At 48.3% G+C, this 72,089-nt stretch overlaps 1 protein-coding gene across 2 annotated transcripts; it reads right to left on the reverse strand.

Annotated features, from left to right (window-relative positions):
- Positions 1-35,141: 35,141 nt before the first annotated feature.
- Positions 35,142-57,700, reverse strand: LOC147084112 (uncharacterized). Of its 2 annotated transcripts, none has more exons than XM_085979878.1 (3): positions 57,630-57,700; positions 56,526-56,680; positions 35,142-36,508 (listed from the first exon to the last, which is right to left on the reverse strand). In XM_085979878.1, the coding sequence occupies exon 3, from the start codon at positions 35,835-35,837 to the stop codon at positions 35,286-35,288; it is 552 nt and encodes a 183-aa protein (XP_085836004.1). In that variant the 5' UTR covers positions 35,838-36,508; positions 56,526-56,680; positions 57,630-57,700; the 3' UTR covers positions 35,142-35,285. The 2 variants fall into 2 exon arrangements, with proteins under 2 accessions (XP_085836004.1, XP_085836003.1); XM_085979877.1 differs by having other exon boundaries at positions 57,619-57,686.
- Between the last annotated feature and the right edge of the window lie 14,389 nt (positions 57,701-72,089).

The following is a 72,089-nucleotide window of genomic DNA, read 5'->3' on the forward strand; positions in this document are numbered from 1 at the left end:
CAGATTGGGCGACCGCTTTGCAGATCACCTCCGTTCAGTCGGTAAGGGTAACCCCGAGCTTCGGGTCGCCTGTCACTAATTCTCCGCTCCACTCCCACTCTGACCTCTCTGTCCTCGGCCTCTTACACTGTTCCAATGAAGCTCAATGTAAGCTCGAGGAACAGCACCTCATCTTTCGATTAGGCACTTTACAGCCTTCTGGACTCAACATCGAGTTCAACAATTTCAGACCATAACCTCGGCCCCGATCTCTTTCTTTCATTTTTTGTCTCTCTCACACATGGCAGCTGCCATTTCCGTTTACACTTCATCTCGTGTCATCTTTTGTTTCTGAACTTGTCCCATTAAGGAACTGATAGCAGGGCATTTAGAAAATCATAATATAGTCAAGCAGAGTCAGCCTGGTTTTATGAAAGGGAAATCATGTTTGACAAATTTGCTGGAGCTCTTTGAGGATGTAACGAGCAGGGTGGATAAAGGGGAACCAGTAGATGTGGTGTATTTGGATTTCCAGAAGGCATTCGATAAGGTGTCACATAAAAGGTTACTGCACAAGATAAGAGCTCACGGGGTTGGGGGTAATATATTAGCATGGATAGAGGATTGGCTAACTAACAGAAAACAGAGAATCAGGATAAATGGGTCATTTTCAGGTTGGCAAACTGTAACTAGTGTGGTGCTGCAGGGATCAGTGCCGGGTCCTCAACTATTTACAATCTATATTAATGACTTGGATGAAGGGACCGAGTGTACTGTAGCCAAATTTGCTAACGATACAAAGATAGGTGGGAAAGCAAGTTGTGAGGAGGATACAGAGGCCTAGAAATTCACTAGCCTTAGCGCCGCTTTTGAGGCGCTAGAGGGACTAGCGCCAGAGTTATGGCCAGTTGAAAAATTCCCTGGGGCCCTAAAGCGGCGTTGCACCGGTAGCGCTGCGCCGGCACCGATGACGTCATCGGTGTGCGCAGCGTCCCGGTTGCCATGCCGACGGGCCCCAGCGCCGAAATTCAGTTGCGGCCGCCTCGCCCGTGGCAGCTGCAACTAAGACTCTGGCAACAGAGTCCAACATGTGTTTGCACCGGCGCATTAAAGGCCCCGCGGCGGCCGGCCGCTTTCCCGCTGGCCACCTGCCCGCAGCTCCCTCCCCGGACTTCTCCCCCCCACCCCCGGAACAGATGCAAGCCCGGCACTTGTCCGAGGTGCCGGGCTCATTTTTAAACAGATTTGCGCGGGCCGCGGCCGGGTGCAGGCAGCTCCTCCTTAACGGAAGGAGGAGGCCTGCACTTCCCCAGCCTGCCGCACCGCATCGGGTGCCGCAGCGCCGGAATTGCGGCGCTAAACGGCAGTTAGCGCCCTTTTCCAGGCGCTAAGACCCTTCAGTAGCGCCGGCAGCCGTTTGGGCGCGGCACTACTGAATTTTTGGCGCGCGCAGGGGGACTTAGCGCCGGCACTAACCTCTGGCGCTAAAGCCCTGGCTAAGCCAAAACCCAATTTCTAGGCCAGAGTCTGCAAAGGGATATAGATCGGCTAAGTGAGTGGGCAAAACATTGGCAGATGGAGTATAATGTGGGAAAATGTGAGGTTATCCACTTTGGTCGGAAGAATAGGAAAGCAAATTGTTATTAAATGGAGAGAGACTACAGAACGCTGCGATACAGAGGGATCTGGGGGTCCTCGTACATGAAACACAAACAGTTAACATGCAGGTACAGCAAGTAATTAGGAAGGGAAATGGAATGTTGGCCTTTATTACAGGGGGATTAAAAGTAGGGAAGTCCGGCTACAACTGTACAGGGCGCTGGTGAGACCACACCTGGAGTACTGCGTACAGTTTTGGTCTCCTTATTTAAGGAGGGATATACTTGCATTGGAGGCAGTTCAGAGAAGGTTCACGAGGTTGATTCCTGGGGTGAAGGGGTTGTCTTATGAGGAAAGGTTGGGCAGGTTGGGCCGATACTCATTGGAGTTTAGAAGAATGAGAGGTGATCTTATTGAAACATAAGATTCTGAGGGGGCTCGACAGGGTGGATGCTGAGAGGATGTTTCCCCTCGTGGGGGAATCTAGAACTCGGTATAGATTCAGAATAAGGGGTCGCCCATTTAAGACGGAGATGAGGAGGAATTTCTTCTCTGAGGGTCGTGAATCTTTGGAATTCTCTACCCCAGACAGCTGTGGAGGCGGAGTCACTGAATATATTCAAGGCCGAGATAGACAGATGTTTGAACTACAGGGGGGTCAAGGGTCATGGGGAACAGGCAGGAAAGTGGAGGTGAGGCCAAGATCAGATCAGCCATGATCTTATTGAATGGTGGAGCACGGGTTAGATACAGAGTAAAGCTCCCTCTGCACTGTCCCATCAAACACTCCCAGGGCAGGTACAGCACGGGTTAGATACAGAGTAAAGCTCCCTCTACACTGTCCCATCAAACATTCCCAGGGCAGGTACAGCATGGGTTAGATACAGAGTAAAGCTCCCTCTACACTGTCCCATCAAACACTCCCAGGGCAGGTACAGCACGGGTTAGACACAGAGTAAAGCTCCCTCTCTACTGTCCCATCAAACACTCCCAGGACAGGTACAGCACGGGTTAGATACAGAGTAAAGCTCCCTCTACACTGTCCCATCCAACACTCCCAGGACAGGTAGAGCACGGGTTAGATACAGAGTAAAGCTCCCTCTACACTGTCCCATCAAACACTCCCAGGGCAGGTACAGCACGGGTTAGATACAGAGTAAAGCTCCCTCTACACTGTCCCATCCAACACTCCCAGGACAGGTAGAGCACGGGTTAGATACAGAGTAAAGCTCCCTCTACACTGTCCCATCAAACACTCCCAGGGCAGGTACAGCACGGGTTATATACAGAGTAAAGCTCCCTCTACACTGTCCCATCAAACACTCACAGGGCAGGTACAGCACGGGTTAGATACAGAGTAAAGCTCCCTCTACACTGTCCCATCAAACACACCCAGGCCAGGTACAGCACGGGTTATATACAGAGTAAAGCTCCCTCTACACTGTCCCATCAAACACTCCCAGGGCAGGTACAGCACGGGTTAGATACAGAGTAAAGCTCCCTCTACACTGTCCCATCAAACACTCCCAGGCCAGGTACAGCACGAGTTAGATACAGAGTAAAGCTCCCTCTACACTGTCCCATCAAACACTCCCAGGGCAGGTACAGCACGAGTTAGATACAGGGTAAAGCTCCCTCTACACTGTCCCATCAAACACTCCCAGGCCAGGTACAGCACGGGTTAGATACAGAGTAAAGCTCCCTCTACACTGTCCCATCAAACATTCCCAGGGCAGGTACAGCACGGGTTAGATACAGAGTAAAGCTCCCTCTACACTGTCCAATCAAACACACCCAGGGCAGGTACAGCACGGGTTAGATACAGAGTAAAGCTCCCTCTACACTGTCCCATCAAAAACTCCCAGGCAGGTACAGCACGGGTTAGATACAGAGTAAAGCTCCCTCTACACTGTCCCATCAAAGACTCCCAGGGCAGGTACAGCACGGGTTAGATACAGAGTAAAGCTCCCTCTACACTGTCCCATCAAACACTCCCAGGGTAGGTACAGCACGGGTTAGATACCCAGTAAAGCTCCTTCTACACTGACCCATCAAACACTCCGAGGACAGGTACAGCACGGGTTAGATACACAGTAAAGCTCCCTCTACAATGTCCCATCAAACACTCACAGGGCAGGTACAGCACGGGTTAGATACAGAGTAAAGCTCCCTCTACACTATCCCATCAAAAACTCCCAGGGCAGGTACAGCACGGGTTAGATACAGAGTAAAGCTCCATCTACACTGTCCCATCAAAGACTCCCAGGGCAGGTACAGCACGGGTTAGATACAGAGTAAAGCTCCCTCTACACTGTCCCATCAAACACCCCCAGGGCAGGTACAGCACGGGTTAGACACAGCGTAAAGCTCCCTCTACACGGTCCCATCAAACACTCCCAGGGCAGGTACAGCACGGGTTAAACACAGCGTAAAGCTCCCTCTACACTGTCCCATCAAACACACCCAGGGCAGGTAGAGCACGGGTTAGATACAGAGTAAAGCTCCCTCTACACTGTCCCATCAAACACCCCCGGGGCAGGTAGAGCACGGGTTAGATACAGAGTAAAGCTCCCTCTACTCTGTCCCCATCAAACACTCCCAGGGCAGGTACAGCACGGATTAGATACAGAGTAAAGGTCCCTCTACACTGTCCCATCAAACACCCCCGGGGCAGGTAGAGCACGGGTTAGATACAGAGTAAAGCTCCCTCTACACTGTCCCATCAAACACTCCCAGGGCAGGTACAGCACGGGTTAGATACAGAGTAAAGCTCCCTCGACACTGTCCCATCAAACACTCCCAGGGCAGGTACAGCAGGGTTTAGATAAAGAGTAAAGCTCCCTCTACACTGTCCCATCAAACACTCCCAGGGCAGGTACAGCAGGGGTTAAATACAGAGTAAAGCTCCCTCTACACTGTCCCGTCAAATACAGCCAACTCAGATCCAGCATGTGTTAAATGCAGTGTACAGCTCCTCTGACACTATCCAATCATGCACACCAGCTCAGGTAATGCATAGTAAGAATGCAGAATAAAAATCCCTCTACATGTAAGTGTCAAGCACTCCCAGGTAGCTTCACACACGAGTTAAGCTCGGGTCAACTTCACAGAATCACAGAAACCCCACAGTGCAGATAGAGGCCATTTCGGCCCATCGAGCCTGCACCGACACATATTCCACCCGATCCCCGTAACCCCTGCACCAACACATATCCCACCCTATCCCCGTAACCCCACGTATTTAATCCCACGAACACTAAGGGTCAATTTATCATAGCCAATCAACCTAACCCGCACATCTTTGGACTGTGGGAGGAAACCGGAGCACCCGGAGGAAACCCACGCAAACACGGGGAGAATGTGCAAACTCCACACAGACAGTCACCCGAGGCCAGATTCAAACCCGGGTCCCTGGCGCTGTGAGGCAACAGTGCTAACCACTATGCCACCATGCTGCCAACTTGTTGCATCAAAGGCCGAGTCTTATGGCAGCTGTCAGACAGCTCCCTGTGGCTGGTTAGACGCTCACCTATGGAGGGGTCTTAGTCCCACCTGATCGGCTCTGTGAATCCAGCCACCTCCATCCAGTCCCAGTTAGTGTGACGATGATTCGACTCCTCTCTCCACTTTTCACAGATACTGTTCAGTCCAAGAATCCTTTAACATAAAACTGATTATTATTAATTCTAGAATCTGTAATTGGAATACAATTTTTGTGACTATGATTAGATTTAATTTGAATATATTTGTAATAAATGACATTAGGTTGAATTACTTACCTTAATATTAAATTGTTCTTTCCTTTCCCCTATTTATATGGACTAGACTCACCGGCAGTGTCAGCTGCCATGTCCAGCTCCACCCACACTGACTCCCACTGATGCTGTGTAACCAGGGGCGTAAACCGTCTCCAGGTGACATCAGAAAGGAGCCAGGGACCATGTCACAAAGCAGCCCAAACCCCTCCCACTCTAGGTATTACAGAGTCACATGACCAGGCTCTGCTCCTGGTGTGCAGTCTCACTGGGCATGAACGCAGGTTGTACAATCAGTCCCGTCTCCTACCCTGCTCCCGCGTACTGAGACTCCAGGCAGGGAGCACTGACTCCCAAAATTACCACTGATAAAATCTCCCTCCCAACCTCTGAATGTGAGGTCCCACTATTCAAAGGCTCCCATTTCTACCTCTTGCTTTATACTCCAGAAAGTCTCCCCTCTCTTTATATTGGTGTGTCTCCCTCCTGCTTTGGCAGAGAGAGACGGTTTGTGGGAATGGTGTTTGGGATATTAGCTCTCCCTCCTTTGTGCTCTGAAACAGGTCTATTCTGTGTAACAGGAAGGGCATCAGAGGCAATAAGTGGAGGGATCTTCAGGGGGATCAAGTGCTGGGAACATCAGAGCATTAATTGGAGGGTGCATCATGGGCAATAGGCTCCCTCTGTATTATCCCATCAAACACTCCCAGGGCAGGCACAGCACAGGTTAGATACAGAGTAAAGCTCCCTCTACACTGTACCATCAAACACTCCCAGGGCAGGTACAGCACAGGTTAGATACAGAGTAAAGCTCCCTCTACACTGTACCATCAAACACTCCCGGGGCAGGTACAGCACGGGTTAGATACAGAGTAAAGCTCCCTCTACACTGTCCCGTCAAACACTCCCAGGGCAGGTACAGCACGGGTTAGATCCAGAGTAAAGCTCCCTCTACACTGTCCCATCAAACACTCCCAGGGCAGGGACAGCACAGGTTAGATACAGAGTAAAGCTCCCTCTACACTGTCCCATCAAACACTCCCAGGGCAGGGACAGCACGGGTTAGATACACAGTAAAGCTCCCTCTACACTGTCCTATCAAACACTCCCAGGGCAGGGACAGCACGGGTTAGATACAGAGTAAAGCTCCCTCTACACTGTCCCATCAAACACTCCCAGGCCAGGTACAGCACGGGTTAGGTACAGTGTAAAGCTCCCTCTACACTGTCCCATCAAACACTCCCAGGCCAAGTACAGCACGGGTTAGATACAGAGTAAAGCTCCCTCTACACTGCTACATCAAACACTCCCAGGCCAGGTACAGCACGGGTTAGATACAGAATAAAGCTCCCTGTACACTGTCCCATCAAACACTCCCAGGGCAGGTACAGCACAGGTTAGATACAGAGTAAAGCTCCCTCTACACTGACCAATCAAACACTCTCAGGGCAGGTACAGCATGGGTTAGAAACAGCGTAAAGCTCTACTCTACACTGCCCCATCAAACACTGCCAGGGCAGGGACAGCACGGGTTAGATACAGGTTAAGGCTCCCTCTACACTGTCCCATGAAACACTCCCAGGGCAGGTACAGCATGGGTTTGATACAGAGTAAAGCTCCCTCTACACTGTCCCATCAAACACTCCCAGGGCAGATCCAGCACAGGTTAAATAAAGAGTAAAACTCCCTCTACGCTGTCCCATCAAACACGCCCAGGTCAGGTACAGCACGGATTAGATACAGAGTAACTCTCCCTCTACACTGTCCCATCAAACACTACCAGGGCAGGTACAGCATGGGTTAGATACAGAGTAAATCTCCCTCTACACTGTCCCATCAAACACTCCCGTGCTGTCCCTGCCCTGGCAGTGTTTGATGGGACAGTGTAACGCCTGCCGGGACAGCAGGCGTTAGATACAGAGTAAAGCTCCCTCTAAACTGCCCCATCAAACACTCCCAGGGCAGGTACAGCACGGGTTAGATACAGAGTAAAGCTCCCTCTACACTGTCCTGTCAAACACTCCCAGGGCAGGAACAGCACAGGTTAGACACAGAGGAAAGCTCTCTCTAAATTGGTTCACCAACCACAGCCAACTCAGATCCGGCATGTGTTAAATGCAGCGTACAGCTCCTCTTGCACTATCCAATGATGCACACCAGCTCAGGTAATGCATAGTAAGAATGCAGAATAAAAATCCCTCTACATGTAAGTGTCAAGCACTCCCAGGTAGCTTCACACACGAGTTAAGCTCGTGTCAACTGGTCGCATCAAAGGCCGAGTCTTCTGGCAGCTGTCAGACAGCTCCCTGTGGCTGGTTAGACTCTCACCTATGGAGGGGTCTTAGTCCCACCTGATCGGCTCTGTGAATCCAGCCACCTCCATCCAGTCCCAGTTAGTGTGACGATGATTCGACTCCTCTCTCCACTTTTCACAGATACTGTTCAGTCCAAGAATCCTTTAACATAAAACTGATCATTATTAATTCAGGTACAACACAGGTTAGATATAGAGTAAATCTCCCTCTACACTGTCCCATCAAACACTCCCAAGGCAGGTACAGCACGGGTTAGATACAGAGTAAAGCTCCCTCTACAGTGTTCCATCAAACACTCCCAGGCCAGCTACAGCATGGGTTAGGGACAGAGTAAATCTCCCTCTACATTGATCGATCAAACACTCCTAGGACAGGTACAGCATGGGTTAGATACAGAGTAAAGCTCCCTCTACACTGTCCCATCAAACACTCCCAGGACAGGTACAGCATGGGTTAGATACAGAGTAAAGCTCCCTCTATACTGTTCCATCAAACACCCCCAGGGCAGGTAAAGCGTGGGTTAGATACAGAGTAAATCTCCCTCTACATTGATCGATCAAACACTCCTAGGACAGGTACAGCATGGGTTAGATACAGAGTAAAGCTCCCTCTATACTGTCCCATCAAACACTCCCAGGGCAGGTAAAGCACGGGTTAGATACAGAGTAAAGCTCCCTCTGCAGTGTCCCATTAAACACACCCAGGGCAGGTACAGTGCGGGTTAGATACAGAGTAAAGCTCCCTCTACACTGTCCCATCAAACACTCCCAGGGCAGGTACAGCGCAGGTTAGGTACAGAGTAAAGCTCCCTCTAAACTGTACCATCAAACACTCCCAGGGCAGGTACAGCACATGTTAGAAACAGAGTAAAGCTCCCTCTACACTGTCCCATCAAACACCCCAGTGCAGGTACAGCATGAGTTAGATACAGAGTAAAGCTCCCTCTAAACTGTCCCATCAAACACCCCCAGGGCAGGTACAGCATGGGTTAGATACAGAGTAAAGCTCCCTCTACACTGTCCCATCAAACACTCCCAGGGCAGGTACAGCACGGGTTAGATACAGAGTAAAGCTCCCTCTGCGGTGTCCCATTAAACACACTCAGGGCAGGTATAGCATGAGTTAGATACAGAGTAAATCTCCCTCTACACTGTCCCATCAAACACCCCAGTGCAGGTACAGCATGAGTTAGATACAGAGTAAAGCTCCCTCTACACTGTCCCATCAAACACTCCCAGGGCAGGTACAGCATGATTTAGATACAGAGTAAAGCTCCCTCAACAGTGTCCCATTAAACCTCCCCAGCGCAGGTAATTCACGTCTTAGATACAGAGTAATGCTCCCTCTACACTGTCCCATCAAACACTACCAGGGCAGGTACAGCGCGGGTTAGATAGAGAGTAAAGCTCCCTCTACATTGTCCCATCAAACACTCCCAGGGCAGGTACAGCATGGGTTAGATACAGAGTAAAGCTCCCTCTACACTGTCCCATCAAACACCACCAGGGCAGGTACAGCGCGGGTTAGATACAGAGTAAAGCTCCCGCTACACTGTCCCATCAAACACTCCCAGGGCAGGTACAGCGCGGGTTAGATACAGAGTAAATCTCCCTCTACACTGTCCCATCAAACACTCCCAGGGCATGTACAGCATGAGTTAGATACAGCGTGAAGCTCCCTCTACACTGTCCCATCAAACACTCCCAGGGCAGGTACAGCGCGGGTTAGATAGAGAGTAAAGCTCCCTCTACTTTGTCCCATCAAACACTCCCAGGGCAGGTACAGCATGAGTTGGATACAGAGCAAAGCTCCCTCTACACTGTCCCATCAAACACTGCCAGGGCTGGTAACGCGCGGGTTAGATACAGAGTAAAGCTCCCAATGCTGGGATCTCAACATCCAGGGGTATTCAATATTCAGGATTGATCGGCAAAAAGGAAAGGGAGGTGCGGAAGCTTTGCTGGTTAAAGAAGGGATTAACACAATTGTAAGGAAGGATATTGGCTCTGATGATGTGGAATCTGTTTGGGTAGAACTGAGATATACCAAGGGGCAGAAAACATTAGTGGGAGTGGTAAATATTAAAAGGGAAATTAGAGAAGCGTGCAATAAGGGCACAGCAGTCATCATGGGTGACTTTATTCTTCATATAGATTGGGCTAACCAAATTAGTAACAATACTGTGGAGGAGGAATTCCTGGGTTGCTTACAGGATGGTTTCCTGAACCAATATGTCAAGGAACCAACCAGAGATCAGGTCATCTTAGACTGGGCATTATGTAATGAGAAAGGATTAATTAGCAATCTTGTTGTACGGGGCCCCTTGGGTCGGAGCGATCATAATATGATAGAATTCTTCATTAAGATGGAGAATGAAGTAGTTGACTCAGAGATTAGGGTCCTGAATTTAAATAAAGGAAACTACGATGGTCTGAGGCGCGAGTTGGGTAGGATTGATTGGGGAATGTCACTCAAAGGGTTGACGGTGGATAGGCAATGGAAAACATTCAAAGACCGCATGGATGAACTGCAGAATTTGTTCATCCCAGTTTGGCATAAAAATAAAACAAAAAAGGTGATTCAACCATGGCTAACAAGGGAATTTAGGGATAGCATAAGATCCAAGGAGAGGACATATAAATTGGCCAGAAAAAGCAGTAAACCTGAGGATTGGGAGCAGTTTAGGATTCAACCAAGGAGGACAAAGGGATTAATTAAGAAAGGGAAAATAGAATATGAGAGTAAGCTAGCAGGGAACATAAAAACTGACTGTAAAAGCTTTTATAGATATGTGAAGAGAAAAAGATTGGTGAAGTCAAGCGTAGGTCCCTTGCAGTCAGAATCAGGGGAATTTATAATGGGGAACAAAGAAATGGCAGACCAATTAAATACATATTTTGGTTCTGTCTTCACAAAGTAGGACACAAATAACCTCCCAGAGATGTCGGGGAACATAGGGGCTGATGAAAGGGAGGAACTGAAAGAAATCAGTATTTGTCGGGAAATGGTGTTAGGGAAATTGATGGGATTGAAGGCGGATAAATCCCCAGGGCCTGATACTCTACATCCTAGGGTACTTAAGGAAGTGGCCCTAGAAATAGTAGATGCATTGCTGATCATCTTCCAACATTCGATGGAATCTGGAACAGAACCCATGGATTGGGGGGTAGTTAATATTACCCCACTATTCAAAAAAGGTGGTAGAGAGAAAACAGGGAATTACAGACCGGTAAGCCTGACATCGGTAGTGGGGAAAAAGCTAGAGTTCATTATAAAAGATGTAATAGCAGAGCACTTGGAAAGCAGTGACAGGATCGGACAAAGTCAACATGGATTTACAAAAGGTAAATCGTGCTTGACTAATCTACTGGAATTTTTTGAGGATGTAACTGATAAAATAGATAAGGGAGAACCAGTGGATGTGGTGTATTTGATTTCAGAAGACTTTCGATAAGGTCCCGCATAAGAGATTAGCATGTAAAGTTAAGGCACATGGGATTGGGGGCAAGGTATTGACTTGGATAGAGAACTGGTTGGCAGACAGAAAGCAAAGAGTTTGAATAAACAGGTCTTTTTCTGAATGGCAGGCAGTGACTAGTGGGGTACCGCAGGGATCGGTCCTTGGACCCCAGCTATTCACAATATATATTAATGATCTAGACAAGGGAACTAGATGTAATATCTCCAAATTTGCAGACGACACAAAGCTGGGTGGGCGTGTGTGCTGTGAGGAGGATGCCGAGAAACTACAGGATGATTTGGCCAGGTTGGGTGATTGGGCAGAAGCATGGCAGATGCAATATAACGTGGATAAATGTGACGTTATCCACTTTGGTGGCAAAAACAGGAAGGCAGATTATTATCTGAATGGCAATAGTTGGGAGAAGGGGAAGTGCAATGAGACCTGGGTGTCCTTGTGCACCAGTCGCTGAAGGTAAGCATGCAGGTGCAGCAGGCGGTTAAGAAGGCAAATGGCATGTTGACCTTTGTAGCAAAAGGGTTTGAGTACAGGAACAAGGATGTCTTGCTGCAGTTGTACAGGTCCTTGGTGAGACCACTCCTTGAGTATTGCGTGCAGTTTTGGTCGCCTTATCTGAGGAAGGATGTTCTTGCCATGGAAGGATTTCAGCATTCACCAGGCTGATACCTGGGATGGCAGGAATGACGTATGAGGAGAGATTGGGACGATTGGGCTTATACTCACTGGAGTTTAGAAGAATGAGAGGGGATCTCATTGAAACTTATAAAATTCTGACAGGACTGGACAACTAGATGCAGGAACGATGTTTCCGATGGTCGGGGAGTCCAAAACCAGGGGTCACAGTCTAAAGATAAGGGGTAAGCCATTTAGACAGAGTTAAGGAGGAATTTCTTCACCCAGAGAGTGTTGAACCTGTGGAATTCTCTACCACAGAAGGCAGTAGAGGCCAATTCATTAAATATATTCAAGGAGTTGGATATATTTCTTAAGGCTAAAGGGATCAAGGGATATGGGGAGAAGGCAGGGACAGGGTACTGAATTTGGATGATCAGCCATGATCGCATTGAATGGCCGAACAGGCTCGAGGCGCCGAATCGCCTACTCCTGCTCCTATCTTCTATGTTTCTATGGTTGTTAAGATCTGGAACGCACCATCTGAAAGGATGCTGGAATCAAGTTCCACAGCAACTTTCAAACGGTAATTGGACATGTACTTAAATAGGACTAATTAGCAGAATTCTGGGGATAAAGCTGGGTGTGGGACTAAATTGGACAGCTCTTTCAAAGAGCCGGCACAGACACGATGGGCCGAATCACCTCCTTCTATGCTGTTAGATTCTATGATCAGTGTGATGACGCTGGTGTCTCTTAAGGCTCTTCAAGCTTTTAAAGCTCTTCCCAGTCAGAACATTTCACAGATCTCTCGTCAGTGTGAACAAGCTGGTGTGCCAGCAGGTTGGAGGACCGAGTGAATCCCTTCCCACACACAGTGCAGGTGAACAGTCTCTCCCCAGTGTGAAATCGTTGGTGTCCATTCAGCTCCCGGGAGCTTTTAAAGCTTTTCCCACAGTCAGAACATTTAAAGGGTCTCTCGTCAGTGTGAACTCGCTGATGCACCAGCAGGTTGGAGGACCGAGCGAATCCCTTCCCACAGACAGAGCAGGTGAATGGTCTCTCCCCAGTGTGAGCTCGCTGGTGTCCCTTCAGCTCCCCAGGACTTTTAAAGCTCATCCCACAGTGGGAACATTTAAATGGTCTCTTCTCAGTGTGAGCAAGCTGGTGTCTCAGCAGGGTGGATGAACCAGTGAATCCCTTCCCACACATGGAGCAGGTGAATGGCCTCTCCCCAATGTGAACTCTCTGGTGTATCTGGAGCTTGGATGACTCTGCAAATCCCTTCCCACACACGGAGCAGGAGAATGGTTTCTCCCCAGTGTGAACTCGCTGGTGTGTATGGAGGCTGGATGACTGAGTGAATCCCTTCCCACATTCAATACACGTGAACAGCCTCTCCCCGGTGTGAACTCGCTGGTGTATCTGGAGCTTGGATAACTCTGCGAATCCCTTCCCACACACGGAGCAGGTGAACGGCCTCTCCCCAGTGTGAGTGTGCCGATGAGTTTCCAGCTTGGATGGATAATTGAATCTCTTCCCACAGTCCCCACATTTCCACCGTTTCTCCGTGGTGCGGGTGTCCTTCATTCTCTCCAGGTTGGACGATCAGTTGAAGCCTCGTCCACACACAGAACACGTGTATGGTTTCTCCCCGCTGTGAATGGTGCGATGTTTTTTCAGGCTGTGTAAATGGTTAAACCTCTTTCCACAGTCAGTGCACTGGAACACTCTTACTCGGGTGTGTGTTTTCCAGTCACACGGATGTTTGAAATCTTTTCCCACAGACAGAACAGACAAACATTTGTCCTTCCATATTCAAAGGTCAGTGATATTCAGGTCCTGATGAATGGAGTGACTCTGTCAGATCTTGATGTGATGTTTGGTTTGAGTTTCCCGTCTGTAAATCCTGCCCTTCTCACACCCTGTAAAAGGAGTTTACAAAAGTCATCACTGTAAATACAGGATAGAAATTCTGAACAAACAATTCTAGTTTCTGTGGAACATTCTTTCCTCTTGTTTCCCCAAAGCTGTAAATCCCCGTCCCACACACTCTCCCTCCTCCCTGTGCTGAAATCCAAACCCATCGCACCATCTCCAACATTTCTTTCCTCCACTCCCAGTTTTCTCCCTCACTCTACTCTGGTTGGGTTCAGTTCTACACCCGCTGTGTGCAGAGTGAGAATAAAATCAATGAGTGAATGATTGTCTCTCCTGGTCACGGGGACCCTGAAGCCACGCCCACTCTTTGTTCCTGTACCAAGATGGCCGCGCATGCGCCGTGCTGCCGGTGGAAGTGGTCTGTCTTTCCTGCACCAAGATGGTGGCGCGTAACCCGAGCCTGTCACCGAGAAAAAGCCTCACAAGTGCCATCCGGTAGAACAGAGACCAGGCCGCTGGATCTCATTCGGGCCTGAGGCCGTTCACCAGCTTTATAAACCCTGCGGCGCGGACCACCCAGAGTTTATTAATCTCCCGACCCCACTCCCGCCGACCAGCAACTCCACCCGGTGACCGCGCGGGGCTTTCTTTGTGAGGGACTCGTGACCCGGGCCCAGGGCCTGATTGACGGGAGCTTACGACCAATAGGGAACGAGCGGGGTGGGGCTGGAGGAGCGAGGTGGCGGCGGGTCCTCCAACCAATCAGGGAGCCCGAGGGGCGGGACTTGCGCCGGCTGATTGTCTGATCCGCAGGGCAGCGAGTTTCTCCAGTCCCTTGTTCAGGGGCCAGGGGAGGCTGTGGGCCTTTATTCCCCTCATTGGACACAAGGCTCTTTGGCTCACAACACACGGGCTCAGATTGCAATACAGACTTTTTAAATTCATGAATCAAAGGGACAGGGTCTCTCATTCTGCTGTGGGACAGTTCCTGGGACAGACTGTATCTCCCCCTCTCCTCCACACAGGGATTTGTGCTGGTTAAAGGGACAGCGATTCTCCTTGTTCTGCGAGTTTGTAATTAACTTTATCCCATATTAGAGACTCCAGGAGTTTACCAATAACTCCTCGAGTCTTGGTTATGATCTTCCAGAATTCCTTAGATTCTAGAACGTTCCCCGGGGATCGGAAGGTATCAAATGTAACCCCGCCGTTCAAGAAAGGAGGGCGAGAGAAAACAAGGACCCCTGGGCCAGTTAGCCTGACATCAGTAGTATGTGCAAAAAAGATTCACAAGGATGACACCAGAACTGAGAGGATATACCGATCAGGAAAGGCTGAACAGGCTGGGGGCTCATTTCTCTGGAAAAGAGAAGGCTGAGGGGTGACCAGATAGAGGTCATCAAGATTATGAAAGGGTTTGATAGGGTAGACGTGGAGAAAATGTTTCTACTTGTCGGGGGGGACCAGAACTCGCAGTCATAGATATCAGATATAAGAGAGAGAAATAGCACCAGAGTAAAGAAAAGTTCAGAAATAGAAGGAATCAGATGGGGCAAAAGCGAGGCAGACTAAGATGGGTTTGGAGGGCATGTGTGTAAATGCACATAGCCTGGTAAATAAGGTTGGTGAGCTGCAGGCACAAGGTGCCACAGGGGACTCTGATATAGGGGCAATAACAGGGACCAGACTCAAAGAAGGGAGGATTGGGATCTTAATATTCCTGGCTACAAGGTAATCAGGAAAGATAGGGAAGAAAAAGAGAAGGGGTGGCAGTATTGATCAACTAAACTATTACAGCACTGGAGAGGGTGATGTAGTCGAGGGAGCAAAGGTAGGTTTGAATTCAGGAACAATAGAGGAGCGATTACACTGCTGGGTGTTTACTACAGGCCACCAAATAGTGGGGAGGAGATAGAGGAGCGATTACACTGCTGGGTGTTTACTGCAGGCCACCAAATAGTGGGAAGGAGACAGAGGAGCGATTACACTGCTGGGTGTTTACTACAGGCCACCAAATAGTGGGAAGGAGATAGAGGAGCTATTACACTGCTGGGTGTTTACTACAGGCCACCAAATAGTGGGGCGGAGATAGAGGAGCGATTACACTGCTGGGTGTTTACTACAAGTCACCAAATAGTGGGAAGCAGATAGAGGAGCGATTACACTGCTGGGTGTTTACTACAGGCCACCAAATAGTGGGGAGGAGATAGAGGAGCGATTACACTGCTGGGTGTTTACTACAGGCCACCAAATAGTGGGGAGGAGATAGAGGAGCGATTACACTGCTGGGTGTTTACTACAGGCCACCAAATAGTGGGGAGGAGTTAGAGGAGCGATTACAGTGCTGGGTGTTTACTACAGGCCTCCAAATAGTGGGGAGGAGATAGAGGAGCTATTACACTGCTGGGTGTTTACTACAGGCCACCAAATAGTGGGAAGGAGATAGAGGAGCGATTACAGTGCTGGGTGTTTACTACAGGCCACCAAATAGTGGGGAGGAGATAGAGGAGCGATTACACTGCTGGGTGTTTACTACAGGCCACCAAATAGTGGGGAGGAGATAGAGGAGCGATTACACTGCTGGGTGTTTACTACAGGCCACCAAATAGTGGGGAGGAGATAGAGGAGCGATTACACTGCTGGGTGTTTACTACAGGCCACCAAATAGTGGGGAGGAGACAGAGGAGCGATTACACTGCTGGGTGTTTACTACAGGCCACCAAATAGTGGGGAGCAGATAGAGGAGCTATTACACTGCTGGGTGTTTACTACAGGCCACCAAATAGTGGGGAGGAGATAGAGGAGCGATTACACTGCTGGGTGTTTACTACAGGCCACCAAATAGTGGGGAGGAGATAGAGGAGCTATTACACTGCTGGGTGTTTACTACAGGCCACCAAATAGTGGGGAGGAGATAGAGGAGCGATTACACTGCTGGGTGTTTACTACAGGCCACCAAATAGTGGGGAGGAGATAGAGGAGCTATTACACTGCTGGGTGTTTACTACAGGCCACCAAATAGTGGGGAGGAGATAGAGGAGCGATTACACTGCTGGGTGTTTACTGCAGACCACCAAATATTGGGGAGGAGATAGAGGAGCTATTACACTGCTGGGTGTTTACTACAGGCCACCAAATAGTGGGGAGGAGATAGAGGAGCTATTACACTGCTGGGTGTTTACTACAGGCCACCAAATAGTGGGGAGGAGATAGAGGAGCAGATTACACTGCTGGGTGTTTACTACAGGCCACCAAATAGTGGGAAGGAGTGTAGAATTCGCAAAATTAATATTGTACTATAAGGGTCCTCTGGCAGAAGAGGCCTTGATTTTAAAAGACTGTTTTAAAAGAAGCCCAGAAAAGGGACACATAAAATGGCCGCCAGACCCAGTGACCGACTTATTGGGACACTTTAAAATGGTTCCTGCAGTCCCCAGACAGCTTTTGTAGATTCAACCCACAGTAAGTTCTGGAAGCCGTTTCTGAGAAAACGAAACCAGACTTTAACACATACATAAAGATTGGATGCAGATCCAGTCAGATCGGCCTGTAGATAAAGGCCATCTAAATGTTTACCCAGACAAAGGGGGACAGTTCCATATTCATAAAGAACGCATCAAGGAACCGTTAAAGACATCAAGAAAACATTAAAACATTACCAGGTCATTCTAGACCAGAGATGGCCATCACAGGCCATCCCAAAAGCAGTTTAAATATAATAACTACCCCGCTGTGCTATAAGCCCGCCAAAAGTTAAACAAAGACTAACCTTGATCTAGGCGGGAGATAAGGCCTCGATTGAGAAGTATAATTGGGGATCCCGGGGAAAGACAGGACTGCTGGTTGAAGAATTGAGCGCTCAGATAGCCGATGACATTGGGGATCCATCGAAAATCTAGGAGGAAGCTTGTAGATGCTCCTGGAAGACGAGCACGCTAAAACCTTGTAGCCAGAGACAGAAGTCGGTAGCGGGAACGCCTCGGCCATTCCCGAGTCGAGAAGGCGGTTCAAGTTTGCATTCGGCCTCCGTGGTATTCGTCGGGAGATCATCGACCAAAAACCCCGGGGCCGCAGCAAAACGAGGAGAAAGTCGAGGAGAAGAAGAGAGGACGAAATGCCCCACCACATCGTGGGCTGGAGCACAGAGAAAAACGAGCTGTGAACAAGATGAGGGTCCGCTCATCTTGCTGAAGTAGAGGAGCCATCAGCCTGAGCAGCCCGCTGCTCCCACAGCCCAACGACCACGTGGAGACAGGACGCCTGAAAGGATCAAAATGCAGACCTGTTTTCAAAACCTTGCAATTCCTAGTTGGATTGGTGAGCATGTTTCTGGCCCTTCATAATCGGATCTAGATAGGTTAAAGGGGGTGGTCATTTTGGGTATAATTAACATGAGTTGTTGTCCCTCGATGTTCCGTGTGTTTCCCCATTTCATGATGACTGTTGTAAGGTATAATATGCCTGTACCTATTTTAGCTGGTATTGTATTGTTATGATTTGTTTTTCCCTCCCATGTACCCTCTTATTTGCTTGCATTTGATTTGTTTTTCCTTATGCAATAAAATTTCACTTCGTTTCATTAAACTTGGTCTATAAGAGTATTCTCTGCATTGTAGTTCCTGCACCTAAGTCCAGTGTCTAGAACCTAAGGGGCGAGTGGGTCGAACCACTCAAGGTTTTACTGTGCAAGAGAGAGAGAGAGAGAGAGACCTCTGCGATCTCGGAGAGAAAACCCCTTACAGGAGATAGAGGAGCAGATTTGCAGGCAAATTACAGAAAGATGCAAGAATTACAGAGTAGTGATAATGGGGGACTTCAATTATCCGAATATAGATAGTAACAGTGTAAAGGGCAAATTGGGGAGGAATCCCTGAAATGTGTACAAGAGAACTTTCTGGATCAGTGTGTTTCCAGCCCAATGAGGAAGGAAGCAGAGCTGGATCTAGTTCTGGGGAATGAAGTGGGGCGCATGGAGCGTGTTTCAGTGGGAGAGTATTTGGGGGAACAGTGATCATAATATCATCAGGTTTAGAATAGTTATAGAAAAGGACAAAGAACAATCAAGCGTAAAAATACTTAACTGGAGGAGGGCTAACTGCAGTGAGAGGAAAAGGGATCTGGCCCAGGTGGATTGGAGTCAAAAATTGGGAGGCAAAACAGAAAATGACCAATGGGAGGCCTTCAAAGAGGAGCTGGTTCGGGTACAGAGCAGACACATTCCTATGGGGGGAAAGGAAGGGCATCCAAAGCTAGAGCTCCCTGGATGACTAAAGATAGAGGTTAAAGTGAGAGAGAAAGAGGAGGTTTATGACAAATGTAAGGTTGATAATACAGTGGGGAATCATGCTGAATATAGAAAGTACAGAGGAGATCTAAACAATGGAATAAGAGGGACAAAGAGAGAGTATGAGAACAGATTAGCAGCTAACATAAAAGGGAACCCAAAAGTCTTTTATAAACACTTAACTAGTAAAAGGGCAGTCAAAGGAAGGGAGGGGCTGATTGGGGACCTAAAGGGAGATTGTCTTGTGGAGGCAGAGGGCTGGGCTGAGGGACTAAATGAGAACTTTGCATCTGTCTTCACTGGAGAAGAGGATACTGCCAATGTAGCAGTAAAGGAGGAGGCCGGAGCGATACTGGATAGGATACAAATAGATAAAGAGGAGGGACTTCAAAGGTTGGCAGTCCTCAAAGTAGAAAAGTCACCGGTCCAGATGGGATTTGTCCTCGGTTACGGAGGGAAGTAGGGGTGAAAATTGCGGAGGCTCCGGCCACAATCTTCCAATCCTCCTTGGACATGGGGGTGGTGCCAGAGGACTGGAGGATTGCAAATGTTACAGCCCTGTTTAAAATAGGGGAGAGGGATAAACCCGGCAACTACAGGCCAGTCAGCCTAACGTCGGTGGTGGGGAAACTTTTAGAGACAATAATCCGGGACAAAATTCATTGGCCCTTAGAAAAGTCTGGGCTAGTAACTGAAAGTCAGTTTGTTAAAGGCAAATCATGTCTGACTAACTTGATGGAGTTCTTTGATGAAGTAACGGAGAGGGTTGAGGGTAGAGCGGTTGATGTTGTGTATATGGACTCTCAAAAGGCGTTTGACAAAGTCCCACATAATAGACTTGTTGGCCTTAGTCCATGGGATTAAAGGGACAGTGACAGCATGGATCTAGAATGGGCTCAGGGACAGAAGGCAGAGAGTAGTGGGGAACGGCTGTGTTTCAGACTGGAGGGAGGGATTCAGTGGGGATCCCCAGGGCTCGCAATTAGGACCACTGCTCTTTTTGATCCATATTAATGACCGGGACTTGGGTGTACAGGGCTCAATTTCAAAGTTTGCAGAGGACATGAAACTTGGAAATGTCGTAAACAGTGAGGATAGTAACAGACTTCAGGAGGACACAGACAGACTGGTGAAATGGGCAGAAACGTGAGATGAAATTTAACACAGGAGTGTGAAGTGATACATTTTGGTAGGAAGAATGAGGAGAGGCAATAAAACTAAATGGTCCAGTTTTAAAGAGGGTGCAGGAACAGAGAGGCCTCGGGGTGTATGTACACAAATCTTAGAAGGTGGCAGGACAAGTTGAGAAGGCTGTTAAAAAGCATACAGGATCCTTGACTTTATTAATAGAGGAATAGAGTACAAAAGCAAGCAGGTTATGCTAAGCCTTTATAAAACACTGGTTAGGCCTCAGCTGGAGTATTGTGTTCAATTCAGGGCACCACACTTTAGGAAGGATGTCAAGGCCTTGGAGAGGGTGCAGAGGAGATTTACTGGAATGGTACCAGGGATGAGGGACTTCAGTTATGTGGAGAGACAGGAGAAGCTGGGATTGTTCTCCTTGGAGCAGAGAAGGTTAAGGGGAGATTGACCAGAATGGTACCGGGGATGAGGGACTTCAGTTATGTGGAGAGACAGGAGAAGCTGGGATTGTTCTCCTTGGAGCAGAGAAGGTTAAGGGGAGATTTACTAGAATGGTACCAGGGATGAGGGACTTCAGTTATGTGGAGAGACTGGAGAAGCTGGGGTTGTTCTCCTTGGAGCAGAGAAGGTTAAGGGGAGATTTACTGGAATGGTACCAGGGATGAGGGACTTCAGTTATGTGGAGAGACTGGAGAAGCTGGGGTTGTTCTCCTTGGAGCAGAGAAGGTTAAGGGGAGATTTACTAGAATGGTACCAGTGATGAGGGACTTCAGTTATGTGGAGAGACGGGAGAAGCTGGGGTTGTTCTCCTTGGAGCAGAGAAGGTTAAGGGGAGATTTACTAGAATGGTACCGGGGATGAGGGACTTCAGTTATGTGGAGAGACTGGAGAAGCTGGGGTTGTTCTCCTTGGAGCAGAGAAGGTTAAGGGGAGATTTACTAGAATGGTACCGGGGCTGAGGGACTTCAGTTATGTGGAGAGACGGGAGAAGCTGGGGTTGTTCTCCTTGGAGCAGAGAAGGTTATGGGGCGATTTACTAGAATGGTACCGGGGATGAGGGACTTCAGTTATGTGGAGAGACTGGAGAAGCTGGGGTTGTTCTCCTTGGAGCAGAGAAGGTTAAGGGGAGATTTGATAGAGGTGTTAAAAATCATGAATAATTTGGATAGAGTAAATAAGGAGAAACTGTTTCCAGTGGAGGAAGGGTCGGTAACCAGAGGGCACAGATTTAAGGTGATTGGCAAAAGAACCAGAGGTGACCTGAGGAAACTTTTTTTCCCACAGCGAGTTGTTGTGATGGGGAACGCGCTGCCTGATAGGGCGGTGGAAGCAGATTCAACAGGAGCCTTCAAAAGGGGACGGGATAAATACTTGAACTGAAATAAATTGCAGGGATATAGGGAAAGAGCGGAGGAGTGGGACTAACTGGATTGCTCTTCGAAAGAGCCGGCACAGACTCGATGGGCCGAATGGCCTCCTTCTGTGCTATTCTGTGATTCTATGAATACAGAGACAATGTCCCTTTAAATATCGAGGTGTTACGCTGAGGGAAGGAGACACATTGTCCCTTTAGTTACAAAGGAGAAGACAAAAAGATCGCAGACTCTTTAACTGACACCAATACTCCGAGGGAAGAGGATGTGACGGTCGATGTCCCTTTAACTGGGCCGCACATGCCTGTGATTAAAGGCATCGGAAACAGTGGAATCGACCCACCGCAGTCACACTGTGGACACTCTGGTGTGTCAGCGGGTGGGATACACCAGGGAATCCCTTTCCACACACTGAGGTTGTCTCTAATGATCGGGAGTCCCAGGGTTTCGGATACCAGATAATCAAGCTCACAAGAACACAAATTGTGTCTCCAGACTTTATTAAGAGCGCTGCATAACACAGATCGGGTGATAATTCCCTCAATCTGGAGAATAGAAGTACAGTGGATTCACGCGCGATCTTCTCGAGTCTGTTCCAACTGACAACGGCTTAAGTGGCCTGTTCTTATACACAAGCTTGGTTACTGCTCAGGAAATGGGATTGTTTGGACCCGTCTGTTGACCGCCTCCTGAACTCCTGCTAATTCAGGGAATTTAGTCCATCTGTGACCAGACTATAACCACAAGCCCGTCCAGTTATCACACCTATACGGTCCATGAGGTTATTATTCGATTCACACCCAGACGTTGTGCCTTCACTTGTCTGGCACTTCATCCCATAACACGGGTACAGGGGCTCAGTAATGTTTCATTCATCAGAAAAAGACAAAGTACAACATACTGGTCAGCTTAACAGAATCTCATCATATTTATGTGGCTATAAATATAAAAGGCACTAAGAAATCCAGTAGTGAATTCAGGAGAAAAATCTTTACACAGAGAGTGGTAGAATGGGGAACTTGTTACCACAAGGAGTAGTTGCGGTGAACAGCACAGATGCATTTAACGGGAAGCCACACAAGGGAGAAAGGAATGGGAGGATGTGTTGATCGGGTTAATTGAAGTAGGGTGGGTGTGGGGCATAAACACTGACATGGACCAGTTGGGTCGAATGGCCTGTTTCTGTGCTGTACATTCCATGGAACACCATGAACAGTCAATCGAAGGGAATCATCAGCACAACAGTCTTAAATATTAAACAGCAGTACAAGATTTATAAAACATTCATCCATTCCATGTTCATGTCGCCCCAGCTTACTACAGGGCCCTGCACTACAGATCAGTGTGAACTCGCTGGTGTCCCTTCAGATTCCCGGAGCTTTTAAAGCTCATCCCACAGACAGAACATGTAAATGGTCTCTGATCGGAGTGAACTTGCTGGTGTTGCTTCAGATCCCCAGAGGTTTTAAAGCTCTTCCCACAGTCAGAACAGTTAAATGGTCTCTCATCAGTGTGAACTTGCTGGTGTCTCAACAGGTTGGCTGACAGAGTGAATCCCTTCCCACACACGGAGCAGGTGAATGGCCTCTTCCCAGTGTGAACTCGCTGGTGTCCGTTCAGATTCCTGGAGCTTGTAAAGCTCATCCCACAGACAGAACATGTAAATGGTCTCTGATCGGAGTGAACTTGCTGGTGTTGCTTCAGATCCCCAGAGATTTTAAAGCTCTTACCACAGACAGAACATTTAAATGGTCTCGCATCACTGTGAACAAGCTGGTGTTGCTTCAGATTCCCGGAGCTTTTAAAGCTCTTCCCACAGTCAGAACAGTTAAATGGTCTCTCATCAGTGTGAACTTGCTGGTGTCTGAACAGGTTGGCTGACAGAGTGAATCCCTTCCCACACACGGAGCAGGTGAATGGGCTCTCATCAGTGTGAACCCGCTGGTGTGTCAACAGGTGCGATGACAGAGTGAATCCCTTCCCACACACGGAGCAGGTGAATGGCCTCTTCCCAGTGTGAACTCGCTGGTGTCCGTTCAGATTCCTGGAGCTTGTAAAGCTCATCCCACAGACAGAACATGTAAATGGGCTCTGATCGGAGTGAACTTGCTGGTGTTGCTTCAGATCCCCAGAGGTTTTAAAGCTCTTCCCACAGGCAGAACATTTAAATGGTCTCGCATCACTGTGAACAAGCTGGTGTTGCTTCAGATCCCGAGAGGTTTTAAAGCTCTTCCCACAGGCAGAACATGTAAATGGTCTCTCATCAGTGTGAACTCGCTGGTGTCCGTTCAGATCCCCAGAGCTTTTAAAACTCTTCCCACAGGCAGGACATGTAAATGGTCTCTCATCAGTGTGAACTCGCTGGTGTAACGTCAGTTCCGTGGAGCTTTTAAAGCTCTTCCCACAGGCAGAACATGTAAATGGTCTCTCCCCGGTGTGAACTCGCTGGTGTGTCAGTAGGTTGGATGACTGAGTGAATCCCTTCCCACACACGGAGCAGGTGAACGGCCTCTTTCCTGCTCTCTCCAGCTGGTGTCCCTTCAGCTCCTGGGACCTTTTAAAGCTTTTCCCACAGTCAGAGTGCTTCACCGGTCTCTCCCCAGTGTGAACTCGCTGGTGTGCCAGCAGATTCGAGGACCGAGTAAATCTCTTCGCACACACGAAGCAGGTGAACAGAATCTCTCCTGCTCTCTCCAGCTGGTGTCTCTTCAGATCCTGGGACCTTTTAAATCTCTTCCCACAGTCAGAACATTTAATTGGTCTCTCATCACTGTAAACAAGCTGGTGTCTCAGGAGGGTGGCAGAATGAGAGAATCGCTTCAAAAGCACGGAGCAGGTCAACGGTCTCACATCGGTGTCGACAAGCTGGTGTCTCAGCAGCACGGAGGGTGCAATTAATCCCATCCCACACACGGAGCGGGTTAAAGGTCTCTCATTGGTGTGGACAAGCTGCTGTCTCAGCAGCACGGAGGGTGCAATTAATCCCTGCCCACACACGGAGCGGGTTAAAGGTCTCTCCCTCGTGTGATCTTGCTGGTGTATCATCGGAGCGGATGGCTGAGTGAATCCCTTCTGGAACACGGGGCCGGTGAACGGGCTCTCCCCAATCTGTAGCCACTGGTGTCGCTTCAGGTGCTTGTAGATCTTGAAGCTCTTCCCACACTCAGAACATTTAAAAGGTCTCTCATCAGTGTGAACTCTGGTTCACTGGTGTGCCAGCAGATTGGAGGACCGATTGCATCAGGTCCTGAGGAATCCTGTAACTCTGTCAGATCTTGACGTGATGTTAGGTCTCAGCCTCCTGTCTGTAAAGGCTCCACTTCTAAAACCCTGTGAAAGGAGTGTAGAAAGGGGTAAGAGGGAGAATGTGGTCTCCATTTTTTTAATATAATCATTCATAGAAACATAGAAGATAGGAGCAGGAGTCGGCCATTCGGCCGCTCGAGCCTGCTCCGCCATTCTATTGATCCCTTTAGCCTTCACGGGATGTGGGCGTCGCTGGCAACACCAGCATTTATTGCCCATCTCTAGTTGCCCTTGAGAAGGTGGTGGCGAGCCGCCGCCTTGAACCGCTGCAGTCCGTGTGGTGAAGGTGCTCCCACAGTGCGGTTACACTTCTTTGCAGTGGTTTGGTACAACTGAGGGGCTTGCTAGGCCACTTCAGAGGGCAGTGAAGAGACAACCACATTGCTGTGAGTCTGAAGTCACATCTAAGCCAGTCAGATTAGTGAACCAGATGGGTTTTTAACGACGGTTTCATGGTCACCATTACGAGCCTTTTAATTCCAGATTTATTTAATTAACTGAATTTAAGTTCTGCAGCTGCCGTGCTGGGATTACATGGAAACTTAGAATATAGGAGCTGGAGTAGGCCATTCAGCCCCTCGAGCCTGCTCCGCCATTCAATGAGATCATGGCTGATCATCCAAATTCAGTACCCTGTCCCTGCCTTCCCCCATATCCCTTGATCCCTTTAGCCTTAAGAAATATATCTAAGTCCTTCTTGAATATATTTAATGAATTGTTAAATATATTCAAGAAGGAGTTAGATATAGTTTTCACTTGAACTCAATTCTCCAGATCACGAGTCCAGGCCTCTGGAGAACTAGTCCAGTAACATAACCACTATGGTACGATACCTGTACTCATGTCCCCCTTTTCCCAGCCCAGGGGCAGTGAAGCTGATTTTCAGGCCCCAGCTGCTGCACAGGTTGGTTGAAAGGATCAGCAGTAATGGCGGCTACAATACCCACAAACCCCCGCGCTCCAGAAAGCGCTCCGGCTGCCGTGCTGAGTTGTGGCTGACCCCACGCATGCGCCCCATGGCCCCGCCCTCTCCTGCTCCACAGGCGCCCGGCCTGCACCGCGCATGCTCAGCACACACCCTGGGCCCCTGTCAATCATCCTCCCCCCGTGCCTGCGCGCTGGGCCCCTGAGCTCCAGGCTGCCGCGCGGGGCTTTCTTTGTAAAGTCGGTGTTGGTGAAGAGCCACAATCAGTGAGGGAAAGTGAGTTTTCCCCCAGATCCGATTGAGATCAGAGGAGGGGAGAGAATAAAGGGGAATCCAAACCTGAGAGTACGCGGATCCGGGCCCCGAGCGGAGCTTCTCCAATTTGGCGGAGTGCACCCGTAAGACAAAGGTCCTCTACCAACCTGCCCCCGCCGCGCAGTGCTGCCCCCCCGATTATCAAAATCCACGACAAGGCCTTGGACAACGTGGACCACTTTCCATACCTCGGGAGCCTACTGTCAACAAGGGCAGACATCGACAACAAAGTCCAACACCGCCTTCAGTGTGCCAGTGCAGCCTTCGGTCGCCTGAGGAAGAGAGTGTTTGAAGACCAGGACCTCAAACCCGGCACCAAGCTCATGGTCTACAGAGCAGTAGTGATACCCGCCCTCCTGTATGCCTCAGAGACATGGACCATGTACAGCAGGCACCTCAAAGCAAAAAATAAACCCTTTTCAATTTAATTTAAAATAAGACAATACTTTAGAAAATATGATTAAATATAAAATAAATATTCACAACCTCCGCCTTTTTACTTCAGACACACCCCTCCTCCAGCATTCATCTGTGTGAAAGGCTCAGAGGGTGCGGAATTCTTAAAGTGCATCCAGGAGAGCTTTTTGAGCCAGCATGTAGAAAGTCCTACAAGAGAGGGGGTGGTACTGGACCTAATTCTAGGGAATGTAACTGGGCAAGTGGTAGAAGTGTCAGTAGGAGAGCATTTTGGTGACAGTGACCATCATTCAGTGAGATTTAAGGTAGTCATGGAAAAGGACAAAGATGGACCAGAAATAAAGGTTCTAAATTGGGGGAAGGCCGATTTTAATATGATGCGGCAGGATCTGGCCAAAGTGGACTGGGATCAGCTACTTGTAGGAAAATCCACATCGGAGCAATGGGAGTCTTTCAGAAAGGAAATTGAGAGAGTACAATGGCAACATGTTCCCGTAAAGGTCAAGGGTGGGACCAACAAGCCCAGGGAACCCTGGATGTCAAGGGATATACGAGAATGGATTAGGAAAAAAAGGGAGGCTTTTGGCAGATACAAAGGGCTAAAAACAGTGGAAGCCCTAGAGGAGCATAGAAAGTGCAGGGGGGGTACTTAAAAAAGCAATTAGGAGAGCGAAGAGGGGGCATGAAAAATCACTGGCGAGCAAAATAAAGTTTAAGTATATTAAGGGCAAGAGGATAACCAGGGAAAGAGTAGGGCTCATTAGGGACCAAAGTGGCAATCTGTGTGTAGAGCCAGAAGATGTGGGTGAGGTTTTAAATGAATATTTTGCATCTGTGTTCACTATGGAGAAGGACGATGTAGGCATAGAAATCAGGCAGGGGGATTGTGATATACTTAAACAAATTAGTATTGCGAGAGAGGAGGTACTAGTGGTTTTAGTGGGCTTAAAGTGGATAAATCCCCAGGCCCAGACAGGATGTATCCCAGGCTGCTGGGTGAGGCAAGGGAGGAGATTGCAGGGGCTCTGACACAAATTTTCAGAACCTCTCTGGCCACAGTGGAGGTGCCGGAGGACTGGAGGACAGCTAATGTAGTATCATTATTCAACAAGGGTAGTAGGGATAAACCAGGAAATTACAAGCCAGTGAGCCTAACATCAGTGGTAGGGAAATTATTGGAAAAAATTCTGAGAGACAGAATTAGTCTCCACTTGGAGAGGCAAGGGTTAATCAAGGATAGTCAGCATGGCTTTGTCAGGGAGAGATCATGTCTAACCAATTTGATTGAATTTTTCGAGGGGGTGATTAGGTGTGTGGATGAGGGTCGTGCAGTTGATGTAGTCTACATGGACTTCAGTAAGGCTATTGACAAAGTCCCACATGGGAGATTGGTCAAGAAGGTAAGAGCCCATGGGATCCAGGGCAATTTGGCACATTGGATCCAAAATTGGCTTAGTGGCAGGAGGTAGAGGGTGATGGTCGAAGGTTGTTTTTGTGACTGGAAGCCTGTGTCCAGTGGTGTACCGCAGGGATTGGTGCTGTGTCCTTTGCTGTTTGTAGTGTACATTAATGATTTAGATATTAATGTAGGAGGTATGATCAGTAAGTTCGCAGATGACAGGAAAATTGGTGGAGTGGTAAATAGCGAGGAGGGAAGCCTCAGGCTACAGGACGATATAGATGGGTTGGTCAGATGGGCAGAACAGTGGCAACTGGAATTTAACCCTGAAATGTGTGAGGTGATGCATTTTCGGAGGACTAACAAGGCAAGGGAATACACCCTAGGAAGGACAGAGGATCAGAGGGACCTTGGTGTGCATGTACATAGATCCCTGAAGGCAGCAGGACAGGTAGATAAGGTGGTTAAAAAGGCATATGGGATACTTGGTTTCAGTAGCCGAGGCATAGAATATAAGAGCAGGGAGGGTATGATGGAGGAGTACAAAATGCTAGTTAGGCCACAGCTGGAGTACTGTGTGCAGTTCTGGTCGCCACAATATAGGAAGGATGTGATTACATTGGAGAGGGTGCAGAGGAGATTCACCAGGATGTTACCTGGGCTGGAGCGCTTCAGCTATGAAGAGAGACTGGACAGGCTGGGGCTGTTTTCCTTGGAGCAGAGAAGGCTGAGGGGGGACCTGATTGAGGTGTACAAAATTATGAGGGGCATAGATAGGGTAGATAGAAAGGAACTTTTCCCCTTAGTAGAGGGGTCAATAACCAGGGGGCATAGTTTCAAAGTAAGGGGCAGGAGGTTTAGAGGGGATTTGAGGGAAAACTTTTTCACCCAGAGGGTGGTTGGAATCTTGAACTCACTGCCTGAAAGGGTGGTAGAGGCAGGAACCCTCACAACATTCAAGAAGCATTTAGATGAGCATTTGAAACGCCATAGCATACAAGGCTATGGACCAAGTGCTGGAAAATGGGATTAGAATAGACAGGGCTTGATGGCCGGCGCGGACACGATGGGCCGAAGGGCCTCTTTCTGTGCTGTATAACTCTATGACTCTAACTCTGAGCCGAAGTTCCTCGAGTTGCAGACACTTCTGGTCACCACACTTTAGGAAGGATGTGAAGGCCCTTGAGAGGGTGCAGAGGAGATTTACCAGAATGGTTCCGGGGATGGGGGATCTTAGCTCCAAGGACAGGTTGGAGAAGCTGGATTTGTTTTCATTAGAGCAAAGGAGGTTGAGGGGTGATTTGACAGAGGTGTACAAGATTATGACGGGTTTGGATAGGCTAGACGGTGAAAGGCTGTTCCCACTAGTTGATGGTACAAGGACTAGGGGACACAGATTTAAGGTTTTGGGCAAGAGATACAGGGGGGATGTGAGGAAAAACTTCTTTACGCAGCGAGTGATGAGGATCTGGAACTCGCTGCCGACGGAAGTGGTGGAAGCGGAGACACTCAATGTTTTCAAGGGGAGACTGGATAGACACTTGGGGGGAATAAACTTGCAGGACTACGGGGATAGAGCGGGGGAATGGGACTGACTCGATTGCTCTACAGAGAGCCGGCTCGGACTCGATGGGCCGAATGGCCTCCTTCTGTGCCTCTATGACTCGATGTGGTTGCTGTGGATCACACTGGGGTCCACCAGCTCCCACATGCTACAGCTGCAACACATCACCTGCCCGGCCATCTCTATTGTATTTTATTTAACTAATTAGGTTTTCAAGTTTTGAAATAACAAATTGTCTATTAATAGTGTTTAATCTAGGTAATAACCTTGTTTAATTTATTACATTTAGCTATATGCTTTAGGTCTTTACTGTAACTTCGCCCACAGTCCTAATTAAACCCTAGTTGTTTATATTTTTTCACGTATCAAGCAGCCCCTCTTACCCCCACCTCATCGAATTCGCTCACTCACCCAATTCCCGAGTTAAGTACTCTGTAGAAGCCGTACTCCGTAGAACTGGACTCCATGCTACTTACCTCCCAAACATTTCTCCTTCTGCACTCAAAAGGCCGATGAATTTCAGGTCCTGATGAATGGAGTGACTCTCGGAGATCTTGATGTGAAGTTTGGTTTGAGTTTCCCCGTCTGTCAATCCTGCCCTTCTCACAGCCGGTGAAAGGAGTTTCCAAAAGCCATCACTGAGAGTCCAGGACAGAAATTGACAACATTCTCCCCCAGCAACAATTCTCTTGTCCTCACCCAATCACGTTCCCTTAGCAACAAGGTATTGAAACTTCTTTTATACATTCTCGCAAAATATTACACACAGGTGTCTTCAACCAATCTCGCTCCCCCAGCAACAACTCCCCGGTCCTCACAGGATACTAGTTTGGCAACATAAAATGATATGGAACCTTCCAGAACTTTGGGCACTTTTTAATGGTTAATTACAAAACGGGCAGTTTTGCAGTTACCAATTACTGTAACTCATCAATACTCACAATTCTGATTCATCGACTTTGCATCATAGAATAGTAGAATTACATTAATACATCCAAAGGGCTTCCAGCAAATAGTTTGCAGAAGGCTGCACCACTGAATAAATGTGAAATATTTAGTGTTTCCCACATTCAATAACTGTTCATTTTATTTTGCCTCATTTGAACACATTAATCTGACTGGCTGAAGGGCACTGATGTAATTTGATTGGAGGCCTTCTATCAATTATCTTGCCTACCCTCAATCTGGCAAGAAACTACTTAAAAATGTCGACTATTCCTCAATTCAATTAATGTCAAGCACAATGGTTTTAATGGGAACAGACACAAACAGTTAATTCCTGCCCCTTGCCCACCACAACAGCACTTAGACATACTATGGGGAATCCTCATGGGACAAAGATGGAAGCTTTGTGAATTTAACACAAAATGAGGGCAGCTAATGTTGTAAAGCCTAAGGGGGAATTACAGGTTTGTGTCCCAAGCTGAGCCGCCCCCTCTTAAGCTGAGTTTGTTTTGTCTTGTTTCTTATTTACAAGTTCACTTCTTACAATACATTCTTTAATTCTTTATGTTGCTGCTTTAAGCTATATAATTTTCACCCTGACAGATATGTACTTGAAGTGCCGTAACCTACAAGGCTGCGGACCAAGTGCTGGAAAGTGGGATTAGGGTGGATAGCTCTTTGTCGGCTGGCACGGACAAGATGGGCCGAATGGCCTCCTTCTGTGCTGTGAATTTCTATGATTCTATGATTCATTGATCATCCCATTCCCAAGCTGACTCTGTTAACACCTCAGACGAGCCGTCCCACGTAGGGTGACTCCCTCAACCTGTTCTCCCGGCTACAGAACCAGTTTGTCTCTCTCAGGAATGACCAAGGCTCTGTTGTCTGGGCACCAACTCACTCGTGACCTCACACGTTGCAACAAGTCTGCTGCCTGAGCAGTTTGCAGTGTTATTAGGTCTGTAGGTCTCTTAGCAACCACATCCCTTATCGAGGCAAAGGGCTCATCTCCTGACTTTGGGTGTTATCATTCCAAACTTCAGAATTCTCTGTCTTTTAGCTTCAATCTGTCTGTGTCCACCCAGTGACAACACTGAGCTCCTCCCTCCAACCACTGACACTCACCCTCTTGCTGAGAAAGAAAGACTTGCATTTATATAGCACCTTTCACAACCTCAGGATGTCCCAGAGCGCTTTACAGCCAATGAAGTACTTCTGAAGTGTAGTCACTGTTGTAATGTAGGAAACGCGGCAGCCAATTGGTGCACAGCAAGCTCCCACAAACAGCAATGTGACAATGACCAGATAATCTATTTCAGTGATGTTGATTGAGGGATAAATATTGGCCCCAGGACACCGGGGAGAACTCTCCTGCTCTTCTTCAATGTAGTGCCACGGGATCTTTTACATCCACCTGAAAGAGCAGACGGGGGCCTCGATTTAACATCTCATCCGAAAGACGGCACCTCTGACAGCGCAGCACTCTCTCAGTACTGGAGTGTCAGCCTAGATTTTTATGCTCAAGTCTCTGGACTGGGACTTGAACCCACGACCTTCTGACTCAGAGGTGAGAGTGCTGCCCACTGAGCTAAAGTGCCTGGAGCTAAGCCAGCTGGGATACTTGACATAGGATTACATCGGATATACGGCACAGAAACAGGCCATTCGGCCCAACCAGTCCATGCCGGTGTTTATGCTCCACTCGAGCCTCCTCCCGTCTTTCCTCATCTAAATCTATCAGCATAACCCTCGATTCCCTTCTCCCCCATATGCTTGTCTAGCCTCCCCTTAAATGCATCGATACTATTCGCTTCAACCACTCTCTGTGGCAGCGAGTTCCACATTCTCACCACTCTCTGGGTAAAGAAGTTTCTTCTGAATTCCCTATTGGATTTCTTGGTGACTATCTTATATTGAGGCCTCTAGTTATGCTCTTCCCCACAAGTGGAAACATTCTCTCTGTATCCACTCTATCAACATTTTTCATAATTTTAAAGACCTCTATTAGGTCACCCCTCAGCCTTCTGTTTTCAAGAGAAAAGAGACCCAGCCTGTTCATCCTTTCCTGAGGTGCAGGAACGGGAGGGCAAATTATTATTTAAATGGCAATAGATTGGGAGAGGGGGAAGTACAGAGAGACCTGGGTGTTCTTGTACACCAGTCACTGAAGGCGAGCATGCAGGTGCAACAGGCGGTCAAGAAGGCAAACGGTATGCTGGCCTTCATAGCAAAAGGGTTAGAATACAGGAACAGGGATACCTTGCTGCAACTGTACAGGGCACTGGTGAGACCACACCTCGAGTACTGTGTACAGTTTTGGTCGCCTCATCTGAGGAAGGATGTTCTTGCCATGGAGGGGGTGCAGCGGCGATTCACCAGGCTGATACCAGGAATGGCGGGAATGACCTATGAGGAGAGACTATGTAGTTTAGGGATGTACACACTGGAGTTTAGAAGATTGAGAGGGGACCTCATAGAAGTGTATAAAATTCTGACAGGTCTAGACAGACTGGATGCAGAAGGAATGTTTCCCTTGGCGGGTGAAAACAGAACTAGAGGACATAATTTAAGGATAAGGGCTAAACCATTTAGGACAGAGATGAGGGGGAATTTCTTCACTCAGAGAGTGGTGAACCTGTGGAACTCATTGCCACAGAGGGCAGTGTACGCCAGCTCATTAAATATATTTAAGAGGGAATTAGATATATTTCTACGGGCAAAAGGGGTTAAGGGTTACGGAGAGAAGGCGGGGACGGGATACTGAATTAAAGGATCAGCCATGATCTCATTAAATGGCGGAGCAGGCACGAAGGGCCGAATGGCCTACTCCTGCTCCTATCTTCTATGTATCTATGTATCTATGTATACCCTCGCATTTCTGGTATCACCCTTGTAAATCTTCTCTGCACCCTCTCCAGTGCCTCTATATCCTTTTTATAATATGGCGACCAGAACTGTACGCAGTACTCCAAGTGTGGTCTAACCAAGGTTCGATACAGGTTTAGCATAACTTCACTACTTTTCAATTCTATCCCTCGAGAAATAAACCCTAGTGCTTGGTTTGCTTTTTTTATGGCCTTGCTAACCTGTGTCGCAACCTTTAGTAATGTGTATTTGTACTCCGAGTTCCCTTTGTTCCTCTGCCCCACCTAGACTCGCACCCTCCAAGTGATAAGTGACCTCCCCATTCTTCCGACCAAAATGTAATACCTCACATTTATCTGTTCAGCCTTGGTCACTCTGTAAAAACTCTGAAATGTTTAATAATGAAATCAGGGAGTCAAAAAGCTCAGGTGAGGCAGTTTAAAAAGACAGTCCCTGACCAGAGATTGCTGGATGCTGACACTCGGTGCTCACGAGGATAGAATGTCCCATTCCCCAGGCACGGACATCCAGCACCTCGATCACAGCAACAATTCACAAAATAACGGCAATATAACTTGGAGCAGAGACGGTTAAGTGGAGCTGTGATCAAGGTGCTCAAAATTATGAGGGGTTTTGATCGAGCAAACAAGGAGAAGCTGTTGTCACTGGCAGGAGGGTCGGTAACGAGAGGACACAGATTTCAGATCATTGGCAAAAGAATCGAGAGAGGAAATGAGGAGACTTTTTTTACACAGCGAATTGTGATGATCTGGAATGCACTGCCTGAATGGGAGGTGGAAGCAGATTCAATAGTAACTTTCAAAAGGGAATTGGATATATACTAAAGGCAGAAATTTGCAGGGCTGTGGAGAAAGAGCAGGGCAGTGCGACTAATTGCATCGCTCTTTCAGAGAGCCAGCAGCAGCACGATGGGCCAAAAGGCATCCTACTGTGCTCTATGATTCTATAACATCAGCTTCTCTCTGCTCACTAGTACTGAGAGAACAGGGAATAATCTTTAAATCCAGCCCAGTTATTGGGGGCTCTTAACATTAACAAGCCCCAGTTGTCTGAATTAACATGTTTCAGTCCTGAATGTGATTAAAGGCATCGGAAACAGTGGAATCGACCCACCGCAGTCACAATGTGGACACGCTGGTGTGTCAGCAGGTGGGATACACCAGGGAATCCCTTTCCACGCACTGAGGTTGACTCTAATGATTGGGAGTCCCAGGGTTTCAGATACCAGATAATCACGCTCAGAAGAACACAAATTGTCTCTCCAGGCTTTATTAAGAGCGCTGCATAACACAGATCGGGTGATAATTCCCTCAATTTGGAGAATAGAAGTACAGTGGATTCATGCGCGATCTTCTCGAGTCTGTTCCAACTGACAACGGCTTAAGTGGCCTGTTCTTATACACAAGCTTGGTTACCGCTCAGGAAATGGGATTGTTTGGACCCGTCTGTTGACCGCCTCCTGAACTCCTGCTAATTCAGGGAATTTAGTCCATCTGTGACCAGACTATAACCACAAGCCTGTCTGGTTATCACACCTATACGGTCCGTGAGGTTATTATTAGATTCACACCCAGACGTTGTGCCTTCACTTGTCTGGCACTTCATCCCATAACACGGGTACAGGGGCTCAGTAATGTTTCATCCATCAGAAAAAGACAAAGTACAACAACATACTGGTCAGCTTAACAGAATCTCATCATATTTATGTGGCTATAAATATAAAAGTCACTAATAAATCCAGGAGGGAATTCAGGAGAAACTTCTTTACCCAGAGAATGGTGAGAATGGGGAACTCACTACCACAGGGAGTAGTTGAGGTGAACAGCACAGATGGATTTATGAGGAAGCCACACAAGGGAGAAAGGAATGGGAGGATATGTTGATCGGGTTAATTGAAGTAGGGTGGGTGTGGGGCATAAACACTGGCATGGACCAGTTGGGCCGAGTGGCCTGTTTCTGTGCTGTACATTCTATGTAACACCATGAACAGTCAAACAAAGGGAATCATCAGCACAACAGTCTTAAAGATTAAACAGCAGTACAAGAATTATAAAACATTCATCCATTCCATGTTCATGTCACCCCAGCTGTCTAAAGGGCTCTGCGCTACAGACCAATGTGAGCTCGCTGGTGTCTCAGTAGGTGGGATGACTGAGTGAATCCCTTCCCACACATGGAGCAGGTGAATGGTCTCTCCCCAGTGTGAATTTGCTGGTGTGTCAGTAGGCTGGATGACCGAGTGAATCCCTTCCCACACACGGAGCAGGTGAATGGTCTCTTTCCTTCTTTCTCCAGCTGGTGTCTCTTCAGGCCCTTCGAACATTTAAAGGTCTTCCCACAGTCAGAACATTTAAATGGTCGCTCCTCAGTGTGAACTTGCTGGTGTACGCTCAGATTCCTGGAGCTTTTAAAGCTCATCCCACAGACAGAACATGTAAATGGTCTCTGATCGGAGTGAACTCGCTGGTGTTCCTTCAGAGCCCCAGAGGTTTTAAAGCTCTTCCCACAGTCAGAACATTTAAATGGTCTCTCATCAGTGTGAACTCGCTGGTGTCTCAACAGGTTGGAGGGCCGAGTGAATCTCTTCCCACACACGGAGCAGGTGAATGGCCTCTTTCCTGCTCTCTCCAGCTGGTGTCCCTTCAGCTCCTGGGACATTTGAAAGCTTTTCCCACAGTCGGAATGTTTCACTGGCCTCTCCCCAGTGTGAACTCGCTGGTGTGCCAGCAGATTCGAGGACCGAGTTAATCTCTTCCCACACACGGAGCAGGTGAACAGAATCTCTCCTGCTCTCTCCAGCTGGTGTCTCTTCAGATCCTGGGACCTTTTAATTTTCTTCCCACAGTCAGAACATTTAATCGGTCTCTCATCACTGTGAACAAGCTGGTGTCTCAGGAGGGTGGCAGAATGAGAGAATCGCTTCAAAATAACGAAGCAGGTCAACGGTCTCTAATCCGTGTGGACAAGCTGGTGTCTCAGCAGCACGGAGGGTGCAATTAATCCCTGCCCACACACGGAGCGGGTTAAAGGTCTCTCCCTAGTGTGAACTTGCTGGTGTATCATTGGAGCGGATGGCTGAGTGAATCCCTTCCCACACACGGGGCCTGGGTTTCCCCCAGTGTGGGGCCACTGGTGTCGCTTCATGTATTTGTAGATTTTGAAGCTCTTTCAGAACATTTAAAAGTTCTCTCCCCTGTGTGAACTCACGGGGGTGCCAACAGATTGGAGGAGCGACTGAATCAGTTCCTGATGAATCGAGCGACTCTGTCAGATCTTGACATGATGTTTGGTTTGAGCTTCCTGTCAGTAAATGCTCCACTTCTAAAACCCTGTAAAAGGAGTGTAGAAAGGGTAAGTGGGGAAGCAGGAATTTTTTTTGGCTTATTTTGCCTCAAAGAACAAACAGGGTCGAGCCGGTCCCACTGGTGTCCAGCCATGCCCACAATAACCAGCAGGCCAGAAACAGCCCAATCCACCTCACTGACTTGGCCCTGAAGTCAAATCAAGTCTCATCAACGTCTCATCAAATGACATCCTTTGTGACTGTGACAAAGGTAAACTATCTCTACTCGTCCTTCTTGACTTGTCTGCAGCCTTTGACACGGTTGACCACTCCATCCTTCTCCCAACGCCTCTCCACCGTCGTCCAGCTGGGTGGGACTGCACTCGCCTGGTTCCATTCTTATCTATCTAATCGTAGCCACAGAATCACCTGCAACGGCTTCTCTTCCCGCTCCCGCATCGTTACCTCTGGTGTCCCCCAAGGATCTATCCTTGGGCCCCTCCTATTTAGAGTCATAGAGTTGTACAGCACAGAAAGAGGCCCCTCGGCCCATCGTGTCTGCGCCGGCCATCAAGCCCAGTCTATTCTAATCCCATTTTCCAGCACTGGGTCCGTAGCCTTGTATGCTATGGCGTTTCACGTGCTCATCTAAATGCTTCTTGAATGTTGTGAGGGTTCCTGCCTCTACCACCCTTTCAGGCAGTGAGTTCCAGATTCCAACCACCCTCTGGGTGAAAAAGTTTTTCCTCAAATCCCCTCTAAACCTCCTGCCCCTTACCTTGAATCTATGTCCCCTGGTTATTGACCCCTCTACTAAGGGAAAAAGTTCCTTTCTATCTATCCCCCTCATAATTTTGTACACCTCAATCAGGTCCCCCCTCATCCTTCTCTGCTCTAAGGAAAACAACCCCAGCCTGTCCAGTCTCTCTTCATAGCTGAAGCACTCCAGCCCAGGTAACATCCTGGTGAATCTCCTCTGCACCCTCTCCAATGCAATCACATCCTTCCTATAGTGTGGCGACCAGAACTGCACACAGTATTCCAGCTGTGGCCTAACTAGCATTTTGTACAGCTCCATCATAACCTCCCTGCTCTTATATTCTATGCCTCGGCTAATGAAGGCAAGTATCCCATATGCATTTTTAACCACCTTATCGACCTGTCCTGCTGCGTTCAGGGATCTATGTACATGCACACCAAGGTCCCAGTGGATGTGGTGTATTTGGACTTCCAAAAGGCATTTGACAAGGTGCCACACAAAAGATTACTGCACAAGATAAAAAATCACGGGATTGGGGGTAATATAGTGGCATGGGTGGAAGATTGGCTATCTAACAGAAAATAGAGAGTGGGGATAAATGGTTCATTCTCGGGTTGGCAATCAGTAACTAGTGCTGTTCCGCAGGGGTTAGTGCTGGGACCCCAACTCTTTACAATCTATATTAACGATTTGGAGGAGGGGACCGAGTGCAACATATCCAAGTTTGCCGACAATACAAAGATGGGAGGGAAAGCAGTGAGTGAGGAGGACATAAAAAACCTGCAAAAGGACATAGACAGGCTAAGTGAGTGGGCAGAAATTTGGCAGATGGAATATAATGTTGGAAAGTGTGAGGTTGTGCACTTTGGCAGAAAAAATCAAAGAGCAAGTTATTATCTAAATGGAAAGAAACTGCCAAGTGCTGCAGTACAAAGGGATCTGGGGGTCCTGGTGCATGAAACACAGAAAGTTAGTATGCAGGTACAGCAGGTGATCAGGAAGGCCAATGGAATCTTGGCTTTTATTGCAAGGGGGGTGGACTATAATAGCAGGGAAGTCTTGCTGCAGTTATACAGGGTATTGGTGAGGCCACACCTGGAATATTGCGTGCAGTTTTGGTTTCCATATTTAAGAAATGATATACTTGCTCTCGAGGCAGTTCAGAGAAGGTTCACTCGGTTGATTCTGGAGATGAGGGGGTTGACTTATGAGGAAAGGTTGAGTAGGTTGGGCCTCTACTCATTGGAATTCAGAAGAATGAGAGGCGATCTTATCGAAACATATAAGATTGTGAGGGGGCTTGATCGGGTGGATACGGGGAGGATGTTTCCACTGATGGGTGAGAGTAGAACTAGGGGGCATAATCTAAGAATAAGGGGCTGCCCTTTCAAAACTGAGATGAGGAGAAACTTCTTCACTCAGAGGGTAGTAAATCTATGGAATTTGCTACCCCAGAGAGTTGTGGAAGCTGCGACATTAAATAAATTTAAAATGGAGATAGACAGTTTCCTAGCAGATAAGGGAATTAGGGGTTACGGGGAGAGGGCAGGGAAGTGGACGTGTCTAGATTCGGATCAGCCACGATCCTATTGAATGGCGGAGCAGGCCCAAGGGGCCGTATGGCCTACTCCTGCTCCTACTTCTTATGTTCTTATATAAGAATTAAGTCCCTCTGATCCTCTGTCCTTCCTGGGGTCCTACCATTCATTGTGTATTCCCTTGCCTTGTTAGTCCTCCCAAAATGCATCACCTCACACTTTTCAGGGTTAAATTCCATTTGCCACTGTTCTGCCCATCTGACCAATCCGTCTATATCGTCCTGTAGCCTGAGGCTTCCCTCCTCGCTATTTACCACTCCACCAATTTTCGTGTCATCAGCGAACTTACTGATCATACCTCCTACATTGATATCTAAATCATTAATGTACACTACAAACAGCAAGGCACCCAGCACCGATCCCTGCGGTACACCACTGGACACAGGCTTCCAGTCACAAAAACAAACTTCGACCATCACCCTCTGCCTCCTGCCACTAAGCCAATTTTGGATCCAATGTGCCAAATTGCCCTGGATCCCATGGGCTCTTACCTGCTCATCTAAATGCTGCCCCTTGGCGACATCATCTGAAAACACAGCTTCAGTTTCCACATGTACGCTGATGACACCCAGCTCTACCTCACCACCACTTCTCTCGACCCCTCCACGATCTCAAATCCGGTTCTGGGTGAGCAGAAATTTTCTCCAATTAAATATTGGGAAGACTAAAGCAATTGTTTTCAGTCCCTGCCACAAACTCTGTTCCCTAGCCATTGACTCCATCCCTCTCCCTAACATCTCTCTGAGGCTGAACCACACTGTTCACAACCTTGGTGTCATATTTGACCCTGAAATGAGCTTCCGAACACATATCCGCAGCATAACAAAGACCGCCTATTTCCACCTCGGTAACATGGCCCGTCTCCAGCCCTGCCTAACTCATCCGCTGCTGAAACCCTCACCCGGGCCTTTGTTACCTCAAGACTCGACTATTCCAACGCACTCCTGGCTGGCCTCCCACATTCTACCCTACGTAAACTTGAGGTGATCCAAAACTACCCGTGTCGTAACTCAACGCCAAGTCCCGTTCACCCATCACCCCTGTGCTCACTGACCTACATTGGCTCCCGGTTAAGCAATGCTTCGATTTCAAAATTCTCATCCTTGTTTTCAAATCCCTCCATGGCCTCGCCCCTCCCTATCTTAGTTATTCCCTTCAGCCTCACAACCACCCGCCCCCCGCGATAGAATCACAGAAAAATTACAGCACAGAAGGAGGCCATTCAGCCCACCTTGTCCGTGCCGGCCGATTATGTGCTATCCACACTAATCCCACTTTCCAGCACTTGGTCCGTAGCCTTGTAGGTTACGGCACTTCAAGTGCATATCCAAGTACTTTTTAAATGTGATGAGAGTTTCTGCCTCTACCACCCTGTCAGGCAGTGAGTTCCAGACCCCCCACCACCCACTGGGTGAAAACATTTCTCCTCAACTCCCCTCTAAACCTCCGACCAATTACTTTAAATCTATGCCCCCTGGTTGTGGACCCCTCTGCCAAGGGAAATAGGTCCTTCCTATCTCGGCCCCTCATAATTTTATACACCTCAATCAGGTCTCCCCTCAGCCTCCTCGGTTCCAAAGAAATCAACCTCCTCCCCCACCCCCCCAGACATCTGCGTTCCTCCAATTCTGCCCTCTTGAGCATCCCTGATTATAATCGCTGCACCATCAGTGGCCGTGTCTTCTGTTGCCTCGGCCCTGAGCTCTGGAATTCCCTCCCTGAACCTCTCCGCCTCTCTTTCGTAGAAAATAGGAGCAGGAGTTGGCCATTCGGCCCCTCGAGCCTGCTCCGCCATTCAATGAGATCATGGCTGTTCAAAACCCACCTCTGTGACCAAGCTTTTGGCCATCTGCCCTAATTTCTCCTTCTGTGGCTCGGGGTCACATTTTTCAATGTCTTACAATACTCCTGTGCAGCGCCTTGGGATGTTTTCCTACGTTAAAGGTGCTATAGAAATACAAGTTGTTGTTGTTCTCATTGTTGGAGGTGGGCTCGGAACAGGCCCCGCCCCCCTCCCCCTACTCCGCATGCGCCGCTCCAAGGTGAGCGCAGGCTCTGAACAGGCCCCGCCCCCTCCCACAACTCCGCATGCGCCGCTCCAAGGTGAGCGAGGGCTCTGAACAGGCCCCGCCCCCTCCCACTACTCCGCATGCGCCGCTCCAAGGTGAGCACAGGCTCTGAACAGGCCCCGCCCCCCTCCCCCTACTCCGCATGCGCCACAGGGCCCCGCTCCCGAAGATGAGCCGCTACCGCGCCTGCGCAGGGCCTCGCATTCTGGGTCGGCCGGGGCAACTGCGAGAGTCTGGATCACCAGCGGAAAGTGGGTTTTATGAGGTTTTTTTTATATATAGCGGAGAGAAGCGCGGGCGGGGAGAAAAATAAAAAGAAAATACAAACCGGACCGTCCCGGCACCGAGCGGAGCGGATTGAGCGGCCGCAGCCCCTTGTCTTCTGCAGGGAGCCGGACTGGGGCACGTGATCAACTCCACGGCGGTGACTGACGGGAGTTCCGACCAATAGGGAGAGAGCGGGCGGAGCTTGGAGGACTGAGGTGGCGACGGGTCCTCCAACCAATCGGGAGTGATTGAAGGGACAGTGTACAGGAAGCTTTACTCTGTATCTAACCCGTGCTGTACCTGCCCTGGGATTGTTTGATGGGACAGTGTACAGGAAGCTTTACTCTGTATCTAACCCGTGCTGTACCTGCCCTGGGATTGTTTGATGGGACAGTGTACAGGAAGCTTTACTCTGTATCTAACCTGTGCTGTACCTGCCCTGGGAGTATATAAAAAGAAAAAGGGTGGCTAAAGTGAATGTTGGTCCCTTAGAGGACGAGACCGGGAAAGTAGTAGTGGGGAACATGGAGATGGCAAAAACGCTGAACAAATATTTTGTATCAGTCTTTACAGTAGAGGACACTAAAAATATCCCAACACTGGACAAACTGGGGGCTATGGGGGGGGGGGGGGGAGGAGCTAAACACGATTAAAATCACTAAGGAGATGGTACTCGGTAAGATAATGGGACTTAAGGCGGATAAATCCCCTGGACCTGATGGTTTACATCCTAGGGTCTTGAGAGGGGTAGCGGTGGGGATTGTGGATGCATTGGTGGTAATTTTCCAAAACTCCCTGGATTCAGGCAAGGTCCCAGCAGGTTGGAAAACTGCTAATGTAACACCCTTATTTATAAAGGGAGGTAGACAAAAGGTTGGAAACTATTGACCAGTTAGCCTAACATCTGTGGTTGGTAAAATGTTGGAGTCCATTATTAAGGAAGCAGTAACAGGATATTTGGATAAGCATAATTTAATCGGACCGAGTCAGCATGGTTTTATAAAGGGGAAGTCATGTTTGACAAATTTGCTCGAATTCTTTGAGGATGTAACAAACAGGGTGGATAAAGGGGAACCAGTGGATGTGGTGTATTTGGACTTCCAAAAGGCATTTGACAAGGTGCCACACAAAAGATTACTGCACAAGATAAAAAGTCACGGGATTGGGGGTGATATACTGGCATGGGTGGAAGATTGGCTATCTAACAGAAAACAGAGAGTTGGGATAAATGGTTCATTCTCGGGTTGGCAATCAGTAACTGGTGGTGTTCCGCAGGGGTCAGTGCTGGGACCCCAACTCTTTACAATCTATATTAACGATTTGGAGGAGGGGACCGAGTGCAACGTATCCAAGTTTGCCGACGATACAAAGATGAGAGGGAAAGCAGCGAGTGAGGAGGACATAAAAAACCTGCAAAAGGACACAGACAGGCTAAGTGAGTGGGCAGAAATTTGGCAGGTGGAATATAATGTTGGAAAGTGTGAAGTTATGCACTTTGGAAGAAAAAATCAAAGAGCAAGTTATTATCTAAATGGAGAGAAACTGCAAAGTGCTACAGTACAAAGGGATCTGGGGGTCCTGGTGCATGAAACACAGAAGGTTAGTATGCAGGTACAGCAGGTGATCAGGAAGGCCAATGGAATCTTGGCTTTTATTGCAAGGGGGATGGAGTATAAAAGCAGGGAAGTCTTGCTTCAGTTATACAGGGTACTGGTGAGGCCACACCTGGAATATTGCGTACAGTTTTGGTTTCCATATTTAAGAAAAGATATACTTGCTCTCGAGGCAGTTCAGAGAAGGTTCACTCGGTTGATTCCGGAGATGAGGGGGTTGACTTATGAGGAAAGGTTGAGTAGGTTGGGCCTCTACTCATTGGAATTCAGAAGAATGAGAGGCGATCTTGTCGAAACATATAAGATTGTGAGGGGGCTTGATCGGGTGGATGCGGGGAGGATGTTTCCACTGATGGGTGAGACTAGAACTAGGGGGCATAATCTTAGAATAAGGGGCTGCCGTTTCAAAACTGAGATGAGGAGAAACTTCTTCACTCAGAGGGTAGTAAATCTATGGAATTTGCTACCTCAGATAGCTGTGGAAGCTGCAACATTAAATAAATTTAAAACACAGATAGACAGTTTCCTAGCTGATAAGGGAATTAGGGGTTACGGGGAGCGGGCAGGGAAGTGGACGTGAGTCTAGGTTCAGATCAGCCAAGATCCTATTGAATGGCGGAGCAGGCCCGAGGGGCCGTATGGCCTACTCCTGCTCCTACTTCTTATGTTCTTTTTCTCTTCACATATCTGTAAAATCTTTTACAGTCAGTTTTTATGTTCCCTGAAAGCTTACTCTCATATTCTATTTTCCCCTTCTTAATTAATCCCTTTGTCCTCCTTTGTTGAATCCTAAACTGCTCCCAATCCTCAGGTTTACTGCTTTTTCTGGCCAATTTATATGTCCTCTCCTTGGATCTTATGCTATCCCTAATTTCCCTTGTTAGCCACGGTTGAGTCACCTTTTTTGTTTTATTTTTATGCCAAACTGGGATGAACAAATTCTGTAGTTCATCCATGCGGTCTTTGAATGTTTGCCATTGCCGATCCACCGTCAACCCTTTTTGTGACATTCCCCAATCAATCCTACCCAACTCGCTCCTCAGACCATCGTAGTTTCCTTTATTTAAATTTAGGACCCTAGTCTCTGAGTCAACAACTTCATTCTCCATCTTAATGAAGAATTCGATCATATTATGATCACTCCGACCCAAGGGGCCTCGTACAACAAGATTGCTAATTAATCCTTTCTCGTTACATAATACCCAGTCTAAGATGGCCTGATCTCTGGTTGGTTCCTCGACATATTGGTCCAGGAAACCATCCCGTAAACACTCCAGGAATTCCTCCTCCACAGTAGAGGACATGAGGGGGGGGGGGAAGGGAGTCCCTTTAAATGTGGAGGCGGTGGGTGTCCCTTTAAATGTGGAGGGGGTGGGTGTCCCTTTAAATGTGGAGAGGCGGGGCCGCGCATGCTCATTCGGCCCCCTCACCACAACACGAAGCTGCCAGTGCGCCTGCCGGGGCCTCCGGGGAGCAGACGGAAGCCCGGATCTGGGGAAGAGGCGGAATCAGCGGCCGGGTAAAGTAAAGTGTTGGGGAATCGATTTAAATCGAGGTGAGGGGGGGGAGCGGAGAGCGAGATTATAAAGTAAAATATGAGAAAAACCAAACCTGAGACTCGGGCGGGCCGGATCTCCGCAGACGCCGAACGGAGCCGATTGAACCGCGCGGGATGGCTGAGTGAGCCAGAGCAATGTGATTCTGACTGACAGGAGCGCTGACCAATAGGAACAGGGCTGAGCTGGGAGGACTGAACTGGACGGCCTGGTCCGCCAACCAATGGCAGCGCGGCAAGGGGGCGGGGCCTCCTCTCCAGCTCAGGTGCGCTGGGGCCGATTGTGACGCGCTGTCCCCAGGTGAGAGCAGCTCAGTCAGCACAGAGCTGGGGCTGGAATCTGGGAGAGGGGCCGCAGGCAGCGGGCCTGGCAAAGGGGCACAAGCTTCACAATACAAGCTGCTTTCAAATGCAAAATTGTTTCCTACAGACAGCCTTGGTCACTCTGCAAAAAAAACTGTAACAATTCATCATAACTCCCCTGCTTTAGGAGAGGCGTAGAGTGCAAAAGCAAGGACTACTTGCATGCCAAACAACGGAAGCAACATGCGATAGACAGAGCTAAGCGATCTCACAACCATCGGATCAAATCAAAGCTCTGCAGTCCTGCCACATCCAGTCGTGAGTGGTGGTGGACAATTAAACAGTTAACAGGAGGAGGCTCCAAAAATATCCCCATCCTCAATGATGGTGGAGCCCAGCACGTGAGTGCAAAAGACAAGGCTGAAGCATTTGCAACTATCTTCAGCCAGAAGTGCCGAGTGGATGATCCATCTCGGCCTCCTCCTGAGGTCCCCAGCATCACAGATGCCAGTCTTCAGCCCATTCAATTCACTCCACGTGATGTCAAGAAACGGCTGAAGACACTGGATACTGCAAAGGCTATGGGCCCTGACAACATTCCGGCAATAGTACTGAAGACTTGTGCTCCAGAACTAGCTGCGCCCCTAGCCAAGCTGTTCCAGTACAGCTACAACACTGGCATCTACCCGGCAATGTGGAAAATTGCCCAAGTATGTCCTGTCTACAAAAAGCAGGACAAATCCGACCCGGCCAATTACCGTCCCATCAGTCTACTCTCAATCATCAGCAAAGTGATGGAAGGTGTCGTCGACAGTGCTATCAAGCGGCACTTACTCAGCAATAACCTGCTAACTGACGCCCAGTTTGGGTTCCGCCAGGGCCACTCAGCTCCTGACCTCATTACAGCCTTGGTCCAAACATGGACAAAAGAGCTGAACTCAAGAGGTGAGATGAGAGTGACTGCCCTTGACAACAAGGCAGCATTTGATCGAGTGTGGCATCAAGGAGCCCTAGCAAAACTGAAGTCAATGGGAATCAAGGGAAAAACTCTCCATTGGTTGGAATCATACCTAGCACAAAGGAAGTTGGCTGTGGTTGTTGGAGTTCATTCATCTCAATCACATGACATCACTGCAGGAGTTCCTCAGGGCAGTGTCCTAGGCCCAACCATCTTCAGCTGTTTCATCAATGACCTTCCCTCCATCATAAGGTCAGAAGTGGGGATGTTCGCTGATGATTGCACACTGTTCAGCACCATTCGAGACTCGTCAGATACTGACGCAGTCCGTGTCCATATGCAGCAAGACCTGGACAACATTCAGACTTGGGCTGACAAGTGGCAAGTGACATTCGCACCACACAAGAGCCAGGCAATGACCATCTCCAACAAGCGAGACTAACCATCTCCCCTTGACATTCAATGGCATTACCATCGCTGAATCCCCCACTATCAACATCCTGGGGGTTACCATTGATCAGAAACTGAACTGGACCAGCCATATAAATACTGTGGCAACAAGAGCAGGCCAGAGGCTGGGAATTCTGCAGCGAGTGTCTCACCTCCTGACTCCACAAAGCCTTTCCACCATCTACAAGGCACAAGTCAGGAGTGTGATGGAATACTCTCCACTTGCCTGGTTGAGTGCAGCTCCAACAACACTCAAGAAGCTCGACACCATTCAGGATAAAGCAGCCCGCTTGATTGGCACTTCGTCCACCACCTTCAACATTCACTCCCTCCACCACCGGCGCACTGTGGCTGCAGTGTGTACCATCTACAAGATGCACTGCAGCAACTCGCCAAAGCTCCTTTAACAGCACCTTCCAAACTCGCGACCTCTACCACTTCGAAGGACAAGGGCAGCAGACACATGGGAACATCACCACCTACAAGTTCCCCTCCAAGCCACACACCATCCTGACTTGGACCTGTATCGCCGTTCCTTCACTGTCGCTGGGACAAAATCCTGGAACTCCCTTCCTAACAGCATTGTGGGTGTACTTACACCATATGGACTGCAGCGGTTCAAGAAGGCGGCTCACCACCATCTTCTCAAGGACAATTAGGGATGGGCACTAAATGCAGGCCTAGCCAGCGACGCCCACATCCCATCAATGAATTTAAAAAAAAGATTGGGTCGATTGGACTTGTACTCGCTGGAGTTTAGAAGAATGAGAGGTGATCTCATTGAAACTTATAAAATTCTAACAGGACTAGACAGACTAGATGCAGGAAGGATGTTCCCGATGGTCGGGGAGTCCAGAACCAGGGGAAACAGTCTAAGGATAAAGGGTAGGCCATTTAGGACAGAAATGAGGAGGAATTTCTTCACCCAGAGAGTGGTGAACCTGTGGCATTCTCTACCACAGAAGGCGGTGGAGGCCAGTTCATTAAATATATTCAAGAGGGAGTTGGATATATTTCTTAAGGCTAAAGGGATCAAGGGGTATGGGGAGAAAGCAGGGACAGGGTACTGAATTTGGATGATCAGCCATGATCGCATTGAATGGCGGAGCAGGCTCGAGGGGCCGAATGGCCTACTCCTGCTCCTATCTTCTATGTTTCTATGTAGTGAATTCCACAGGTTCACCACTACTCTGGGTGAAGAAATTCCTCCTCATCTCTGTCCTAAATGGCTTACTCCTTATCCTTAGACTGTGACCCCTGGTTCTGCACTCCCCCACCATCGGGAACATCCTTTCTGCATCTAATCTGTCTAGTCCTGTTAGAATTTCATAAGTTTCAATGAGATCCCCTCTCATTCTTCTAAACTCCAGCGAGTATAAGCCCAATCAACCCAATCTCTCCTCATACATCATTCCTGCCATCCCAGGTATCAGCCTGGTGAATCTTCGCTGCACTCCCTCCATGGCAAGAACATCCTTCCTCAGATAAGGTGACCAAAACTGCACACAATACTCAAGCTGTGGTCTCACCAAGGCCCTGTACAACTGCAGCGAGACATCCTTGTTCCTGTACTCAAACCCTCTCGCTACAAAGGCCAACATACCATTTGCCTTCTTAACCGCCTGCTGCACCTGCATGCTTACCTTCAGCGACTGGTGCACAAGGACACCCAGGTCTCATTGTACTTCCCCTTCTCCCAATCTATTGCTATTCAGATAATAATCTGCCTTCCTCTTTTTGCCACCAAAGTGGATAACCTCACATTTATCCATATTATACTGCATCTGCCATGCTTCTGCCCAATCACCCAACCTGTCCAAATCATACTGGAGTTTCTCGGCATCCTCCTCACAGCACATCACTCTCTGGGTGAAGAAATTCCTTCTCATCTCTGTCCTAAATGGCTTACCCCTTATCCTTAGACTGTGAGCCCTGGTTTTGGACTCCCCGACCATCGAGATCCCCTCGTGGTGTCGACTGACCGCGGCGTGTCAGCCAATGAGGTGCAGGAATGGGCAGAACCAGGGGCCAGGACTGACAGCAAGCAGGAACTAACTCAATTAAATACCTGCAGCCCAAAAAATAACTTTTATTTCGTCAGCCAAAAAACAGCAAAGCAAATAAGGTTTGCTGAGTCTGCAAAGCCTATTTTAAAGAATTCTAGAGCGATATCGCTGATCGGTGCTCGGACCCCAGCTATTCACAGTATATATTAATGATCTAGACGAGGGAACTAGATGTAATATCTCCAAGTTTGCAGACAACACAAAGCTGGGTGGGCGTGTGTGTTGGCCTTCGTAGCGAGAGGGTTCAAGTACAGGAACAAGGAAGTCTCGCTGCAGTTGTACAGGGCCTTGGTGAGACCACACCTTGAGTATTGTGTGCAGTTTTGGTCGCTTTATCTGAGGAAGGATGTTCTTGCCATGGAGGGAGTGCAGCGAAGATTCACCAGACTGATACCTGGGATGGCAGGAATGACGTATGAGGAGAGATTGGGTCGATTGGGCTTATATTCGCTGGAGTTTAGAAGAATGAGAGGGGATCTTACTGAAACTTATAAAATTCTAACAGGACTGGACAGACTAGATGCAGGAAGGGTGTTCCCGATGGTCAGGGAGTCCAGAACCAGGGGTCACAGTCTAAGGATAAGGGGTAAGCCATTTAGGACTGAGATGAGGAGGAATTTCTTCACCCAGAGAGTGGTGAACCTGTGGAATTCTCTGCCACACAAGGCAGTTGAGGCCAATTCATTAAATATATTCAAGAAGGAGTTGGATATATTTCTGAAGGCTAAAGGGATCAAGGGATATGGGGAGAAGGCAGGGACCGGGTACTGAATTTGGATGATCAGCCATGATCTCATTAAAGGGCTGAATGGCCTACTCCTGTTCCTATCTTCTATGTTTCTATGTTTTTATGATCACTACCCCCACAATGCTCTCCCACTGATACCCCTTCCACCTGCCCGGCTAAGGTTAAGGGGAGATCTGATAGAGGGGGTCAAAACCAGGAAGGGTTTGGATCGAGTAAATAAGGAGAAACTGTTTCCAGTGGCTGGAGGGTCGGTAACCAGAGGACACAGATTTCAGGCAAAAGAACCAGAGGCGACATGAGGAAACAGATTGTAAACACAGCCAGTTATGATCTGGAACGCGCTGCCTGGAAGGGCGGTGTAAGCAGATTCAATCGTAACTTTCATAAAGAAGTGGGTAAATACTTAAAGGGGAGACATTTACAGGGCGAGGGGGAAAGAGCAGGGGGGAGTGGGACTAATCGCAGAGCTCGACCAAAGAGCCGGCACAGGCACGGTGGGCCGAATGGCCTCCTTCTGTGCTGTTTCATTCGATGGTTCCGTCCCCATAATGAGACCTTCTCAGCCCCGGTGTCCTCCTGGTGGGTGGTGAATCTTTGGAATTCTCTGCCCCAGAGGGCTGTGGAGGCTCAGTCATTGAGTATAATCAAGGCTGAGATCGATAGATTTTTGGACTCATGGGGAAATCGAGGGGTATGGGGATCGGGCGGGAAGGTGGAGATGAGGTAGAAGATCAGCCATGATCTTATTGAATGGCGGAGCAGGCTCGAAGGGCCGAATGGCGTGCTCCTGCTTCTTATAGAGTTATACAGCACAGAAAGAGGCCCTTCGGCCCATCGCGTCTGCGCCGGCCATCCAGCCCTGTCTATTCTAATCCCATTTTCCAGCACTGGGTCCGTAGCCTTGTATGCTATGGCGGTTCAAGTGCTCATCTAAATGCTTCTTGAATGTTGAGAGGGTTCCTGCCTCTACCACCCTTTCAGGCAGTGAGTCCCAGATTCCAACCACCCTCTGGGTGAAAAAGTCTTTCCTCAAATCCCCTCTAAACCTCCTGCCCCTTATCTTGAAACTATCCCCCTGGTTATTGACCCCTCTACTAAGGGGAAAAGCTCCTTTCTATCTACCCTATCTATGCCCCTCATAATTTTGTACACCTCAATCAGGTCCCCCCTCAGCCTTCTCTGCTCCAAGTAAAACAACCCCAGCCTGTCCAGTCTCTCTTCATAGCTGAAGCGCTCCAGCCCAGGTAACATCCTGGTGAATCTCCTCTGCACCCTCTCCAATGCAATCACATCCTTCCTATAGTGTGGCGACCAGAACTGCACACAGTATTCCAGCTGTGGCCTAACCAGCATTTTGTACAGCTCCATCATAACCTCCCTGCTCTTATATTCTATGCCTCGGCTAATGAAGGCAAGTATCCCATATGCCTTTTTAACCACCTTATCCACCTATTGTGCTGCCTTCAGGGATCTATGTACATGCACACCAAGGTCCCTCTGATCCTCTGTCTTTCCTAGGGTCTTACCATTCATTGTGTATTCCCTTGCCTTGTTAGTCCCTCCAAAATGCATCACCTCACACTTTTCAGGGTTAAATTCCATTTGCCACTGTTCCGCCCATCTGACCAACCCATCTATATCGTCCTGCAGACTGAGGCTACCCTCCTCGCTATTTACCACCCCACCAATTTTCGTGTCATCTGCAAACTTACTGATCATACCTTTTACATTCACATCCAAATCATTAATGTAGACCACAAACAGCAAGGGACCCAGCACCGATCCCTGCGGTACCCCACTGGACACAGGCTTCCAGTCACAAAAACAACCTTCGACCATCACCCTCTGCCTTCTGCCACTAAGCCAGTTTTGGATCCAATGTGCCAAGGCACCCTGGATCCCATGGGCTCTTACCTTCTTGACCAGTCTCCTGTGTGGGACTTTATCGAAAGCCTTACTAAAATCCATGTATACCACATCCACTGCACTACCCTCATCCACACACCTAGTCACCCCCTCGAAAAATTCAATCAAATTGGTTAGACATGATCTTCCCTTGACAAAGCCATGCTGACTATCCCTGATTAATCCTTGCCTCTCCAAGTGGAGACTAATTCTGTCCCTCAGAATTTTTTCTAATAATTTCCCAACCATTGATGTTAGGCTCACTGGCCTGTAATTCCCTGGTTTATCCCTGCTACCCTTCTTGAATAATGGTACTACGTTAGCTGTTCTCCAGTCCTCTGGCTCATCCCCTGTGGCCAGAGAGGTTTTGAAAATTTGTGTCAGAGCCCCTGCAATCTCCTTTGCCTCACACAGCAGCCTGGGATACATTTCATCCGGGCCTGGGGATTTATCCAGTTTAAAGCCTGCTAAAACCGCTCGTACCTCCTCCCTCTCGATGCTAATATGTTCAAGTATATCACAGTCCCCCTGCCCGATTACTATGTCTACATCGTCCTTCTCCATAGTGAACACAGATGCAAAAAATTCATTTAAAACCCCACCTACATCTTCTGGCTCCACACAGATTGCCACTTTGGTCCCTAATGGGCCCTACTCTTTCCCTAGTTATCCTCTTGCCCTTAATATACTTATAAAATGCCTTAGGATTTTTCTTTATTTTGCTCGCCAGTGTTATTTCATGGCCCCTCCTCGCTCTCCTAATTTCTTTTTTAAGTATTCCCCCTGCACTTTTTAAACTCCTCTAGGGCTTCCTCTGTCTTTAGTCCTTTGTATCTGCCAAAAGCCCCCCTTTTTTTCCTAATCCATTCTCATATATCCCTTGACATCCAGGGTTCCCTGGGCTTGTTGGTCCCACCCTTGACCTTTACGGGAACATGTTGCCATTGTACTCTCTCTATTTCCTTTCTGAAAGACTCCCACTGCTCTGATGTGGATTTTCCTACAAGTAGCTGATCCCAGTCCACTTTAGCCAGATCCTGCCTTATCATATTAAAATCGGCCTTCCCCCAATTTAGAACCTTTATTTCCGGTCCATCTCTGTCCTTTTCCATGACTACCTTAAATCTCACTGAATTATGGTCACTGTCACCAAAGTGCTCACCTACTAACACTTCTACCACTTGCCCGGCCACATTCCCTAGAATTAGGTCCAGTACCGCCCCCTCTCTTGTAGGACTTTCTACATGCTGGCTCAAAAAGCTCTCCTGGATGCACTTTAAGAATTCTGCACCCTCTGAGCCTTTCACACTCTGACTATCCCAGTTAATATTGGGGAAGTTGAAATCCCCCACTATTATTACCCTATTATTTGCACATTTCTCTGAGATTTGCCTACATATCTGTTCCTCTATCTCCCCCTGACTGTTTGGGGGCCTATAGTACACTCCCAGCAAAGTTCTTGCCCCCTTTTTGTTTTTATGATCTTAAAAAAGCTGTTTGCTATAGCCTGCTGCCCCATGACAAATACACAGAGGATTTCAGTTACGTGGAGAGGCTGGAGAAGCTGGGATTGTTCTCCTTGGAGCAGAGAAGGTGCAGCGGAGATTTAATAGAGGTGTTCAAAACATGAAGGGTTTTGATAGAGTAAATAGGAGCATGGGAACAGGAGGAGGCCATTCAGCCCCTCCGGCCTGTTCCGCCATTCAATGAGATCATGGCCGATCTGTGTCTTAACTCCACCCACCTGCCTTGGCTCCATATCCCTTTGCTCCCTTGTCTAGCAAAAATCTATCGCTCTGGGATTTAAAATGATTAATTGAGCTGGCATCGACTGCTTTCTGTGGGAGAGGGTTCCACACTTCTACCACCCTTTGTGTGAAGAAGTGTTTCCCAACTTCTCTCCTGAGTGGCCTGGCTCTGGTTTTAAGGTGATGTCCCCTTGTCCTCGACTGCCCCACTGGCGGAAAAAGTTTCTCTCTGTCTACTCTACCAATTCCTTTCAAAATCCTAAAATCCTCAATCACTCCTTAACCTTCTAGATTCCAGGGAACACAAGCCTAGTTTATGTAATCTCTCCTCATAATCTAACCCTTGAAGCCCGGGTAACATTCTGGTCAATCTGTGCTGCACTCCTTCCAAGGCCAATATATCCTTTCTGAGGTGCGGTGCCCAGAACTGTACACAGTGCTCCAGGGAGTTCCTGGGAGTTAATGTGCGTAGCTCCCTGAAGGTGGTGGGACATATTGAGAGAGTGGTTAACAAAGCATGTGGGATCTTGGGCTTCATAAATAGAGGTATTGAGTACAAAAGTAGAGAAGTTATGCTGAACCTTTATAAAGCGCTGGTTAGGCCACAACTGGAGTATTGCGTCCAGTTCTGGTCACCACACTTTAGGAAGGATGTGAAGGCCCTTGAGAGGGTGCAGAGGAGATTTACCAGAATGGTTCCGGGAATGGGAGATCTTAGCTACAAGGACAGGTTGGAGAAGCTGGATTTGTTTTCATTAGAGCAAAGGAGGTTGGGGGCTGATTTGATAGAGGTGTACAAGATTATGACGGGTTTGGATAGGCTAGACGGGGAAAGGCTGTTCCCACTAGTTGATGGTACAAGGACTAGGGGACACAGATTTAAGGTTTTGGGCAAGAGATACAGGGGGGATGTGAGGAAAAACTTTTTTACGCAGCGAGTGGTGATGACCTGGAACTCGCTGCCGACGGAAGTGGTGGAAGCGGAGACACTCAATGTTTTCAAGGGGAGACTGGATAGGCACTTGAGGGAAATAAACTTGCAGGGCTACGGGGATAGAGCGGGGGAATGGGACTGACTGGATTGTTCTACAGAGAGCCGGCTCGGACTCGATGGGCCGAATGGCCTTCTGTGCCGTTATGACTCTCTGGGGTCTAACCAGGGCTTTGTATAGCTGTAGCTTATAAGGAGAAACTGTTTCCAGTGGCAGGAGGGTCGGTAACCAGAGGACACAGATATAAGGTCATTGACAAAAGAACCAGAGGCGAGGTGAGGAGAATTTTATTGACGCAGCGAGTTGTTGTGATCTGGAATGCGCTGCCTGAAAGGGCGGTGGAAGCAGAGTCAATAATAACGTTCACTGGGGAATTGGATAAATACTTGAAGGGGAAACATTTTCAGGGCTATGGGGAAAGAGCAGGGGAGTGGGACTAAATGGAGAGCTCTTTCAAAGAGCCGGCACAGGCACGATGGGCTGAATGGCCTCCTTCTGTGCTGTCTGATTCTAGGAGCCACTCCTAGAGTGGAGTGGTGCCCGCAGGGATCGCTTGGCAGGAAATTGGGAGGAGGTGGTTCACACGCAGACAGCACCTGATTTCGAGACGCTGTCCTTTTAAAATTGGTCCTCCACAGGCAAGGAGGGACTCGGACCCTTTAATTAAAATCACATTGAAAAGGAGAGTCCCTGTCCCTTTAAGAGCCCTCCGCCCACCACTCCCGCCTTTTTCGTAAAGTCTTTGAAATTAATAATAAAAGTTCATGCAGAAAAAATGTGTGTGTGTCTGACTGTATTTTAGTGAGTATCTGTGTCTGTCTGACTGTATGTGTGTGTGTCTGTGTAGAATAGCATCATAGAATGATACAGCACAGAAGGAGGCCATTCGGCCCATCGTGCCTGTGCCGGCTCTTTGAAAGAGCGATCCAATTAATCCCACTCCCCTTGCTCTTTCCCCAAAGCCCTGTAAATGTTTTCCCTTCAAGTATTTATCTCAATCTCTTTTGAATTATAATATCGAATCTGCTTCCACCGCCCTTTCAGGCAGCGCATTCCAGATCACAACAACTTGGTGTAAAAATCTGTTTCCTCATGTCACCTCTGGTTCTTTTGCCAATCGCCTTAAATCTGGTTTCTGTCCCTTCAGCCATTGGAAACGGTTTCTCCTTATTTACTCTCTCAAAATCCATCCTGATTTTGAACAACTCTGTCAAATCTCCTCTTAATCTTCTTTGCTTAAGGAGAACAACCCCAGCTTCTCCCGTCTCTCCACGTAACTCAAGTCCCTCATCCCTGGTCCCATTCTCGTAAATTTCTTCTGCACCCTCTCTTAGGCCTTGACATCCTTCCTAAAGTGTGGTGCCCAGCGGAAGCCTAGCCAGTGTTTTATAAAGGCTTAGCATAACCTGCTTGCTTTTGTACTCTATTCCTCTATTAATAAAGTCAAGGATCCTGTATGCTTTTTTTAACAGCCTTCTCAACTTGTCCTGCCACCTTCTAAGATTTGTGTACATACACCCCGAGGCCTCTCTGTTCCTGCAGCCTCTTTAAAACTGGGCCATTTAGTTTATATTGCCTCTCCTCATTCTTCCTACCAAAATGAATCACTTCACACTTCTCTACATTAAATTTAATCTGCCACGTTTCTGCCCATTTCACCAGTCTGGCTACATCCTCCTGAAGTCTGTTACTATCCTCATTGTTTGCTACATTTCTGAGTTTCGTGTCGTCTGTAAATTTTGCCCTGGATCCCCAAGTCCAGGTCATTGATATATATCAAAAAAAGCAGTGGTCCGAATCAATGTTCACGTTAAGTTGCACGGCCACGCAGCGGTCTGGAGGTCCCGCGCAGCCGGCTCACCGCCCTATAAATGGAATAAACGCGCATGCGCGGAAATTTGAATGGGCCGTGCAGCCCGTTAAAGGGGCCACGCACCTCAAAAAAGAGGGAACATTGATCCTAATACCGACCCCTGGGGAACATCACTGTTTACCTCCCTCCAGTCTGAAAAGCAACCGTTCACCACTACTCTCTGCTTTCTGTCAATTCAATTCAAATCGCTTTATTGGCATGATGACAAGGTACATCTTATGTTGCCAAAGCATCGAAAAACATTCATGGTTGTACACAAAAATACAGATCTATCCATACAGTGTATAAACAGATATATCCCTGAGTGTATAAATATACATTCATATAATTTGTATATACTCTTTTTTTTATATTTAATTGTTGTCCCTCTGTTTATGGCAAGCTGTAACATAGTGTGCCGCTAAGGTTACACAATTTCTCTCTTCCCCTAGTAGGCATGGGAGTTTTTGGTCGTCATTCAAATTTCTGAATTCCGGGCATATTTTTGTGAATTTTGGGTAGAAATTCTCCCTTATGCCCTGATATTTTCTACAAGCTGTGAGGAAGTGCATCTCTGTCTCCACCACTCCCTGACTGCAGTGAGAGCATATCCTGTCCTCTCTTGGTAGCCGGGTCTGCCTGTGTCTACCTTTTTCGATCGCCAGGCTATGTTCACTAAGTCTGTACATTGTCAAGGTTTTTCTCAGTTTGCTATCCTTTACCATGGTCAGTTAATCAGCCATGTTGTATTGTCTGTTTAGGGCCAAGTAGCAATCGAGTTTGTTTTGGGTTTTTGTTGTTTCTGCCCAATATGACAGCTATTTTTCCTCTTGCTTAGCGACGATTCCCTTGGCAGAGAATTGGGAGGGGGCGAGTGCAAACAGCACCTGATTTCTCGCCAAGCACTCACGGGAGCAGGGGATTTGCTCTCATTTAAATGTCAGTCTCTTAAATATACATTATTATAAAAAGGGAGATGCTGTCCCTTTAAAATCGGTCATCCACGGGGACGCGGTCCCTTTAATGAAAATCTCATAGAAAAAGAGAGCGCCTGTCCCTTTAAGAGAACCCCCACCACGTCCATATTTCTCTTAATAAAGTGCTTGAAATTAATAATTAAAAACACAGAAAATTAATATTAAAAAAATTAATTCAGGGAGAAAAAATATTTTTACTCACATTTGCTCCACAGCGTTCCTTGTTTCTGTTTCATCAATTTAAAAACAAACTGCTTTTTTTACGATCAGCCATGATCGCATTGAATGGCGGAGCAGGCTCGAAGGGCCGAATGGCCTACTCCTGCTCCTATCTTCTATGTTTAAAACAAGTATATTCTGTAAAATAAAATTAGTTTGAGCTGTAAGAGGAACATAAAAAATAAACTTTCCCAGGATCACAGATTCTAACCAGGCCAAAATAACAACAGAGAATGCTGGAAAAACTCAGCAGGTCAGGCAACATCCGTGGAGAGAAATTTACAAAATGGCGGCGGGCCGATCCCAGGTCCCGCCTCCTCCTTCGCCGCGATTGGTTGGAGGACCAAAGCCCCTGGGTCGGTGCTCCAGGCTCCGCCTCCCCTCGCTCATTGGTGGAGAGCTCAGTGTCAGTCAGTGCACGCCGGCGACGTCGTAGGGTGGGCAGTTGGAGCAGGCGGGACATTAAATCAATTTAAATTAAATCTCCCGTCAGCCTCTTCTGTCCCAATCAGCCGGCGCAAGTCCCGCCCCTCGGGCTCCCCGATTGGTTGGAGGACCCGCCGCCGGCTCGCTCCTCCAGACCCGCCCCGCTCGCTCCCTATTGGTCGGAAGCTCCCGTCAATCAGGCCCTGGGCCAGGGTCCGATCTTCCATGTACTTTCAGTGATGGCTTTTAGAAACGGTTTTACAGGAAATTAGAAGAGGAGGGGAGAGATTTTAAGACACTCGGTCGCTTTGTGACTCCAAAGTTGCAGCTGACCCCGCGCATGCGCCCCATGGCCCCGCCCTCTCCTGCTCCACAGGCGCCCGGCCCGCACCGCGCATGCTCAACACCCCCCCCCTGGGCCCCTGTCAATCATCCTCCCCCTCTAAACAGGCCCCGCCCCCTCCCACTACGCCGCATGCGCTGCCGGGCCCCACTACCGCGCCTGCGCAGGGCCTCGGATTCTGGGGAAGGCCCGGGCAACCGCGAGAGTCCGGATCACCGGCGGAAAGTGAGTTTTATCAGGGTTTTTTTTAATATAGCGGAGAGAAGCGCGGGCGGGGAGATAAATAAAAAGAAATTGCAAACCGCACCGTCCCAGCACCCTCCTGGCACCGAGCGGAGCGAATTGAGCGGCCGCAGCCTCTTGTCTTCTGCAGGGAGCCGGACTGGGGCACGTCATCAACGCCACGGCGGTGACTGACGGGAGCTCCGACCAATAGGGAGAGAGCGGGCGGAGCTCGGAGGACTGAGGTGGCGGTGGGTCCTCCAACCAATCAGGGTGCCCGAGGGGCGGGACTTCCGCCGCCTGCTTCTCCCGCTGTTGAGACAAGTAGAATGCAGCAGAGGGCGCTCTTCTGAGTTTGGGGCTCAGGCCTGTTAGTGGAGCAGTGCAGAGGGAACTTTACTCTGCACTGGGCTTTACTCCCTCTGCACTGCACTGGAGGGGCAGCACAGAGTTTTAGACTCGAGTCTCTGGAGTGGGACTTCAACCCACAACCTTCTGACTCAGAGGAGAGAGTGCTGCCGCCTGAGCCACGGCTGACACTCTGTATCTAACCCGTGCTGTACCTGCCCTGGGAGTGTTTGATGGGACAGTGTAGAGCGAGCTTTACTCTGTATCTAACCCGTGCTGTACCTGCCCTGGGAGTGTTTGATGGGACAGTGTAGAGGGAGCTTTACTCTGTATCTAACCCGTGCTGTACCTGCCCTGGGAGTGTTTGATGGGACAGTGCAGAGCGAGCTTTACTCTGTATCTAACCCGTGCTGTACCTGCCCTGGGAGTGTTTGATGGGACAGTGCAGAGCGAGCTTTACTCTGTATCTAACCCGTGCTGTACCTGCCCTGGGAGTGTTTGATGGGGCAGTGTAGAGGGAGTTTTACTCTGTATCTAACCCGTGCTGTATAGGGGGCAATGGGGGGGGAGGAGCTAAAGACAATTAAAATCACTAAGGAGATGGTACTCAGTAAAATAATGGGACTTAAGGCGGATAAGTCCCCCGGACCTGATGGCCTACATCCTAGGGTCTTGAGAGATGTGGCGGTAGGGATTGTGGATGCATTGGTGATTATTTTCCAGAACTCCCTGGACTCAGGAAAGGTCCCGGCATATTGGAAAACTGCTAATGTAACACCCTTATTTAAGAAGGGAAGTAGACAAAAAGCTCGAAACTATAGAGCAGTTAGCCTAACATCTGTGGTTGGCAAAATGTTGGAGTCCATTATTAAGGAAACCGTAACAGAGCATTTGGATAAACATAATTTAATAGGACAGAGTCAGCATGGTTTTATGAAGGGGAAGTCATGTTTGACAAATTTGCTCGAATTCTTTGAGGATGTAACATACAGGGTGGATAAAGGGGAACCAGTGGATGTAGTGTATTTGGACTTCCAAAAGGCATTTGACAAGGTTCCACACAAAAGATTACTGATCAAGATAAGAAATCACGGGATTGGGGGTAATATACTGGCATGGGTGGAAGATTGCCTATCTAACAGAAAACAAAGAGTTGGGATAAATGGTTCATTCTCGGGCTGGCAATCAGTAACTAGTGGTGTTCCGCAGGGGTCAGTGCTGGGACCCCAACTCTTTACAATCTATATTAACGATTTGGAGGAAGGGACCGAGTGCAACATATCCAAGTTTGCCGACGATACAAAGATGGGAGGGAAAGCAGTGAGTGAGGAGGACATAAAAAACCTGCAAAAGGACATAGACAGGCTAAGTGAGTGGGCAGAGATTTGGCAGATGCAATATAATGTTGGAAAGTGTGAGGTTATGCACTTTGGCAGAAAAAATCAAAGAGCAAGTTATTATCTAAATGGAGAGAAACTACAAAGTGCTACAGTACAAAGGGATCTGGGGGTCCTGGTGCATGAAACACAAAAAGTTAGTATGCAGGTGCAGCAGGTGATCAGGAAGGCCAATGGAATCTTGGCTTTTATTGTGAGGGGGATGGAGTATAAAAACAGGGAAGTCTTGCTTCAGTTATACAGGGTATTGGTGAGGCCACACCTGGAATACTGCGTGCAGTTTTGGTTTCCATATTTAAGAAAAGATATACTTGCTCTCGAGGCAGTTCAGAGAAGGTTCACTCGGTTGATTCCGGAGATGAGGGGGTTGACGTATGAGGAAAGGTTGAGTAGGTTGGGACTCTACTCATTGGAGTTCAGAAGAATGAGAGGCGATCTTATCAAAACATATAAGATTGTGAGGGGGCTTGATCGGGTGGATGCCGGGGAGGATGTTTCCACTGATGGGTGAGACTAGAACTAGGGGGCATAATCTTAGAATAAGGGGCTGCCCTTTCCAAACTGTGATGAGGAGAAACTTCTTCACTCAGAGGGTGGTAAATCTATGGAATTTGCTACCCCAGAGAGCTGTGGAAGCTGCAACATTAAATAAATTTAAAATGGAGATAGACAGTTTCCTAGCAGATAAGGGAATTAGGGGTTACGGGGAGAGGGCAGGGAAGTGGACGTGAGTCTAGATTCAGATCAGCCATGATCCTATTGAATGGCGGAGCAGGCCCGAGGGGCCGTATGGCCTACTCCTGCTCCTACTTCTTATGTTCTTATGTTCTTATGTTTTTATGTACCTGCCCTCAGGAGCAAATTTGGCTAGGGTAAATAAAATCAGAGAGTTAAATGCATGGCTCAAAGACTGGTGTGGGAGAAATGGGTTTTGCTTCTTGGGACACTGGCATCAGTACTGGGACAGGAGAGAGCTGTTCCGTTGGGACGGACTTCACTTGGCCAGTGCTGGGACTAGAATCCTGGTGAATCGAATAACTAGGGCTGTAGAGAGGGCTTTAAACTAATTAGTGGGGGGGGGGGAGGTTTCAAGAGAGCGAAAAATAAAAATGTCAGCGGAGAAGGCAATAGAGCAAGGTAGCAGTGGGGGAATTAAGAACCAGGGCGTATCAGGAAGGGACAGAATATATCAAGATAAAGGTAAAGTAGTAAAGGGGGTAAAAGCAGGAATAAATTGTCACAAAACATATTTAAAAGTTCTTTATCTGAATGCACGCAGCATTCGTAACAAAATAGACGAGTTGACGGTACAAATAACTACACATGGGTATGATCTGGTGGCTATTGCGGACACATGGCTGCAGGGTGACCATGACTGGGAACTAAACATCCAGGGGTATTTGACTATTAGGAAGGACAGACAGGAAGGAAAAGGAGGTGGGGTGGCTGTGTTAATAAAGGATGGAATCACTGCAATAGTGAGAAATGATATTGGGTCAAAGGATCAGGATAGTGAAATGGTTTGGGCGGAAATAAGGAATAATAAGGGGAAAAAGTCACCAGTGGGCGTAGTCTATAGGCCTCCTAACAGTTGCAACTCTATTGGTCGGAGTATAAATCAGGAAATAGTTGGGGCTTGTAATAAGGGAACAGCTATAATCATGGGAGATTTTAACTTTCATATTGACTGGACAAATCAAATTGAGCAGGGCAGCCTTGAGGAAGAGTTCATAGAGTGCATTAGGGATGGGTTCCTTGAGCAGTATACTGAACCAACCAGGGGGCAGGCAATCTTAGATCTGGTCCTGTGTAATGAGACAGGATTAATAAAAAATGTCCTAGTAAAGGATTGTAAGAAGTCACACAACACCAGGTTATAGTCCCAACAGTTTTATTTGAAATCACAAGCTTTCGGAGCGCTGCTCCTTCGTCAGGTGAAGTGGAGAGATGCATAAAGTCACAGCTTATATAGTCAGAGAATAATGTCAGATGATTACAGGTAAACTTTCTAACTGCCAGTTATTTCTGGTGGGCTGGGGCCCGATTGTGACGTCATCAGAGGAAGCGGCCCAATCAGGTGGATGGAGGCAGGCCCGGCCTGTGACTGACGGGAGCTCTGACCAATAGGACGAGGGCTGAGATGGGAGGACTGAACTGGGTGGCCTGGCCCTCCAACCAATGGCGGTGCGGCAAGGGGGCGGGGCCTCCTCTCCAGCTCAGGTGCGCTGGGGCTGATTGTGACGCGCTGTCCCCAGGTGAGAGCAGCTCAGTCAGCACAGAGCTGGGGCTGGAATCTGGGAGAGGGGCCGCAGGCAGCGGGCCTGGCAAAGGGGCACAAGCTTTACAATACAAGCTGCTTTCAAATGCACAATTGTTTCCTACAGACAGCCTTGGTCACTCTGCAAAAAAAACTGTTTAACAATTCATCATAACTCCCCTGCTTTAGGAGAGGCGTAGAGTGCAAAATCAAGAAAGTTATGATGAAACTGTGTAAAAGACTGGAGTCAGCTGTGGCTCAGTGGATAGCAGAGTCAGAAGGTTGTGGGTTCAAATCCCGCTCCAGGGACTTGAGCATATAAGGCGAGGCTGACACTCCAGTGTGGTGCTGAGGGAGCGCCGCACTGTCAGAGGGGCAGTACTGAGGGAGTGCCGCACTGTCGGAGGGGCATTACTGAGGGAGCTCCGCACTGTTGGAGGGGCAGTACTGAGGGAGTGCCGCACTGTCGGAGGGGCATTACTGAGGGAGCTCCGCACTGTCGGAGGGGCAGTACTCAGGGAGCGCCGCACTGTCGGAGGGGCAGTACTGAGGGAGCGCCGCACTGTCGGAGGGGCAGTACTGAGGGAGCACCGCATTGTCGGAGGGGCGGTGCTGAGGGAACGCTGCTCCATCGGAGGGGCAGTACTGAGGGAGTGCTGCACTGTCGGAGGGGCAGTGCTGCGGGAGAGCCGCATTGTCGGAGGGGCAGTAATGAAGGAGCGCTGCACTGTCGGAGGTGCCATCCTACGGATGAGACGGTAAACCGAGGCCCCCGTCTGCCCCCTCAGGTGGATGTAAAAGATCCTGTGGTGCTATTTCGAATAAGTTATCCCCGGTGTTTTGAGCCCAATATTTATCCCTCAATCAACATGACGAAAAAGCAGATTATCTGGTCATTATCACATTGCTGTTTGTGGGAGCTTGCTGTGCACAAATTGGCTGCCACGTTTCCCACATTACAACAGTGACTATACTTCAAAAGTACTTCATTGGCTGTAAAGCGCTTTGGGACGTCCGGTGGTCGTGAAAGGCAGTTAAGAAGGCAAATGGTATGCTGGCCTTCATTACAAGAGGATTTGAGTACAGGAGTAAAGAAGTCTTACTCCAATTATATCTTCTTCTTTCTTCTTAGGCAGTCCCTCGGAACCGAGGATGACTTGCTTCCACATTAAAAATGAGTTCTCGGGTGTAAGGGTAAATCGGGAGAGCTTCTTCTCCCCGAGACGGACCCTCTGATATAAAGGGTCGACTGGATCCATGTTTACCTGTAATTTAAACAGAGGTCTGGTCGTCTTCCGAGCTCTTTCCCCTAGAGGAGAGGGTAGAATGGGGGTCTTTAGTGTTAAATGGTTTCACCTGGGTCCATTGCTTCCATCGCATACCCATCGGTTCCTGTAGACAAACACACGTATCACTTGTCATTAATACAGTACATGGCCCCATCCAACGGGCCCCATTCCCTTTCTTCCGATAACTTGCGTCATTACTTGTTGACCGATTCTGGGCAACTCCTCTGGTTTAAGTCCAGCATTCTGCCTTTCTAGATCTTTAATCTGTTGTTGGTTCCTTACTACTTTATTTAGCGCTTGTACCTCCTGATTTAGTTGTACTAAGTATCGCCTTAATCTATCTTGCACTGGTCCTGGTCTTAAATACATACTTTAGTTCTGTCTTCACAAAGGAGGACACAAATAACCTCCCAGAGATGTCGGGGAACATAGGGTCTGATGAAAGGGAGGAACTGAATGAAATTAGTATCTGTAGGGAAATGGTGTTAGGGAAATTGATGGGATTGAAGGCTGATAAATCCCCAGGGCCTGATAATCTACATCCTAGGGTACTTAAGGAAGTGGCCCTAGAAATAGTAGATGCATTGCTGGTCCTCTTCCAAAATTCGATAGACTCTGGAACAGTACCCATGGATTGGCAGGTAGCTAATGTTACCCCACTGTTCAAAAAGGGGTAGAGAGAAAATGGGGAATTATAGACCGGTAAGCCTGACATCGGTAGTGGGGAAAATGCTAGAGTCCATTTTAAAGGATGTAATAGCAGAGCACTTGGAAAAAAGTGACAGGATCAGACAAAGTCAACATGGAGGGTCCCTAAACTTACATAGAAACATAGAAGATAGGAGCAGGAGTAGGCCATTTGGCCCCTCGAGCCTGCTCCGCCATTCAATGTTCAAGTTTCTGGAGTGGAACTTGAACCCACAACTTTGTGCCTCAGAGGCGAGAGTGCTACCCACTGAGCCACTGGCTGACACTAAAGAACAAGCAGTCCTGACGAACGGTCATCAACCTGAATCATTAACTCTGTTTCTCTCTCCACAGATGCTGCCTAACCTGCTGAGTATTTCCAGCATTTTCTGTTTTTATTGAAGAAACGAGGGAGTGATTGCTGACAGGAGGAATGTTGGGTCGTCCTGCACATGCGCACCTCCTTGGCGGCTGAGGCGAAACACCGACTCGCCCCCACCTGAGCCGCTCATGCGTACCAGATGTTGCGGCTCCGCATGCGCGCCCGATGTTCCAACCGCGGGGTTTTGTGCGCTGAGCATGCGCGTTGTGGACTGATCGGGACGGGCGATTATGGAGCAGGAGAGCGTGGGGGCCATGAGCACATGCACGGGACTCGGAGTCAACAGAGTGCTTTCTGGAGCGTGGGGGCTTGTGGGTATTACAGCCGCCATTACTGCTGATCCTTTCAACCAACCTGTGCAGCAGCTGGGGCCTGAAAATCAGCTTCACTGCCCCTAGGTTCGGAAAGGGGAAAATTAAACAACAGTTTGCCTCTGATCCTTTTCTGATCTCAATTTACAGGGTTATAGAAGTGGAGCAGTTACAGGCGGGAAGCTCAGACCAAACATTACGTCAACATCTGACAGAGTCGCTAGATTCATCAGGACCTGAATATCATCGGCCTTTGCACATGGAAGGAGAAAGCAGCGATCGCAGCGATGACAAACCGCACATGTGTTCGGTGTGTGGACGCGGATTCAGCCGATCGCCTGACCTGGCGAGACACATACACCGTCACACCGGGGAGAAACCGGGTAAAGGTGGGGACGGTGGGAAGGGATTCAGTTCCCCGTCTACGTTGGAAGTTCAACGGCGCAGTCACACCAGGGACAGTCCGTTCACCTGCTCCGTGTGTGGAAAGGGATTTGTTTGTTCATCCCACCTGCAAATACACCAGCGAGTTCACACTGGGGAGAGACCATTTCAGTGTTCTAACTGTGGGAAGAGCTTTAAAAGCTCCGGGGAACTGAAGGAACACCAGCTTGTTCACACTGATGAGAGACCATTTCAGTGTTCTGACTGTGGGAAGAGCTTTAAAAGCCCCAGGGAACTGAAGGAACACCAGCTTGTTCACACTGATGAGAGACCATTTCAATGCTCTGACTGTGGGAAGAGCTTTAAAAGCCCCGGGAACTAAAGCAACACCAACTTGTCCACACTGATGAGAGACCATTTCAGTGTCCTAACTGTGGGAAGAGCTTTAAAATCCCCCGGGAGCTCAAGCTACACCAGCTTGTTCACACTGATGAGAGGTCGTTTAAATGTTCTGACTGTGGGAAGAGTTTTAAAAGCTCCGGGAGTCTGAAGGGACACCAGCTTGTTCACACTGATGAGAGACCATTCACCTGCTCCGAATGTGGGAAGGGATTCACTCAGTCATTCAACCTCCTGTCACACCAGCGAGTTCACACTGGGGAGAGACCGTTCACCTGCTCCATGTGTGGGAAGGGATTCACTCATTCATCCACCATGCAGACACACCAGCTTGTTCACACTGACGAGAAACCCTTTAAATGTTCTGACTGTGGGAAGAGTTTTAAAAGCTCCGGGGAGCTCAAGCGACACCGGCTCCTCCACACTGGAGAGAGGCCATTCACCTGCTCCGTGTGTGGGAAGGGATTCACTCTGTCATCCACCCTCCTGTCACACCAGCTTGTTCACACTGACGAGAGACCCTTTAAATGTTCTGACTGTGGGAAGAGCTTTAAATGCTCCCGGGAGCTGAAGAAACACCAGCGTGTTCACACTGACAAGAGACCCTTTAAATGTTCTGACTGTGGGAAGGGCTTTAAAAGCTCCGGGGATCTGAAGGAACACCAGCGAGTTCACACTGACGAGAGACCGTTTCAGTGTTCTGACTGTGGGAAGAGCTTTAAAAGCTCCGGGGATCTGAAGGAACACCAGCGAGTTCACACGGACGAGAGACCGTTTCAGTGTCCTAACTGTGGGAAGAGCTTTAAAGGCTCCAAGGATCTGAAGGAACACCAGCGAGTTCACACTGACGAGAGACCCTTTAAATGTTCTGACTGTGGGAAGAGCTTTAAAAGCTCTACGAGCCTTAAGAGACACCAGCGTGTTCACACTGATCATCGAATCTAACAGCACAGAAGGAGGTGATTTGGCCCATCCTGTCTGTGCCGGCTCTTTGAAAGAGCTATCCAATTTAGTCCCAAACCCCAGCTTTATCCCCAGAACTCTGCAAACTAGTCCTCTTCAAGTACGTGTACAATTACCGTTTGAAAGTTCCTGTGGAACCTGATTCCAGCATTCTTTCAGATGGTGCGTTCCAGATCTTAACAACCCTCTGTGTGAAAACAATTCTCCTCATTTCCCTCTAGTTCTTTTAGCAACTATTTTAAATCTGTGACCTTTGGTTACCGACCCACTTGCCAGAGTGAACAGTTTCTCCCGACTTGCTCGATCAAAACCCCTCATTATTTTGAACACCTCTATTTGGCCTCCTCTTAACCTTCTCTGCTCTAAGGGGAACAATCCCAGCTTCTCCAATCTCTCCACATAACTGAAGTCCCTCATCCCTGGTACCATCCTGGTGAACCTCCTCTGTACCCTCTCCAAGGCCTTGACATCCTTCCTAAAGTGTGGTGCCCAGAACTGTACACAAGACTCCAGCTGAGGCCAAAACCCTGCAGCTGTACAAAACCCTGGTTAGACCACACCTGGAGCACTGTGAGCAGTTCTGGGCATCACAGCTTAGGAAGGATATATTGGCCTTGGAGGGAGTGCAGCGTAGGTTTACCAGAATGATACCCGGACTCCAAGGGTTAAGTTACGAGGAGAGATTATATAAATTAGTGTTGTAGTCCCTAGAATTTAGAAGTTAAGGTGTGATCTGATCGAAGTTTTCAGGATATTAAGGGGAACAGATATGGTGGATAGAGAGAAACTATTTCTGCTGGTTGGGGATTCTAGGATTAGGGGCACAGTCTAAAAATTAGAGCCAGACCTTTCAGGAGTGAAATTAGGAGACACTTCTACACACAAAGGGTGGTAGAAGTTTGGAACTTCCTTCCACGAATGGCAATTGATGCTAGATCAATTGTTCATTTTAAATCTGAGATTGATAGGTTTTTGTTACCCAAAGGTATTAAGGGATATGGGCCAAAGGCGGGTGTATGGAGTTAGATCACAGATCAGCCATGATCTCATTGAATGGTGGGACAGGCTCGAGGAGCTGAATGGCCTCCTCCTGTCCTATGTTCCTCACTAGTGATTTGTAAAGGTTTAGTGTAACTTCCTTGTTTTTGTTTTCAATGGCACTATTTACAAAGCCAAGTATCCCACACGCTTTCTGAACCGCCTCACCAACTTGCCGCGGCACTTTCAAAGATTTGTGAATATGGACCCCCAGGTCCCTCTGCTCTTGCACCCCCTCAAAATAGTCCCATTTAGATTATATGGCCTCTCCCTGTTGTTTCTCCCAAAGTGCATCACTTCACACTTATCCTCATTTAATTCCATCTGCCTTGTGTCTGCTCATTTCACAGTCTGTCTCTGTCCTTCTGAAGTCTGCTACTACTATGCTCACTATGTACTGGCCGCGCTAGACGTGCTCCTATCTAGTTATCCAGCAAGTTAAACACTTATTCAAAATAATTCTTCGTGAAGCCGTTTGCTGTTTGAAGCCTTTACTTGAACAATTTTGTGAAACTGTAAACAAAGATAAAGTATGTTTTGTACATAAACTGAGTACCATACATTCGATATTACATAAGATATAAACATATTTACAACAGTAGAATAGACTAATTGTATAACTAACTAACATTTGGACTCACTTCTGTAACCATCAAATATTAACCTTTTATAAACATAGTATTATCAAAATACTACTCTGACAACATTGCTATTATGCTAAGAAACAAAGATACAGATATTGCGCTTGGCCTAACATGAAATCAGATTACATTGGATTGTGAAACCCTTATGGAATCCTCCATTACTGCCAGGTTCTTCCTGGAATTCTACTTCCTGTGTTACACAGGAAGAAAGGTATGAAGGTCAAATGACTTCTCACAGGAAGAAAGGAACAAAGGTCAAATGACCTCACACAGGAAGAAAGGAACAAAGGTCAAATGACCTCACACAGGAAGAAAGGAACAAAGGTCAAATGACCTCACACAGGAAGAAAGGAACAAAGGTCAAATGACCTCTGCTTCATACAAACACACTGCTAACACAATAACCACCACCAGAGGGTACTATCTGCACACATAAAATAGTCCATCGGTCCAGAACACTCCCCGTCTGGGGTCGTTAATGACTCCACATAGTCCGAACTCTACTTGTCACTGGAGTCCTCTGGCGACAAAAGAAGAACCACCTCAGAGACGGTCCATCGGTGTCGATGATAGGATGCAGCTTCCGTAGACTGCTGTGAGGGGGTAGGTTGCGTTCTGCTACGCACAGTTCCAATCTGGGTATGGTGAGGTCTGGCTGGGGCGCCAACTTGACTCTATCAAAGATGAAGCCGATTTTGCTTTGTCCTTCTTGAGTGGTGACCTTCAGATAAGCCACGCTTGCAATGGCCTTAGCGGATGCATCTGCAAAGACACGAAGCTCTTTGAATTGGGCATTTGAGGGAGAGAAAGACGTAGAGCAGTGAGGTATTTGGATCTCCTGTAAGTCTTGGAATGAGTCTCTCCATCTGTCCCACACTGCTTCCATCTCTTTGGGGAGAGGTGAATCCCACTCTTCAGTGCGTGTGGAGAGTTCCCTGAGGAGCAGCCTGCCTTGTATGGTGACAGGGGCTAAGAAGCCGAGAGGGTCGTATAGGCTGTTGACTGTAGAGAGCACTCCTCTACGTGTGAAGGGTTTCTTGGCGTCTAGGACTTGGAATGTGAACGTGTCTGTTGCTATGTTCCACGACACCCCTAGGCTACGCTGTAGGGGGAGGTCATCAGTGAAGAGGTCTAGGTCCTTGACGTCCTTAGCACGATCTTCAGGGGGGAATGCCTCCATCACTGCTGGTCTGTTAGAGGCTATCTTATGCAGCCTGAGGTTGGATAGTGCAAGTAGTTCCTGGGCTCGTCCGAGGGTACTGATGGCCTCTGCTTCGGTCGGGAATGACTTCAGTGCGTCGTCGACGAAGAACTCTCATTCGATGAACCCTCTCACATCACTGCCAAAGTCGTCGTCTTCTTCCTTGGCAGCCCTCCTTAGTCCGTATATGGTGACAGCAGGGGATGGGCTATTCCCAAAGGCATGGACACACATTCTGTAGTCCACAATGTCTCTATTGGGGTCATTGTCTCGATACCACAGGAAGCGGAGGAAGTCTCTGTGGTCTTCTCTCACCACGAAGCAATGAAACGTGCTGGATATTGGCAGTGATGGTGACGGGCTCTTTCCTGAATCTCATGAGCACTCCCAAGAGGCTGTTGTTAAGATCGGGCCCTGTGAGGAGTACGTCGTTGAGAGAGACTCCCTGATATGGTGCACTGGAGTCAAACACCACGCGGATCTATTCTGGCTTTTTGGGGTGATAGACTCCGAAGGAAGGGAGGTACCAACACTCTTGGCCTTCCTGGAGTGGAGGAGCTATCTCTGCATAATCGTTGACAAGCATTTTCTTGACAAATTCTAGGAAGTGTGCTTTCATCTTTTCAGATTCCTGGCGACATCCTACAGGGTACACATTAACGAGGCAATCTTGGAGCATGCTCTTGTGCTCACTCCTTCTCCACACACCTCGGTGCACCTGGATGTAATCTCTGGACCAGCAGCTCCCTCTCTCTCCCCGCCGTGCTCTGAAGCAGGAGGAGGCGTCTCTGACTTCCAAGGAGCTGGGCCTGGGTGTAGTGCTGAAACGTGCCGATCACTTTCACATTCAGTGCATTTTGCATCTACCTTGCAGTTCTTGGCGAGATGGCTCGTGGATGAGCAGCACTTGAAACATGTAGAGTTCTCTTTAAGATATTGATTCCAATCTTCCAGGGACATCTCCCTGAAGCCTCTGCACTTCTTTAAAGGATGGGGCTTGTTGTGGATAGGGCATTGTTTGCTCATATCCTCAGGTTTCTTCTGAATCTTTGTGTGCTCAGTTGAGGACACTTGCATTTTGTGGACAGACATTGGTGTCTTTCCATGTCTGGCAAACTTGTCTCTTCTGGCAAGTGCTGGGTGGGAGGAGAAGAAGTTGAAGCTGGGGTCGTTTCTGGCTTTGGCTTCTTTACGGATGAATTTAACAAACGCAGAGAATGGTGGGAACGCCACGTTGTGCTTTAGCTTGAACTTTGATCCAAACGTTATCCACTTCTCCTGCAGGTTAAATGGAAGCTTCTCAATGATGGGACTTACCCCTCTGGCAGTGTCTAAGTACGATAGACCGGGTAGGCAGCCGTCCTGCTTTGCGGCTTTGAGTTCCGACAGCAGATCTCCAAGGTCGCGAAGCTTCTGGTGTTCCTTACTCGTCAACCTCGGAAAGTTCGCCAACCTGTCAAAGAGAGCCCTTTCAATGGCTTCGGGCGAGCCGTAACTTTCTTCCAGCCTCGCCCAAGCCTTCTTCAACCCCTCTGGCAGCTGCCCCACATTGGCCACTTTTATCCTGCAGGCCTGTCCGGCGGACTCTGGGCCAAGCCATTTGATAAGGAGGCCGAGCTCTTCTCCTGCCGACAGGTCTAAGCCCGATATGGCATCATGGAAGCAGGACTTCCAAGCCCGATAATTCTCCGGCCTGTCATCAAACTTAATTAACCCCGAAGTCACCAGCTGGGTGCGTGCAAGGTATTTGGCGAGGTCGTAGGTGCTGGGACCTGGGCCAGGGTTGCCTTGGCTAGGGGCTCTGTTGGAGGTCTCAAGGAACCGAGAGGGGATTTGCCTCCGACTTTCTCTATTCAGCGTCCTATTCCTCTGCACCGTGTCTTCCTTTCTGCTGGGGGAGACTCTGCGGCTTGAGGCACGCCGTCTGCTTTGACCTTGTTTGGCAACTTGTGGCATGTTATATGAAGTGCTTGCGTCTGTAGAGATGTGCGGGCCTCCATCCCTTTCTCCTGCAAACTGTATGTCGGCATGGTCGCTCACGTAATCTATGGTGCGCTGTCGTGGACTCTGCCACGGAACGGGAATTAAAGGTTTGTAAGCTGTCTCGGGATCAACTCCCTCCAAAATTGCCTCGAATACATGTGTCTCGGCTAATGCAGCATCTATCTCTTTTTGTTGCTGCAGAGCGTCTAATGTGGCTTGGAGACGGGCCTGTTCAGCCTGGCATTCAACTTGGTGACGGGCCTGTTCCGCTTGGAGTCGGGTCTGTTCTGCTTGGAATCGGGCCTGTTCTGCTTGGGGTTCAGCTTGGAGACGGGCCTGTCTTACTTTTATTTCTATTTCACTGTTCGCATGTGCAGCTCTGGCTTGAGCTGCCACTAGCTTAGCCCGTGCTCTGGCGATAGTCACGCTTATTCTAGAACCACCTGATGACCGTGTACTAGCTTGCGATCTGACGTAACCGGAGCTTATAGACCGATTGTCACCTTCTACAGTTTCGTCTGCCTGTTTAAGGTCTTCTCCTCGCTGCAAAGCATTTTCGTTATTATCTTCTGACATGTTGATGTGAGGTAGATGTGCTCTACGAGGTTAAGGCTTACATTGGGTTCCTCCTGCTCTGCTCTTCACAGCTAGCCGTATTGCTATCTTTTCACTGATATCTTTTCACTGATATGTTTTCACTGCTAGCCGTATTGCTATCTTTTCACTGATATCTTTTCACTGTACTGGCCGCGCTAGACATGCTCCTATCTAGTTGTCCAGCAAGTTAAACACTTATTCAAAATAATTCTTCGTGAAGCCGTTTGCTGTTTGAAGCCTTTACTTGAACAATTTTGTGAAACTGTAAACAAAGTTAAAGTATGTTTTGGACATAAACTGAGTACTATACATTCGATATTACATAAGATATAAACATATTTACAACAGTAGAATAGACTAATTGTATAACTAACTAACATTTGGACTCACTTCTGTAACTATCAAATATTAACCTTTTATAAACAAAGTGTTATCAAAATACTACTCTGACAACGTTGCTATTATGCGAAGAAACAAAGATACTCACAGATATTGCGCTTGGCCTAACATATGAAATCAGATTACATTGGATTGTGAAACCCTTATGGAATCCTCCATTACTGCCAGGTTCTTCCTGGAATTCTACTTCCTGTGTTACACAGGAAGAAAGGTATGAAGGTCAAATGACTTCTCACAGGAAGAAAGGAACAAAGGTCAAATGACCTCACACAGGAAG

Source organism: Somniosus microcephalus, unplaced genomic scaffold (genome assembly GCF_052327205.1).
Source record: "Somniosus microcephalus isolate GS21.2 unplaced genomic scaffold, FLI_Smic_1.0 scaffold2, whole genome shotgun sequence".
In the NCBI taxonomy this organism is placed as follows: domain Eukaryota; kingdom Metazoa; phylum Chordata; class Chondrichthyes; order Squaliformes; family Somniosidae; genus Somniosus; species Somniosus microcephalus.

Coding starts and splice junctions, on each gene's coding strand:
- LOC147084112 (XM_085979878.1), bottom strand. CDS start 35,837: ATGTCCCAGGAGCTGAAGGGACACCAGCTGGAGAGAGCAGGAAAGAGG.